Genomic DNA, 60,948 nt, shown 5'->3' on the forward strand with positions numbered 1-60,948 from the left:
CTGATGGCATTGGGCTGTCTGCACCACAAGTTGGAATGAACGTTCAACTAATGGTATTTAATGCAGCTGGTGAACGTGGAGAGGGGGAAGAGATTGTTCTCGTCAATCCACGTGTTAGTAGATATTCTAGAAGGATGATACCTTATGACGAAGGTTGCTTATCTTTTCCAGAGATATATGGTGATGTTGAGGTATTTGGACCTATTAACCATTCTTTGTTTGACCTCAAGTCAGTCTACTGCCTTACTATATGTGTGTGCGCATGTGTGTGTGGGATCAAATATGAACCCCGTGATGGAGTGAGATCAAATATGATTGAGGTCATTCGTTCGAATCTCTCAAGAAGCTGTCATACAGTTGATACTTTTCTTATAAAAAAATGTGTTTTTGTGTGTGGGTGGGTGGGTGGGGTGTAAGGGGGGGTGTATTTCTTAAATAAAAAATTTGGAAAATATTGAGAACTGCTAGTAGTTTTTATTTCTGTCTTGTAAAATATTGGTATAAGATTAGGCTTAATGGAGTGACATAGTTAGTGAGGATTTATATAGTCGAACCCAACTTGCTTGGGTTTGATGCGTAGTAGTTGTTGTTGATACCATATTACCAGCTCATGACATGACGAGGTTAGTCTTAAATATATCTGAAAGGATGATAAGGTTGCTACATTTCCAACCTTGTGCGAGTCTTTTTGATAACCAACCTTGTGCGAGTCTTGCCTAGCATTTGTCTTATTGAATTTGGTATACTACACCATTGTGAAGAATTTGAATTGCCGTATCCTGCTCTGGGAAAAATTACTCCAATGAGCTGGTTCTAACTTCCATGGAAACCTGCATGTTCTATTGCTTTGGGGAAAAGCAAATGTGATTCATGTCAGTAGTTGAAGTTAAATGTATCTAACTTCCTTGATCCTTCAAAGTCCTTCAGTCACTCAATTTCAAACTTCTCAACAAATGGTCGATTTTGTTGGTTGTGCTTTAGGCTTGTGTTTATCCCACAAAGGAGACTGCATCTCAAGAACTTAATATCAAAAGACATCCTAATTCTCTAGTTGGCAAGTATGTCCCTATTCAACTAGGAATTCCCAATTTATACAGCATTATTTTTCTTCCGGCTCATTAAGAGGTTACATAACAGGGCTGCTTACTCTTCCATCTTTTGGATGATGGAATATGTGTGGCTTCTCCAAAAAGTGTCACTGTGTGTGCAATAGAAATTCAAGCCTAGAACACTTTGCATCCTTAGACTGCTTACCTGGTAGATCTTTGTTGGCTAACTTGCTTTAGGGTCTAGGAACCTGAATTTGCTATTCAGATTCTGAAGTTTTTTATGTTCTGAATTTTGACTCACTATACTATTTATACACATTGTATGTTTGCAGAGACCAGACTCAGTGAAGGTAGACGCTCAGGACATTAATGGTGCAAGGTTTGAGTTAACCTTGACTGCGCTTCCCGCACGAGTCTTCCAGCATGAATTTGATCACCTACAGGTGCTTTTTAATTCCATAAATATAAGAGTTGTGTTTAACTGTACTTACCCATAAATTTACGGTTGTTTGGAACTCTCAGGCTCTCCCGCTTACACATTTTCCCTTTTCATTTACTTTGATTCCAGATAAAATGTTTTATGAGTCTTTCCAGTTGCAGTGACTGTACTTTGAGCAGTCTAATTAAAAAAGAATAAGAACTGTAAGACTTGAGTTTAGTAGTCTTCCCAGTTGTGATTCTTTTTATAAGACTGCTCAACAGTGCTGCTGGTGAGTTCAGAAATATGGAGTAGCATTTACAGTCTTTGATGAATGTTCATTAGAAAACACATGGATTCACAATTTGCTTTTTGTACTATACTTCGTTCCAGTTGGACATCTCTCTTTAACATACATCAGCAATGTGCAGGGAGTTCTTTTCTTTGAGAAAATGACTGACGAAGTCCTGGACACCATCCGTGAAGATTTAGTGGTTAGTAGATGATTGTTAAAGTTGGAAGATATACATCTGCAGATGTTACACCTAGGAACCAAGATTTTTCTTGTTTATCTTTATAACTGGATTTCACAGGCTCTGGAAAAGAAATTTGAGGAGAAGACTGGGTTGCCGACCCCTGAAAGCATAAATACACGGAAAATAAAGAAGGCTGCTGTTGGATTTGGCAAATCATGAGTTTACTGAAATCTACGAAAAATTCTCAGGTTTTTGGTGCCTTACCTTAATTTCATTTGTTTATTATCTTACTAAATGTGCTCAATACTTGCTATTTGATGTATGCAGGTTATTTGTGTGATGAAGCACAAACTGGAATGCCAGCTTTTGCAGAACTGTGGTATGGTACACTTGTGCTTTGATATCTTGAAACTATCCAAAAGTGTGTCCTGAGACTTATCGTTCTATTAATACCATTGTGTTTAGGAATGATAGGATTACCACAGTAAAGAATTGAAAAAGGGCTGTAATTACTTATTTTGAGAAGGATGAAAATCAAGAAATGGCCTTGTTGGCATATCTTTTTATTTATTTTTCCTTAATGAGTGTTTGTTGTCTGAACACTTCGGCTTTTGTAGTTCAGTGCGGAGAAGACCCCCTCAACCTTTAGCATTACCTTTTAAAATCTCCATCTTATCCTACAATGTTTTAACCAATGGAATATCCTGCTTAACAGGAAAAAATTAGGATGGATCCACTGCATTCGTGTTAACTAATTGAATATCCTAATAATAAAAAAAAGGTAAGAAGAGGATGAATCCACTGTTTTCATCTTTACTCTAAAAGTCTGAAATCTGAATAATATATCTCATTTATATTTACTTGTCATTCACCAAATGTGGTGACATAAAATATTAGGGCCGAGAGGGATGATATGATACTTTCAGCTGTTGATTTTGGTATTTCTGTGCTTTCAAGGATGAATTGGGGATCTAAAAAGGGTTGCGGTTTGGTTAGTAAGAGGAAACCAAAGGAATTAACTTTACCAAGTTTCGGGAGCTATAGTGCAGAAAACTATAGAAGAGCAGGATCAAATGTTGCTGAAGTTGGCTAGTTGCATATGCAAAATTGTGTTTTGAGACATTTACTTTGTTAATAACTTGTAAAAAAAGGCCGCATGTTATTTGTAGAATTTGTTTAGAGAAGATAAGAAGTCAAGAGTATAGTGCAAGTTCTGTCTTCCGAACTGCAGACAGATACTGGGGATAAATAAGACTAGACCTAAAGAATTTGGTCAGTTGTATGATGTATAGTGACCTTTATACCCTATTCCCTCTCTAATATCTAACAACTCATTTTGCACCATTTAAGCTAATTGCTTCCCCCTATTTGCTCATTCGCTATTACTACCACAAGGTCATGACTTTGTATTTTGCTTGTCTGGATACTGGCAGTCATAGTTTGCCTGAAGATTTGACATTAGCAATACACTGTTATACTTTTATACTTGGCATCACTTTCAGAATTTTCAACAAGAATCAGCATAAAAAATTTATCGGAGTCATAATGCATATTCATAGTTCTCCAATTATTTTCCAACAGAATGGTTTGGGAGTTTTTTTTTTCTGGTAAAGGTTTCAGCTCTACCGTTATCGAAGTTATACCTCCGAATGGCAAGCAATCACCTACAAGCAAAATGAACGGTTTTTATGTATATGTTTCTTTTAGGAATTGGTATGATATCCTTTCACAGCCTCTGCTGATGTCTAATGATGGCAGTTTCCGCATCAAATTAGAATTGATCAATCATGATGGGGTTTGAACTCCCGAAACTTGAATAATCAAGAACATGCTGAGCATGAGCCAAAGTTTATAGAGAGAATGTGAGAATGTGTTACTGTCTTAGAGATTTAAAAAAGAGGGAGATAATTTTGGTGTTTTGAATTGTGGAGTTATGGAAGTAAAGTTTGAGACACAAGCTTTAGAGTCATCCTTCCCTAATCCACCGTTGCTACTTCCATGCCCAGGTCCACAGTTCGTGTTGTGTATTAATGCAGCTGAACATATACTCTTTTATAGAGAGATAGTCATCTCCTGCAAACTGATTTCAGCTGGTAGTTACATTTCTCAGACTGGTTCTCTGTTCCATGCCTGCTTGGCTGTGGAAATGAACTAAAATGTATATGAATTTGTCATAACTTAATTGTTTAGTTACTGATGTATTATATACATCATGATAACCGGTGCTAGTCTAGACCTGCAGTTTCTGAAATGATGGAAGCAATCCGATGGATCATGCATTGAGTTCTAAGTTTGCAGGTTTGAGGTACTATTTACTTTGTTGGGTGCAGTGGCGGATATAGGGGGCGGAAGGGGTTCACCCGAACCCCCTTCACCGAAAAATTACACTGTATATATAAGGCAAAATCTGTTTTTTACCTCTATATATTAAGTTTTGAACCCCCTTAACACTACCCAAAAGTGTAGTTTAGCGTTTAAGGGGATTCAAAACCTTCATAAGGTCATAGATTCAATTTTCACTAGCTAAAAAAAAAAAATTTGAACCTCCTTCTTGGAGATCCTGCCTCCGCCACTGGTTTGGGTGATGCTGCAACTGAGATAACTCCCAACCTAAGTGCTTGGGCATCATTGCATGGGTTTCACTCAATAAAATTGAGCCTCCATTTTAGTGTCAGATTTTGACAAAGTTTTAACAGATTACACTTGTAGTTACCCGCTGATATTCTTATGCAGGAGGAAAGAATTTGAGGGGAAAGCTGGAAAAATTAATGAGAGAGTACCTAGTCCAATGAAATACTGTCCATCTTCTTGCTTGAGTTCCCAGACCACGTAATGTTATCCCTTTTAAGCTTTGGGAAATCGTAGCATTAGAAACACGACCCCATAGAAACCAGAAGTATTGGTTGTCCTCTTTACAATCTATTTCCATAGCTTGCTTGTCACAATGTTAAACATCTCAGGGATATTGCAATTTTGGATTTCATACGAGTCAATCAATTCCCTTGACAGAAAAGGATGAGAGGGCTAGATTAAACTATGGCTCCTCTTGATCGTGATTAGCGGCGGCAAACGGGCGGGTCGGGTCAGATATGAGACGAGTCGAAAACGGGTAATGAAAAAACGGATTCATTATCCGATCCGACCCGTATTTAATACAAAAGGGTTAATTGACGGATAATATGGGTAACCATATTATTCATGGCTTCTTGAATATGATAGTCTCCCAAACTTGAGGAACCGCAATTTGAGGTTTTACAATTGTAAAAGATAAACTCATTGAATGGATAATATGGTTCTTATCCATATTTGACTCGTTTTTAAAAAGTTTATTATCCGACCCATTTTTTAGTGACACAATATAGGCGGTTAAATGTTTTCTTTTAACCATTTAGCCACAACTAATCGTGATAGACTCTTGATAAACCATATTTAAACTCTATCGCATAGTAGTTGGGTCGGCTATTAGGAACTTTCACTATCCATTTCGTTCCATTTTGACTATTAAGTTTTGGGATTTTTACATACCTATACCATATACCAAACCTTATTACCTTCATTGTTTAAGGATTGTGTTAATTACATTTAAGCATATCAAATTACCATTTATATACCATAATTCAAATTAAGGGTATAATTATTCCTTCATTTATTGTAGGCGTGATTTTAGGACCGTATTTTCACTTTATTTCATTTACCCGCCTCTCTCTCCTCCCACACCCCCTACGATTTACCTTCAGTTAATCCCCCCCCTCCCCCACGATTTACCTTCAGTTTTTCCTCCATTCTCGTATAATCTCTTCTCACCCACAATTACTATCACTTTCTTCTCCACTTAATTACTTTCAGTTGTATCCCCCACGATTTGAATTCACTTCCATATTTGACCTCTTTTTTTTTGGGCAGTGGTTGAAGGTTACTGGTTAACACAGTCGATTGAAACTCGAAGAAGAAAACATATTTCCAGAATTTGTAGATATTTTGTAGTCAAATTAGACAAATTGTAGATAAATTGTAGGCTATTTTTTGCAGAAGATTTTGTAGAAGCTTTAGTCGTTTTGGATTTGTGAAAACAGAAAATAATGCATCTACAATCAGAATACAAATAATCTACAATTTATCTACAAGATATCTACAAAATAGATACATTGAATTTTAATATCCAAATTCTCAGTTCAATTGTAGCATAATTGGCATTTTCGACATAATTGTAGAAGATTTGTAGAAGTTTTAGTCTTCTCAATCTACAATTCATCTACAATTTATCTACAATATATCTACAATTCTACAATTTATCTACAATTTCTGGAAATACGTCTTCTTCTTCTTCTTCGAGTTTCAATCTAAATTCAGTCAAAACCAAGTCTAATCTTCACCAAAACCCCTCAAAATTGAGATATAAACTCCTAAACATATTCTGAATTACTTACAACAATACCCAATCCAAACAAATAATGATTTTTGAAAACCCAAATTTGAATTCAAAGCTTTCAAGCTTTTTAATGGCTATCAATGGTGGAAAATATATGGAAGAACAGATGAAGATGAAGAACAGAAATCTCCTTTCCGTTTGATTACTAGAGCTTCAGTAGCTTGCGTTTTTTGAGAATTGTAGTTGAGTGAGAGAAGAGAGATCTCTTTCCGTTGAGGAAGGAGAGAATTACGCAGCAATGAGATCTCCTTCCGTTTCAAAATTCGAATTTAATGTTGACAGAATCACACGCAGATCTGGTGCCTTCATTTTAGCGCGTTTTTTACGGCAAAATCTACCTATTTTTGGATTGGTATATAATTTGTAGTAAAAGTGTGGACTACACGGGTAAATAATAAATTATGAACATTTTTGATAATAAGGTTTGATATATGATATAGGTAGGTAAAAATCCCTTAAGTTTTTGAATACTATAGTTCTTTACATGTTCTACTTTCTCTTCTTTTAATGACGAAGGCTAGATGGGAAGGTTCAATAGATTTTGTATTCTTTCAGTTCCTCTTTTCTTTCAACCAGAGGAACAGTTCGTAGCAATTTAAAATTTGTAAATTTCGACTAAAAATAACAATTGAATGATTGGTTTCTTGGTAAAAATTATGTTTGAACTATGGAATAGTCAAGGACATAGATTATTCAAAAAAATCACTATTGGACGGTACTTCGTTACGGTATTTATGAATTATGGTTCTGTATTTCGGTATTCGATATATCAATTGTGGTAAAAATAGCATGGGCTAGCCAATTTTCGGACCGGTCATTCAAAAATAGCCAGTATTTGCAAAGTCATTGAAAATCAGCCACTATTTTGCTGCAACACGGAAAGTTCCAGCATAATATACTGGATATCGGTGCACATGTGTATGAACTTCTAGCATATTATGTTGGAACTCCAACATGCGGAAAGTTCCAGTATAATATACTGGAGATTGGAGCATCAGTGCTTCAATCTCCAGTATATTATGCTGGACCAGAACATAATACTGGAACTCCAGTATAATATACTGGAGTTCCAATATAATATACTAGAGTTCCAATATATTATACTGGAATTCCAGTATATTATAGTGGAGTATTTTTCCGGATTTTGAACAGTATTTTCGTTCAGATTTATCTTTACATGAAAAGTGACAAATTTTTGATTACTTTTGAAGCTCGGGCTATTTTTGAATAACCACTTGTAAATCTTACTAATTTTGAATTTCTCCCTAAATCCTACGGGGCATTTGCATCTATACCCGCTTTTTAGGTCACGTTTTAACTTGTGTCCGCTTTGCAAAAAAAATTGCAAACGTACCCACTTTTTCGCGTAACTTCAGCATACTGGACTGAAGTAGCAAAGGCAATCACGCAAAACTTCATCATTCTAGTAGACGGGCCTGAAGTAGCAAAAATTGTTGAACCAAGTGTGCTGAAGTTTTTGTTTGTAATTGTTGAACTTAAGCATAGTAGCTGAAGTTTTGTTCTCTATTTGCTTAAGTTTTTGTTTGTAATTGCTGAACTTAAGCATAGCAGCTGAAGTTTTGTTCTCTATTTGTTGAAGTTTGTTTTGTCTTGGATTCATTAGTTTTGCCATTAAGCTTTTTCAAAAACTTCAGCAGAAGATGCTGAAGTTATTTAGTTCATTTATAAAAACTCCAGCACTAAATAAGCTGAAGTTTTTTTTTTTGTCATGGATAAACTTTTTTAAAAACTTCAGCAGAAAATGTTGAAGTTATTTAGTTCATTTGTAAAAATTTCAGCACTAAATAAGCTGAAGTTTTTTTGTCCCGGATTCATTAGTTTTGTCATAAAGCTTTTTCAAAAACTTCAACAGAAGATGTTGAAGTTATTACGTTCATTTGTAAAAACTTCAACACTATATAAGCTGAAGTTTTTGAAAAAGCTTTCTAACATACTAGATAAATAATCAGATTGTCAATAGTATCTAAATCATAAATTTTGGAAACAATGAACGTGAAAAGAATAGAATTATCATGAAAAGAACCACTAAGTGTGACTTTAAACTTCCCCTACGTGGAAATATTCACAAATTATTGTCTACTAACTTACGTAATTATTTATAATTTATTTTTAAATGATCAGATAAACTTACTTATAGCAATCATCCCATGAACTGCAATTTCATAGCAGCACCAACAACAGCAGCAGAAAGAAGAAGGAGAAGGAGGAGGAGGAGAAGAAAGGAGGCTGAAGTTGTTTAAAAAGCGGTACAAGTTAAAACTTTTTAAAAAAATATGTATGTAAATGAGGGCGACCAAATAGGACGTTCTGTGCAATATTTACAAATTGTGCGTACCTTGGGTTGGGGCATTAGGCTTAGTCTTACTGGGCTAAATTTTGGTCTGGAAAGTAAAAATTAATAACTTGGGTTGCGCAATGTATGAAGGACTGGAGTACTTAACTAATTCGGTATTTTGGTATATCGAAATATCGAAACATCAATACCGAGGACCGTATAATATATATCAAAGTAGTATTGAAATATCGAATAAATCGATACCGAAATACCGAATTAATTTGATCCGACTTGGAATTTGATTTTTCGGATTTAATACCTATCCCTAATTGGACAGACTGCTTATTGATTCAGAACAAATATAACTGGACTACCAGTTTGTGCTCTTGATGCCTGTACTAATTACTAAACCTGTTTTAACTTCAGTCAGATAAACTGTTCTAGCAATACATTTTCCTTTTGAAATAAATACATGAAGTCATACGAAATGAATAATTAGTACACTGAATATTTTTCTTTAAAAAAAAAGCACAAAACTAGTGAGAATGCTATAGTTTATCTTTTAAAAAAGAGAAAATGCATAAAGACCCCATTAAATTTGTTCGGAAAAATTATTTACACACCTTATCTTTACGGGTGTCTTAACACCCTACTATTCTTATCTAAACTAAATTTTATACCTCCTTCAAAATACCAAATCAGTCTTGTGATGGACTGTGTTAACACGCGTCATGAATCAAATACTGCACTATTTTCTTTTTTTATTTTTACTTTTTCTTTCTTTTTTCCACTCTTTTTTTCATTTCATCAGCTTCCTTCATCATTATTTTCGCACGCAGTCATCATGGAAGGCAGTCACAGCCATAACCTTCCTTAAACCCATAAATTCTATCTCTGGAAAATCAGAACTACCTCCCCTACCACTCCACTTTAGCACCTTTAATTTGATCATTTTTCCTTCATATCAATCCCACAAAAGAATACCCCCACACCCAGATCTAAGAGAAAAAAAGAAAAAATTTCTTGTATAAAAAAGGATATTTCAAGCTCTCCAATCAATTATTAAAATTATTCCAACTTAAATCCATGACTCAATTTCTAAATCCACATCCCAAATATTATATAGTAAAAAAAATGGGAGGAAAAGAAAAATGTGCGGAGAATAGGGAATCAAAAAAGACAAAATGGATCACCACTCACTAGTAATTACCATTAATCAAATTACCACCGGGCTCTTCCGTGTACGGCGATTCCAGAAAATTTTTCCGCTATCTCCTTCTATCTCTGTATTTATATAAAATTAACCGTAATATATAACATTCTTCTTTATCTTCTTCAAATACTATTTAAAAAAATTACAATCTGTTATAAAATAAAGACCATAAAGTAAAGACAAGTATAAAGAGAAACAGATATATTATTTGAATTCAAATTGATATACATAATGAACTGAAATCTCTTCTATGTATAGAAGAAAGGAAGCTGCTATGTAAGCTGCTACTGCAAGCTGCTGTGTAAGCTACTACTATACCAGATATGGATAATCTTCTACTAAGAGTAATGTTTATCCATAACGGAGTATTGAAAGGATAAGCTCATTGTACCAGGTATAGATAATCTTCTACTGGGGGTAATATTTATCCATAACGAAGTACTGAAAGAATAAGCTCATTGTACCTGGTATGGATAATCTTCTACCGGGGATAATATTTATCCATAACGGAGTATCGAAAGGATAAGCTTAGTATACCGGGTATGGATAATCTTCTACCGGGAGTAATGTTTATCCATAATGGAGTATCGAAAGAATAAGCTTATTATACCCGGTATGGATAATCTTCTATCGGGGATAATGTTTATCCATAACCGGGTACCAAAGTGATAAGCTTCTTTAGTATGCTTATTTCCAATAGAGTTCTAAATAGATAAACATATTTACGGCGGAGTCCCGTATGGATAAGCTTCTTCAGGGAGCTTATTTACAACGGAGTACTAAATGAACATCCATAATATAATATATTTATAACACTCCCTCTTGGATGTTCATTAAAAGATAATGTGCCTCATTAAAACCTTACTAGAAAAAACCACGTGGGAAAAATAATCCTAGTGAAGGAAAAAGAGTACACATATTTAGTAATACGCATTGCTAGGTGCCTCATTAAAAAACTTGTAAGGAAAACTCCTTGGGAAAAAATCTTAGTAAGGAAAAAAGAGTGCATCGCGTATTTTACTCCCCTGATGAAAACCTTGTTTCAAATATTTGAGTCTCCGCATTCTAATCTTGTTTCTGCATAACCAATACGATCTGTACCACATTTGTTAGCATTAGCAAGATACATAAATGCATAATAATTGCACTGAGATAGAGTATTTCAGGACCAATGAGTTCCTCATCCTCTTCTGGAGGTCGGAACAGATCCTTATTCACTTCAAGTGATCGAACACCCATTGGTGTGCTTAACGGGTGCTCTTTGTCCATGTAAAAGCGTTAATGACCCTTTCTGTATCGACAATTTGATGGATAAAGATCTTGTCTGTTAAATATTCAATTTGCAAACCAAAGACAATTTTTTATTTTTCCAAGATCTTTCATCTCAAATTCTTTCTTAAAATATTCAATTGCCTTTTTGGAGCTCTTCTAGAGTTCCAACAAGATTTATGTCATCAACATAAACAGCAAGTATTACAAATTATGGTGACATTTTCTTTATAAAAATACATAGACAAATAACATCATTTATGTAATCTTCTTTCAGCAAATATTTACTGAGGCGATTATACCACACGTGCCCAGGTTGCTTTAAATCGTACAAAGATCTTTATAATCTGATTGAATACATTTCCTGAGATTTTGCTTCAGGGATTTTCATATAAATTTAATCAAATAAGTCATATGGGTTATGACTTGTATCTAAATGGTATGACATCTTCAAGTGTCTGGACTGCTGGTCCAATCCTCACAATTTGTTACAATATTGTGCACTATATCGTATCAAATATATCGTCGATGATCATTTTGTATCAGTTCCTAAGCGGCATAACTTGTTGAGATCTCATTACTTTTTTTATTTTCAGGTACCTGAACTTCTTCTGGAGTTTCATGAAATGTTATGCCGTGGGCTCTTTTAGAGCTCATTTCCTCCTCATTATGATCATTAGCTCCTATCATTTTTCAAGGATTATTACCTTTGGAACCGATTGGTCTACCACGCTTCATGCGTATAGTCAGGGACTTTAATTTTAATAGGAGCATTTGTAGCTGAAATATGATATTTAATTTTGGATCAGCAAATGCTTCTGGCATTTGATTTGAATTATCTTCTGAGTGAGGATCATACTAGTGATAATTCGATACATATGACATATTTTCAGCTGTTTATTCTATCCGCCAAATGTTAGAAAAACTAACATATATCCCTTTCCGCCAATCTTATCTTGTCGCCTCATAGTGCCCTTCGAGGGGGTTTCACTAATAAGGCTCTCTCATTTCTCTCAACTCATGTCGCCATCTGGTGCCTATGAAGGTTTTCACCATAAGTCTCTCTCATTTTGTTTCTCTCAGTTTTCGTCGCCTTACAGTGCCTGTGAAGGTTTTCACCATAAGACTCTCTCATTTTATTTTCTCTTTCTCAGCTGGGGATTGGAGTGTTGCCGATAAGATTCTCTCTACTGGGGATTCGTTTGGCTATCAATTCTGTCGGCTCATAATCCTCTTTCAGTTGGGGATCAGTGTGTTATTCTCGGCTTTCATTTGCCTGCTCGGCATCTCTCGGATACTGATCGGGAGTCTTTTTGGACATCAAATATGGGTTTTTGTGTGGGCTAAAAGGAAAATGATATAAAAAGATTCAAAATAACTTTAATGGGTAAAACATTACAACTCTCGGAATCAAACCTTTTTCCACAATTTAAAACGTAACTTCTGCCCCAGTTTTCTTGTTTGGGGGATTTTTTTATTTTTGTTATACTATGACCGAGCCGTGAGGCGCCTACGTATCTTCTTTGAGGAATCAGGTCGAACGTAGTTCATTCGATTCCTTTGTATTTCTTTTTCTTGTGGCTTTTCTTTTTGTTTTGTTATTATTTTTTCTTCCTTTTCTTTCTTTTTTTCTTCTTCTTTTTCATTAGTGATTCCAAGAGAGGGGTATGAAAGAATAAATAAGGCTCAAAGGGGGAAGCAAAGGTTAAAGTGTTTGGATAGAAGAAAGAATTGCCTCCGTCATTTCATTCTCCGATAAATGCCAAGTACAAACAGACAAACATCAATTGCAATCAAAGGAATTACACATAATATCTCTTGACTACGTCAGCATTGATAGCCATGTCGATGCATCTTCCCTCGACATCTGTCAGACATAAGGCGCCGTTGGATAACACTCTTGTCACAATAAACGGCCCTTGCCAATTCGGGGCGAACTTGCCCTTTGCTTCGGCCTGATATGGCAAGATTCGTTTCAGCATCTGCTTTCCTACTTCAAATTTCCTGGGACGCACCTTCTTATTATATGCTCTTGCCATACTCTTTTGATACAACTGGCCATGACATACTGCTGCCAATCTATTTTCATCAATCAAGCTCAACTGCTCCAATCGGGCTTTGACCCATTCATCATCATCAATCCCAGCCTCAGCGATAATCCGAAGGGACGAAATTTCTACTTCTGCCAGTATCACTGCTTCAGTTCCATATACCAACAAATAAGGAGTTGCACCTACTGAAGTGCGGACAGTAGTGCGATATCCCAATAATGCAAATGGCAACTTTTCGTGCCATTGCCTGGACCCTTCTACCATCTTCCTCAATATCTTCTTTATGTTCTTGTTGGCTGCCTCAACCACGCCATTCGCCTTGGGACGATACGGGGTGGAATTACGGTGTGTAATCTTGAACTGTTGACATACTTCTTTCATCAAACTGCTGTTAAGATTAGCGCCATTGTCCGTGATGATCACTTTGGGGATCCCAAATCTACAGATGATATGGGAATGAACGAAATCCACCATTGCCTTCTTGGTTACCGACTTGAAAGTTTTAGCCTCAACCCACTTGGTGAAATAATCGATGGTGACCAGAATGAACCTATGACCATTGGAAGCTGCTGACTCAATCGGTCCAATGACATCCATGCCCCATGCAACAAATGGCCATGATGTTGACATTGTATGTAATTTTGTTGGCGGAGAATGAATCAAATCTCCGTGTATCTGACACTGATGGCATTTTCGCACGAAATTGATACAATCACGCTCCATAGTGAGCCAATAATACCCTGCTCAAAGAATCTTCTTCGCCAATACATATCCGCTCATATGTGGCCCACAAACTCCCGCATGTACCTTTGTCATCACTGTCGTGGCTTGACCAGCATCTATACATCTCAGCAATCCCAAATCTGGTGTTCTTTTGTATAACACTCCTCCACTGAGGAAAAATTCCATTTGCCAATCGCCGAATGGCTCTCTTTTGATCTCCGGTGGAGTGCTCTGGGTATATCCCCATCCTGAGGTATTCCTTGACATCATAAAATCATGGCTCGCCATCCATTTCTTCATCTATCATGTTGCAATACACATGCTGATCACGAACCTGGATATGCAACGGGTCAACATGAATTTTGTCTGGGTGGTGCAACATCGATGCTAAAGTGTCCAAAGCATCGGCAACCTCATTGTGAACTCATGGGATGTGTCTGAACTCCACTGATCGAAATCGCTTGCTCAGATCGTGCAAACATTGTCGATATGGTATAAGCTTCAAATCCCGTATTTCCCATTCACCCTGGATTTGATGCACCAGGAGGTCTGAGTCTCCCAAGACCAAGACGTCCTGGACATCCATGTCTGCAGCTAACCGTAAGCCCAAAATGCATGCCTCATATTCAGCCATGTTATTGGTACAATAGAAACGTAGTTGTGCCGTAACAGGATAATGATGTCCTATTTCAGAAATAAGTACTGCTCCTATTCCAACTCCTTTCGCATTTGCGGCTCCATCAAAGAAGAGCTTCCAACCTGGTTCCTCAGATAATTCCAACTCATCTATATGCATCACTTCTTCATCAGGAAAATACGTCCTCAATGGCTCGTATTCTTCATCAATAGGATTCTCAGCCAAGTGATCGGCCAATGCTTGGGCTTTCATGGCCGTCCTCGTCACATAGACGATGTCGAACTCCGTGAGTAATATTTTCCATTTCGCTAACCTCCCTGTGGGCATAGGCTTCTGGAAAATATACTTCAGTGGATCCAAGCGTGAAATGAGATAAGTAGTATATGATGACAGATAATGTTTAAACTTCTGTGCCACCCAAGTTAGGGCGCAACACGTCTTCTCAAGTTGAGTGTACTTAACCTCATAGACCGTAAACTTCTTACTGAGATAATAGATGGCTTGCTCCTTCCTTCCTGTGATATCATGTTGCCCCAGTACGCAACCAAATGAATTCTCCAGTACCGTTAGATAGAGAATCAATGGTCTTCCTGGTTCAGGTGGGACCAACACAGGTGGGTTTGATAGATACCCATTGACTTGGTCGAAGGCTTCTTGACATTCTGCCGTCCATTCTACCGCAGCATCTTTTTTCAGTAGCCGAAAAATGGGTTCACAAGTCGCTGTGAGTTGAGCGATGAACCTGCTGATATAATTCAACCTTCCCAACAGACTCATTACTTCTGTTTTGTTCTTCGGCGGTGGCAATTCCTGGATGGATTTGATTTTTGACGGGTCCAACTCAATGCCTCGCCAACTGATGATGAATCCTAACAACTTTCCAAATGGAACACCAAATGCATATTTGGCCGGGTTGAGCTTAATGTCATACCTTCGAAGTCTTTGGAAAAACTTCCTTAGGTCTGCTACGTGGTCTTCCTGATGCTTAGATTTTATGATCATATCATCTACGTACACCTCAATCTCTTTGTGTATCATGTCATGAAACACCGTAGTCATTGCTCTCATGTACGTTGCCCAACGTTCTTCAAGCCAAAATGCATTACCCGATAGCAATAAGTCCCCCACGGCGTAATGAATGTCGTCTTTTCCGCATCTTCTTCATCTATCAGAATCTGATGATACCCAGCATAGCAATCTACAAAAGACCCGATCTCACGTCCAACACAATTATCGATCAAGATATGGATGTTGGGTAATGGAAAGTTGTCCTTGGGGCTTGCCCTGTTCAAATTGCGGTAATCGACACACACTCTGATCTTCCCATCTTTCTTCGGCACTGGCACCACATTAGCCAACCAATCAGGATATCGAGTGACCCGAATAACCTTTGCCTGCAGCTGCTTGGTTACTTCTTCTTTTATCTTCACACTCATATCTGTCTTGAACTTCCTCAATTTCTGCTTGACGGGAGAGCACGTCGGGTCAGTGGGCAATTTGTGAACCACTAGATCGGTGCTTAAGCCTGGCATGTCACCGTACGACCATGCAAAAACATCTTTGAATTCAATGAGTGTTTGATTAGTTCCTTCCTGATGTTCGGCTCAATGTGGATGCTTATTTTGGTTTCCCTGACATCGTCTGCATCCCCTAAATTGACAGCTTCAGTGTTGTTCAAATTGGGCTTGGGTTTTTCTTCGAACTGGCTTAATTCTCTGTTTATCTCTTCAAAAGCTTTGTACTCATCGTATTCCGATTCATCATCATAATCGACCTCTTGTACAATTAGTTCGGAATCAGATTGATTTTTTAGACTAGGTTGAAGATCTGTTGTGCATGCCATGTCATTAGAACCAGTATAAAGAGAACTGTTCAGAAAGAGAAAAGAAGAAAACAGAATTAAAACAAAATAAAGAGATAAAACTTTCACTTTATTAAAATGCGGGATAACAGAGTTTCACGATTTTGTCGAATATAAAAATAAAACAAAACTGGATTACAACTCTGGAATAATCCAGAAAACAAGAAAGAAAATCCAGAGCCTACTACCAAAACTCCCTCCGGGTAGGAAGATGAGTAGCTGTCCAATTGTTGATATTGGCCCTAGGCCCCACAAATTGTATATCTGCCCTACTGGAACCTTCTCCAGCTTCTATCACGTTGACGTCGGTGAACATCCTTTCAAATCCCTGATTCAAATCTCCATCTGACCCAATCAGAGGTCCGAGAATTTTGGGGACTGACAACCCTCTGATACCTGCTCTGACAAAGGATCTGGAAAGACGTGGAACTGGCTTGGGAAGAACCCAAACTTTCTTCTTCAACTTTCGGGCCCGCCTTACATCTGTTGTCGTAGGCTTGAATCCTAGCCCAAAAGTGTCCAGGTTTTTGGGCAAAGAAACTGGCTGGACCATACCTTGCAGATCAACCCCCAAACCTTTTCCTGGTACAAACCCGATGTTTAGAATTTTCGAGGCTACCATGAAGGTCGCAACTGCGATCCTGGGAAGTGGAAGGTTCTCGCATTCAGAAATTTTATCCACTGAAACCGCGTCGAAAACCTGGTACACCCATGGACCTTTGTCGTCATCAGTTTCTATGAATTGCACAACGGCATCACTCATAATGCCTGTACCGTCATCCCAGTGCACCACTATCTCCTGCCCGTCCCATTCAAATTTCACCATCTGGTGTAATGTAGAAGGCACTGCTTTGGCGGCATGGATCCAGGGTCGCCCTAATAGAAGATTGTATGATACTGCCACGTCTACCACTTGGAATTCCATGGTGAATTCTACTGGACCAATGGTCAATCCCAGTATGATACCACCCACTGTGTTGGTACCACCTCCATCGAAACCTCGGACGCAGACGTTGTTCTTGTGAATCCGGTCATGATCAATTTTCAGCTTGTTCAGAGTAGTCAAAGTACAGATGTTGGCACTTGATCCATTATCAATCAATACTCGGGTGACCACCGAGTCTTCGCATTTCACGGTCAAATATAGGGCTTTGTTGTGTTATGTACCCTCTGCTGGCAATTCATCATCAGAAAATGTCACTCGGTTTATCTCGAAGATTTTGTGCACTAGCCTCTCCAAGTGATTTACAAAGATTTTATCCGGAACATGGGCCTCGTTCAGGATTTTCATCAGTGCCTGGCATTGATCGCTGGAATAGATCAGCAGTGATAGTAACGAAATTTGCGCTGGGGTCTTTCTTAACTGCTCTACAATGGAGTAGTCTTGTGCCTTTATTTTCTTCAAAAACTCCTCAGCCTCTTCCTCCGTCACTGGCTTCTTTACCACCGCTGGGTTGGACCTTCTTAACTCTACGGGAGCAAAACACCTTCCCGAACGAGTTAAGCCTTGGGACTCACATACTTCTTCCACAACCTCCTTCCCTTTGTACATTACCATCGCTTTACTGTAGCTCCATGGCACGGCTTTCTCGTTGGTTATCGGCATCTGCATTACTGGCCTGATGACAACTGGCCCTATGCATGCTGGCTTGCTTGGTACCCCTCGCACCGTTACTTTGACCGGATCTAGATTCTTTGCAACAACAGGCGAACTCTTCCCCATCACCACTACTGGCTTGACGTCTACCTTTTCCAACTGTACCACCTCTTCTCCACCTGTCGACTTTTCTTTTGGACTAGCACGGATCATCATCACTGTCTGTGAGGGTTTCTTTAGCTCCCCTCCTTCGTGCACAAGCTCGATCATGTGGGTTTCGTGGTGTGCTGACAACGGGTTCTGATTGATGTTGGGTGCCTCCGGTGTCTAAACCTCGATCTTGTTGGTGTCAATAAGATCTTGCACTGCACGTTTCAACTTCCAGCACTTCTCGGTATCATGTCCGGGAGCCCCCGAACAATACTCACAGCTTACCGAGTGGTCCATATTTTGGGGAAGGGGATTCGGCAATCTGGGCTCAACAGGACTCAACAAACCTAACGGCCTTAATTTGTGGAACAAAGCAGTATAGGTTTCTCCCAACTCAGTGAATGTTCTTTGTCTCTGCACCCTTTCATTTCTGAAAGCTTGATTCCCCCGGAAACCTGGCCCTGCGGGATTCCTGTAGGCCCTTGGTGGTGGATATATGTTTTGTGGAGGTGGATATGTATTCTGTGGAGGTAGATAGGTATTTTGGGGAGCCGGCGCGCGCTACTGTGGGCGAGCCGGAGGCTAGGTATATGTTTGGGCTTGATGGACGGAGAAATGTGGTTCTTGTGGTGAGTAGTAGGGTTGTGGGGGTAATTTGGAGTGTGTGGGTAATTTGGGTGATGGGGTCTGGTTTGTAGCGGGGGAAAGGACCTCTCGATTTGGACCAATTACCTGCCTCTATTGTTGCGACCTCTTCTCTTTTCTTCTTCCCGAGCGCACCTCCCGTGCCACTCTGAATGGCCTGAGGTGTTGTTTTGATTGCCGAATAGCTCAGGATTTTGTTGGACTTAAGTCTCTCTTCAATCATACCGCCCATTTTCACCACCTCATTGAAAGATTTTCCAACTGACGTCTCCAAGTGACCAAAGTAAGTTGGCTCTAGAGTCTGCAGAAAGTAGTCGACCATTTCCCCCTCTCTCATCGGAGGATCAACTCTTGCTTCCTGTTCTCTCCATCGAAACCCAAATTCTCTAAAGCTCTCTCCCGGCTTCTTCTCAAGTTTCAGCAATGTGAGACGGTCAGGGACGATCTCAAGGTTGTACTGGAAGTGACCTACGAATGCTTGTGCTAGATCGTCCTAGGTGTACCACCTGCTCAGATCCTGTCTTGTGTACCATTCCAATGCAGACCCACTTAGACTTTGACCAAAGTAATCTATTATCAGCTCATTTTTACCATCTTCTCCTCTCATCTTGCTGCAAAACCCTTGTAGATGTGCCATTGAATCACTGTGCCCCTCGTATAGATCAAATTTTGGCATCTTGAACCCTGCCGGTAATTGAACATCAGGGAAAGGACATAGATCTTTGTAAGCTACACTGACCTGATTGCCTAACCCATGTATATTCCTGAAAGACTACTCCAGGCTTTTAAATTTTCGAAGCACTTCGTCCTGCTCCGGGCCCTTAGCCGGCTTTTCAGTCTCCACCGGGATTTCAAAGTGAGGATTATAAGTATATGGCTCGGGTGCTTTGAGGGTAGGTTCAGGGGGTAATATTGGTTATCGTGAGCCTGAAACAACGGCCCACTGGATGATCTTTGTAATGTGGCTGGTGGGGGTGCCACGAAAACAGGAACATTTGGTGGGGGAAGGTTCTGATTGGGTGGTGGAGCTTGGGGATCATAGGGATTTCTTCCCTGATAGTAGTGGTGACTTGGGAAGCTTGTCGAAGGGCCAGGTGAAGGGTATTCCGGCGTGTGTCCTGGTGGGAGAGTAGGAGTAACGGGTGGTTGGGGCCCCTTTTGTACCCTAGCCAGGGCTAGCTGCATTTCGTTCATCTCCAGTCTCATTTTTTCCATTGCCTCTTTCAGCATATGACTTTCCGTCTTTTCCTCTTCAACACTGTTTTTTGAGTTAGTCATGCTTTTCGGTATGGGCCCTTTGGATCTTGTTTGGTAATGGTAATCTGCCAGAACGTTCTAACAAACTAACTGGTTTGAAATCTCTGGAAAACAACAAACTTGTTAGCGTTAGAGTTTAACACATATTGCAATTGCACGTTGGGGAATGCAATGTTCCTAGGCAGTTTAACCATTTCTAACATGTCTTTGCTCCGTATGCATCATCCGACTTATTTTACTTGTGCCCTTTAGGTGTTTCTGAAACTTTCCTTTATTTGTTTTCTCTTTCTTTCTTTCTTTTATTCACTTTTTCTTTTAGCGGTGGTCGAATCTTATGTGGATTGCCTACGTATCATGTCCCCGCATGAATCAGACCGTGCGTAGTTCTACCACAAATAAAGACACCAGTTTTTGGAAATTTTATTTCATTACTAAAATTTCTATTACAAACTACCCATTTGGAAAAGGAAAACAAAATACAGACTCCGAAGTACTAACATAATTTGATGCCAAAAGGAAACACACGGACAGACAACAGACTTTTAAAAATAGAAAAATACAGATTTGAACTAGGAGTACATTAACGCTTTGAATTTTGGTGCCCACGGGGCATCGTTCGGCCTTTCCGCGGGCTTTGGTGCAAGGCCCCTTTGCAAGCTTTTCAATTCTTCCATGATTTGGTGGACGTAACCCATGACTGAAGCAAAAAGGGTATCATGGGGTATTTCCTCACATGCTAGGCACCTCATGGTGACGTAATGCCCAATCTCCTCAATTCTATCCCTGATTATATCTCTTTCCATGAACAGTTGCTCTATTCGTTGATTCTTTGCTCCCAGTACTTGAGCGTTGTCAGCGAGTTGATCTTGGAACCTCTTCATTTGTTCTTCCATTCGGGCCATTAAATCATAGCAGCGCTTCCTGTCCGTTCTGGCATCTCGGGCTTGTTTAAAGACCCAATCTTTGAGAGTGGAATTTGTTTCTCTTAATATTTCAATGCTTGCTTCATAATCCCTTCTCACTTGCCGTAAGTGCTTTGCTCGCGTTGTTGTACCTTTTGCCCATCTGGCCCGAATTCTTGCTATGCAGGCCTCTAATCTTGCCAAACCCTCTCGGCTTTCAATGACTTGGTTTCTCAACCCAGTTATCAGACCTTCGTCGGACCGGCTCCTTTGTTGGTTGTCGGCATCCATTCTGACTCGTTGGATTTGGGCTTTCAAGGCCTTATTTTCTTGAGTCAATCTGTTCTTTTTTCCTGTGTCAGCATCGACTTGCACGCTATTTTCATATTTCAGATCCTCAATTTGCTGTTTCAGCTTGCCAATTTCAACCCGATAGCCTTCTTCTCTTGCCAGCCAGCCCCATTGTTCTTGCGAGTCATTCGTGAATTGCTGGACATGGGCTCTTTTAGCAGGCCTTTGACGAATCCGGAACCTTTTCCCAAACCATGCATCATACTTCGGGTCCACCTTGCCTTTGGCTAAATCTCGCACCATAGTTTTGGGCTCAAGGAATCTGCATTCATGCCACAATTTGCGAATTGTATCTTCCGGGACGGTGGCATTCGGTCTTAGCTCGATGGTATGCTTGCTCAAATCTTCATCATGAGGGATAATCTGGAACCTTCCCAATTGATGCAATACCCGATGGGGAGCGTATGGTTGGATACTACGGACACCCATAAGAAAAATATAACATTCTTTGGCCGACATGTATATTGCTTCAGTAGCGGGCAACCACCCAAACGCCCATTCAATTTGGTCCACCATTAGTGATCTCAGTTGTATAAACCAATCTCCAGTACCCTCGGGGAACGCAACACTCGTTACCCGCTTCTCAAACTTTTCAATGCAGTTTAAACCAGTCAGCCCGAAGTTCATATACCCCACTCGATGGCAGAGATGTTCCTGTATCCACAACTGAAGTAATAGATTGCAACCTTGGAAAAAACTTCCTCCCTCCTTACACACGGTCAATGCTCGATATTTCTGATAAGATCAGGGGAACTATAGTGCTGTCAGCCCTTTTTATTGCGACATCAACCATCCCCACGAGACCTATCTCTATTTTCTTGTCGTCTCGTGGGCAAACCATGATTCCTAAGAATGCCGTTATGAATGCCAAGGTTCGTCTTGCTTCCCATTTACCTCTGTTTTCGACGTGAGTCAGTCCCAAATTTGGCTCGTCAAAACCCCGCGGATTACCATAACGTTGATATAAGAACTGAAGAGCGCAACATCCTTTTGATAAATCATTATTTTGCACAGTCCGGCTGATATTTAACAAGTCCAGAAGTAACTAATTTTAACCCTTTAGAAATCGAGGCGTGCCATTAGTTGAATTTTCCATGGCCCTCGCAAATTTGAAAGTGCGTAGTTGCTTTAGGCGCGTTATTTTAATAATTTATCTTCCTAAACTCGGGTGCGCATTTATGTGACCCAAATCTAAATCTCAACAATGTTGGATAAAATACGTCACGGACCGCGGGTGCATTTATGTGACGGGGTTCAAGACGTGTTTTAGATGACGTTGAATTTTTCTTAAAAAATTAAATAAAGAAAAGCGGTATAAGTTAAAATTTGCACATAGGTTTAAACATGTACTAAAATCAGATAATAGGCCAATTATAACAGTTGAGCGACCGTGCTAGAATCACGGAACTCGGGAATGCCTAACACCTTCTCCCGGGTTAACAGAATTCCTTACCCGGATTTCTGTGTTCGCAGACTGTAATACAGAGTCAATCTTTTCCTCGATTCGGGATTTGAACCGGTGACTTGGGACACCATTAATTATCCCAAGTGGCGACTCTGAATTTTTATTAAAATAATCTCTCTCCGTTCTTCGACTTCATCCAGATCTTGTAGCCTACTTTTATCGTTTCTTGGTCCGCTCTCATTGGAGTACCTCAAACTCGGTTCTCCGACCTCGACGGGTATAACCGCGTCAGTTCTGTAGATCAGTGAATATGGCATTTCTCATGTGCTGGTTTTTGGCGTAGTGCGGTATGCCCATAATACTTCTAGTAGTAGTTCGGACCATAGCCCTTTAGCATCCTCCAACTTCTTTTTCAATATATTCAATATTACTTTATTGGAGGATTTGGCTTGACCATTGTCGGCAGGGTGATATCGCGTGGAAAGTATTCGTTTGATGTGCCATTTTTCGAAAAACTCAGTCATTCTCTTTCCAACGAATTGAGGTCCGTTGTCGCAGCTAATTTCTTTGGGGATGCCAAAACGACATATGATGTTTTTCCATATGAATGTGATGACCTCCTGCTCATGTATTTGAGTGTATGCACCTGCTTCCACCCATTTAGAAAATTACTTAGTTAAAACCAAAAGGAAGCGTACCTTACCTCGTCCTGCTGGGAGGGGGTCGACTATGTCCATTCCCCACTTTATGAATGGCCATGGCGAAGTGACGGAATGAAGGAGTTCCCCTGCTTGGTTTATCATAGGGGCATACTTTTGACATTGTTCACACCTTCGGACATAGTCCGTGGCTTCTTTTTTCATGGTGGGCCAATAGTACCCAGCGTGGATAAGGCATCGGACGAGGGCGCGGTTTCCCGTGTGGGTGCCGCAGTGCCCTTCGTGTACTTCTTCCAGTACTCGTCTTGTTTGGTGTGGCCCGAGACATTTAGCTAGGGGGTCGCCAAACGTTCTTTTGTAGAGATCACCGTTTACTAGGCTATATCGGGTTGCCTGTATCCGGAGTTTTTTGGCTTCTTTTTTATCTTGCGGGAGCGTTCCATCCTGCAAATAGGCCACGAAGCGGTTACGCCAGTCCCAAGTTAAATTTATAGAATGTACTTTGACACGGTCTATTGCGGAATGAAGGATGGTGACCACGTTTTCCTTGTTGATATTCTTGGTGGCCGCAGCTAATTTGGCAATGCCATTTGCTTCGATATTTTGTGCCCTGGGTATTTGGTCGATGCAACATTCGTCGAATTCTGGCAGTAATTTGTGGATTTCCGACTGGTACCTTAGTAGTCTCTGTTCTTTGATTTGGAAAGTCCTGGTGACTTGGTTCAGCACGAGTTGAGAGTCACAATGGAGGACGAGTCATCGAGCGGCATATTTGAGGGCTAACTTCAAACCTGCAATCACAGCTTCGTACTCGGCCTCGTTGTTAGTCATCTCGGGGCATGTATGTGTGAGCACGTGATTTTTGCCCTATATGAGAATTACTCCAAAAAAAGTCAAAATAAAATAATTTTCCTTTGCGTGCAATTTTAGAATTTTAGTTGCATTTTAAAATAATCTTCTTCCTCTCTTTCTCTCCTTCTTCTCCAAATCTCCTCCCATGGCAGCCCCTCCCCCTTCACCTTCGACACATATACACACACGCACACAGCAACACACACACACAACAACACATACACAACACATACACACACACAATCCTCGTCGTCAACACCATCGCTGCTCGTCGCTGCTCGCTGCGTTCTTCAACCTCCATTGCTGCTGCCCGTGCTTCTTCTTCTTCAAGATCGCGATGGTTTCTTCTTCTTCAAGATCATGGTTGTTGTTGCTTCTTCTTCAAGATCCATGGTTGTTTCTTAAAGTTCACATTGCTCGTTGTTTCTTCTTCTCCGACACTGTTGCTGCTGCGTTCTTCGTCCGACGTCGTCCATGGCTGCTGCCCGTCGCTGCTGCTGCTCCGCCTGTTGGTCGCTGCTTCTTCTTCTCCTTCGCGGACTGCTGCCAGTCGCACCCCGCCATGGCTGCGTCTTAGCTTCTCCATGCTTTCCTGCTGCTTCTTCTTCTCCAGCTTCGCGTGGCCATGGCTGCTTTATTGCTGCTGCTTCACTGTCCTCCCGTAGCTACTACTACTTCAGCAGCGCGCTGCTGCTGCTTCAGTTCTCGTCGTCGCCAAACACCCCTCCATCGAGCTTCGTCTATTGTTTAAGTTTCCGGGCAGATTCGAGTGATTTTGGTGCAATAATTATTTCCGGATAGATTTGTTTTCATTCAAGTTCTTCGTCATTTCGATCCGGTTAGTGGGTTTGAGTTTCATTTTGTCCGTATTTTGTTTTGATATTCTCGGATCTAAAATCGATAAATGTTTGATTCTTGTTTTGTTCGTGTTTATCGCTTAATTAATATTTTTTTCCAGTTTGTTCATGTGTTTTTATTAGTTTAATTTTTAATTGAAATTTAATTAATTAGTTTTTCAGTTTATTTCATGTGTTTTTATTTATTTTTGTAAAAGAAATTGTTAGTTTAATTTTAATGTTGTTAGATTAAAATTGAAATTGTTAGTTTAATTTTAATATTGTTAGATTCAAGTTGAAATTCAATTAATTATTTCTTCTTCGGTTTGTTTTTATTCGTTTAAAAGAATTTAGTTGTAATATAGAAATATGTTAGTTTAATCGCTTGAATCATCCATCTTTGTTGATTAGTTTAGATTAAATTTGTGTTCATCTTTTGGTTGAAGTTTGTTCTTAATCCGGTGATTTAATGTGAGTTTATATTTTAAATGCTTGATTTAATTTGAATATTCATCTTGGTTGTAATGTTGTTAGATTAAAGATCAAATGATTATTGAATTTAGAAATTCAAATCTACTTGTTTGTTATGTTCAATTTGTTAATATTATTGAATCTGAAAATAAATGTGTTGTTAAAAATATCGTTCAATCAAAATAATTCCGATTGTTGATTTGTTGTTCATCGTTTAAGTCTGAATTTGTTGATTGAACTGGATTAAGGATTGGTTATAGTTGGTAATGTAATTTTAGGTTCTTAGATAATTTTTGAAGTTTGTAACAGATTTTGAATCAGGGCGTAACAATAGTTGTAGGGGGTAAAACGGAAATTAACCAATTACGAATTATTTAATTATGGTGGGGGACAAGACATAATGATAAAAGCAAAAAGAAAAAGGTTGATAATGATGTTTTCTTTTCAAAAAGAGGGAACATGGGGGGCCCATGTTGACTACTTTTACTAAAGTAAAGGTTAGAAATAGTGTAGGTAATAATAAAAAGTTAAAGGGTGCACATAGTAAAAGAATATTGGGTTAATAAAGTAAAAGAGGTAAAAGGGGTAGTGATAATAGTTTAAAAAGTAAAAAGAAATTGGGTAAAAAGAAAAAGAAAGAGTCTTGCTTTTGGATATAAAAAGAGGACTCATTTGACACTAAAAGGAGGGATTTTTGGAAGAATTTTGGGAGAGAAATTTCAAAACTAAAGGAGAGAACAAAAACTGAAAAAAAATCTTCTACTTTCCTTCATTGTTTGAAATCAACATTAATGGTTGTTGTTTCATCGAAGCTTGAAGCTTCTTTTTTGAGATTACTACTCCACCGGTTTGCAAACTCTGTTCCTGGGTTGTTACTGTTGCTGGGCTGTTGTTGCTGGGCTGTATTGTTACTACTGCTGCTGATTCTCATCTTCATCTTCTTTTATTTCCAATACCAGGTACACGACTGTAATACTAGCTATTACAAGATAATAATGTGGAAGCATGAATACATATGAAGAATGGAATTTTGAAGTTTTGATTTCGCTTTTTCTTTCTTCCTTTTATTGATTGTATTTAGGCTATTTCATGTATTACTGAATAATAATTGGAATAAGAGAAAATAACATAAGTTAGTCTTTAATGAATCGGCTCGGCAAAACGGGTTAATTCGCTAGTTATGAAGGTTTTAAGATTATCAACAGTAGGTTAATCGTAAACAAGTAGCTAAATTTAGCTAAGGCATGAATTTGAACTAAATTTCGTGAATTAGGCATTAAGGCATGATTTGAGTTCAAACAAGATTAGAAGAACGTTTAAGTTTAATAAACTTTCTAATAAGCTTTAGTAATTATGGTTAAATCTAGTTTCAAATGGTTATGAATAATTAATCTCAATAGTTTTTTTTATAACAATGCGAGTTTTAATCTAGCTATATTTGATTCTTTTGAATATTAGTTGTCGAATTTTATTTTTATTTATAATTTTGATTTTTTTTTTGTAAAATTCTTTTTCATCAATATTTGTATTAATCTAGCAATTAGTATGCCATGCTTTCTTAAATAAAAAAAAGGCTCGTAATTAATTAGGATTTTCTTTCTTTATTTTATAGACTAATTTTAATAGAAAAAATGTAGTCGCTTTAGGATTTGTCCATTTAAAATAAATGAGATGAGCCTCGCCTAGTAAAATGTATAGATTGTGGGCCCTCACAAATGTATGCATTAATTACTTAGAACATCGGAGTTGACCGTCTAGAGAAATTTTACGGCCTTTCCCAAAACAACAATACACTAGTCGTTCTAGGCGCGTCTTTAACAAATCATTTTCTTAAATATGGGTGTGCATTTATGTAGTCCAAATCCAAATCCCAACGGAGTCGAAATGTGTCGATAACCATGGGTGCATTGATTGCGACGTGGTCTGAAATATGTTTTTACAATGTTGCAATTCTCCGTAAAATGATAAAAATAAATAAATAATAATAAAATCGGCTAAAGGTTAAAATTTGCACATAAGTTCATAATTATATAAAAATCAGATATTTAAGCCAAATATGACAGTTGAGCGACCGTGCTAGAACCACGGAACTTGGGAATGCCTAACACCTTCTCCAAGGTTAACAGAATTCCTTATTCGGATTTCTGGTTCGCGGACTGTTGACAGAGTCATTTTGTTCCTCGATTCGGGATTAAACCGGTGACTTGGGACACCATAAATCTCCCAAGTGGCGACTCTGAATTAAACAAACAAATTCCGTTTCGATTGTCCTTTAATTGGAAAAACTCCCTCTGCGCCTTGCGGGTGCCGGAAAAAGGAGGTGTGACAGTATGGACTGGAGAATTACTTCGCCTGTAGGGACCTCGAGGACGAGTCCCAATCCCGATACTGAGGCATTAGAGGCACTATCGGTATAGAGGACCCAGAGGTCGGTATGTGTAGAAGTGCGGAGTTCTTCCTGTTCTACTTCGGGCAATATTTTCGTGTTGAAATCAGCGACGAAGTTGGTGAGCACCTACGACTTAATGGCAGTTCGTGGTTGGTACGTTATGTCATGCTCGCTTAGTTCTATGTCCCACTTGGCTAGTCTACCCGATAGTTCGGGTTTGTGTAGGATACCCCTTAGGGAGAAGGTTGTCACCACCTTTATGAGGTGATATTGAAAGTACGGTCTAAGTTTCCGTGAAGCTACGACCAATGCCAAAGCTAGTTTTTCAAGGTGAGGGTACCTTGTTTCGGCATCGATTAATGTTTTGCTGATATAGTAAATCGGAGATTGCGTACCTTTATTTTCACGGACCAAGACTGCACTTACCGCAACTTCAAAAACTGCTAGATACACAAGTAGACATTCACCCGGGTTTGCTTTGATGAGTAGTGGTGGCGAGGATAGATACCTTTTCAGCTTTCTCAGGGCATCGACGCATTCATCGTTCCATTGCAGCCTGAGGTCTTTCTTTAACACATTGAAGAATTTGTGGCACCTATCCGAGGATCGTGAAATGAACCTTGATAGGGCGACTATTCATCCTGTTAATTTCTGCACCTGCTTTTTGCTGGTCAGCATCTCTGGTATTGCATCGATGACCCTGATTTGACCCGGGTTGACCTCGATTCCCCTTTGTGACACTAGGAAACCGAGGAACTTTCCAGAAGTTACGCCTAAGGCGCACTTCTCGGGATTCAGTTTCATCCCGTACTGACTTAATATCTCGAAGGCTTCCTTCAAATGACCAGTGTGATCTTCTTTCTTTGCCGACTTTACTAGCATGTCATCGATGTAAACCTCCATTATTTTACCGAGTTGTTCTTTGAACATTTTGGGGACTAACCTTTGATACGTGGCCCTTGCATTCTTGAGCCCAAACGATATCACGTTATAGCAGTACGTTCCTTGATGAGTGATGAAAGTGGTCTTTTCTTGATCTTCTTCGCTCATTAGAATTTGGTTATAACCGGAGTAGGCATCCAAGAAGCTTAGCAATTCGTACCCCGCTGTTGCATCGATGAGTTGTTCGATATGGGGTAACGGAAAAGAGTCCTTTGGACATGCTTTGTTTAGATCGGTGAAGTCCACACACATTCACCATTTCCCGTTCTTCTTTTTGACCATGACCACATTGGCGACCCATTGGGGGTATTTCGATTCTCTGATGGAACCGTTGGCGAGTAATTTATCAACCTCCTCGTTGATCGCCTCATTGATTGCGGCATTGAACTTTCTCCTCATTTGTTGTACCGGCGGATAAAGTAGATCGACATCAGCTTGTGTGTGGCGATATCCCTCGGGATCCCTAGCATATCTGAGTGGGAAAAAGCAAATAAATCGGCGTTGTTAGTTAAAAACTCACGATACTCACCTGGTTTCGAGAGGTTGTGTCCAACATAAGCCTTTTTGGTGCTATCGATCTTATCCAGTTGGATGGGGTCGAGATCTTCTATGGTTTCCTTGCAAGCTTCTACGCGTCTGGGTCTTTGATGGCCTATACTTGTACGTTGGGTTTGGTTCCCGACATGGCTAATTGTGATGTTTCCGCACTTGCCCCTTTTAGTTGTTTGGTGTGTGTGCAATCTTGGGCGATTCGGTAGCATTCTTGGGTGGTATGCGGCTCGCCTCGGATGTTGAATATACCCCGTGGGGTGGAAATTTGATTACTTGATAGAAGCTGGAAGGGACGGCTCGCATGGCGTGTATCCATGGTCGCCCTATGATGGCGTTGTAGGTCGTTTCCTGGTTCATGGCGTGGAACGTCATCTCCAGAGTAACCCCTCCCGCCAGGACGGGTACCACTATTTCTCCAGATGTTTGCTCTACTACATTATTAAAACCCGTTAGTGTTATGCAACGCGATATTATTTTATCCTCGAGCCTCATTTGCATGAGAACTCGTGGGTGAACAATACACATGCCGCTTCCGTCATCCACCATTATTCTTTTTTCATCGGTATCTGCGATGCGCAAAGTTATAACCAAAGCATTATAGTGAGGGAAAGACAAACCATCGATATCTGACTTATCGAAAATGATACTGTCTTCAAGGTCATCATACCGTTCGTAGGCGATTGTCCGTTTGAGTTTATGCGTGGTGGTGAACTTCACATGGTTGATTATCGTGTCGTCGCCGCCGCCAATGATCATTTGTATGGTACGAGTCGGTGTTGGTGGCTTCGGAGGTCCTTGGGGTGGGTCGCGCCCTAGAGCAAAGTTGAACCATCCTTTATCGCTTAGCAGTTCTTTCAGGTATCCCTGGTTTAGAATCCTCACTACTTCTTGTCGCAGACCTATGCAATATTTAGTCTTGTGTCCTCTTTCTTGGTGGAATTCACACAGGATATTCGACCTCCTGGTGCTTGGATCGATTTTATCTTTTGTGGCTACTGCACCTTCGTGCCGAGTTTTTCCAATGCGTACACTATCTCTGAAGGGGAAACACAAAAATTATGAGCAGATAGTAGTAGAGGCATACCTCTTTCATTTCGATGGGGTACAGTGTGTCAGGGCACAACATTTGCATGTCGCGGAGGGGGCAGATTGGATGTTCGGATATAGGGCTGATGCCTTTCTTGATTGAAATGTGATAGTTGATCCTTTCACGTGTCGTTATGTCGATCTCTCCTTGTCTCGGTCTGGATTGATGTTAATCGCTGAAGCGGACCGTTCAGGTCATCCTCGTCTGCCCTCACCTCGGCGCAATAAGCATTGTGGATCTCTTCCCATGTGGTAGGGGGTACTTCATGAGTCTATTGAGTAGTTTTTTGGTTGCTTTTGATCCTTTCCTATTTAACCTATTTTGAAAGGCTACTACTACCTTCCCTCCTGACACGTTCGGCAGACTCATCCTTACTCTGTTGAATTGGGCTAGGAAATCGAAGCTCGTCACCTGTCATTTGCCTGACGGCAAAGATATCATTAACCCAAGCCTCGGCCTTCTTTGATCTCGCGTGAGCGGTGGCGAATTTATTCGCCATCTCTTCGAACGTCGATATCGATCGTGTTGGTAGTTGGGACCATGTCAATGCTTCCCCCTCAAAGTCTCATCGAACTTTTTTAGTAGCACAAACGGTACCTGTTCTTTTGATAGGTCATTGCCTTTTATTGCGGTAACATAATGGACTAAGTGATCCTTTAGGTTCATGGTTCCGTCGTATATTTTCAAGTATGACGGCATTTTGAAGGTCTTTGGAATAGAATGGGGAGCTGCTCCTTCACTATATGGTTGTTCGACGAATCGTCCCACATTGCGTTTTGGTAATAACTTCGGAACGCCTGGTATTTTGTCAACCCTCTCCTGATGTTCCTTCATCTGGTCGCGGAGTATTTTGTTCTCATTTTCCATCTCTTCCATTTTCTTTAAGATGGCTATAAGTGCATCGTCACCTGCATTAGTAGCAGTGCGGGTGTTACCTGTTTGTGTAGCGCTTGGCTCATCAGCGGCAGCTGCAATTTCTGTAAGTGGCACATCTTCTATGCCTCTTTAAGTGGGTTTCTCGAGCATATTGCTCAAGGCACTCGTTAACCATTCTTCTAGTAGCCTTTTGACTGCTGGTGGTGTTTCTCCTGTCGTGGATGTTGAGGCTCCCCTTTCCCGCAAGATCGTTAGATCCCTGCGTGGAAGAGTTGAGATCTCCCCCTCCGGTGTAGCACTTGGTGTTGCATTCTCATTGTCTTCTCCACTAGCTTCGTTGAGGGAATTCAGGAGATTATTCAAGACATCTGCTACTGCATTTAGCCTCGCTTCCCCCTTTCCCGTCATCGTTGGTTTTTATGAAGTTTTTGGAAGAGTGATTATCACTTTCAAGAATCTAGATGAAAACTATGATTTCATCTGTAGAAATTCCCATAGACGACGCCAAATTGTTTGACTTAAAAGATATTAAAACCTTTTTGGACAAATCAATTGAAGATGGAGGGGTAAATCTTAGCTGAATATAATAATCTCTAGATAGGATAAGAAATAAAGAGAAAGTGGTCATTAAGTTTCTTTTCATTCAAGAATAGTAATCTCCCAGGGTGCAGATGCCCTGTTACAAGGTTGCTATCTCCCTTGTATACTAAAAGAGAAACTCTTCTAAATTGTAAGAAACGAAAATACAAGGAATTTTCGACGGAATATTCCTAATGTCCCCTAATGGGCTTACATTATTACATGGGTCGTACAATCTCTTCTTTTACCCTAAGGTCGTCTTCTTCGGGACGTCGACTCGAAGGTACCCGGTCGTTTGTTGTACTCATCGTTGGTCGTGATCGGTTAAATTTGGACCCATACAACATTAGTACAAAATGATTCAAAATCTTGGCCTAAGCCACTAGGTGGGTTGGCGCTACTTGGCCTACAAAATGATGTTTCAGTGGTTGTTATACAAAAAGATTCTGTTGCAGCATGGGGCTTGATGCATTTGTTTGTAGTTGTGCCCTGTTGATCATGTATTAGGGCCCTTTCCAAAAAAGGTGGTGGTTTCTCGAGAGTGATGGTCGAGTTGGACTGCTCCATGGTGCTGCCATTATTTGCGAGCTCATCAACGACACAATTTTGCTCCCTATACACATGTCGTACTAATGGGTTATCCAGTCGTAGCATCAAGTACATGCATTCATGCACGAGGGATGAGTAAAGTGGATGATTATTTTGTAGTGCAGAAATTACCTCTGTTGCGTCTAGGTTGATTTCCAGTGGTGTTAAGCGAGAACGTAGTGCAATTTTCAATCCCTCCAGTAGAGCCCACAATTCCATCATAAGAGGGGTGCCTGATGTTCTGTTGCCAGTGAACCCTATGATCCAATTGCCTGTGGAGTTTCGAATGACTCTACCAAACCCATTAAGTGTTGTGTTTCCCGTGCAAGCACCATTAGTATTAAGTTTGAACGTACCCGTGTCTGGTGGATGCCATTTAATATGGATTATTTGTGACAGTTTTGGGTGCTTTTTTGGTGAAAAGGGTAATAATATTCAGTTTCTTGGCTTAGTATGTGGCTTAGGTAAGGAGGTTGTTGAATGGATTCGAAGATTAACTTATTATGATTGTTCCAGCTATGCCAAAGGTAGTAGGGTAGGAGAAGTTGTGTTGGAAGAGTATAGGGCAAGAGAGAATTTAGGTTTAAGAGTTTGGACCGGTTATCTAGTGGATCAAGATGTAATGGCCGCAAATTATTCAGAGAATGGGTGATTTTGAGTGCTTGCCATAGGTCATGGGTAACTTGACAACGTAGGAAAAGATGGTCGATTGTTTCTTCATGTTGTTGGCACGATGGGCATAGTGGCGATGACGTGATGGTTAATCTGTTTAAGTAAGTGTTAGTAGGTAATCGATTCTGGCCTATTAACCAAATGAAGTGTTTTAGTTTTGGTGGAACGGGTAATTTCCAGATCCACGTAAAAGGTTGTATGGCTGCACGTGCATGGTGGATGAGTACATTGATTGAATAGAGAAGTCACCATTATGAGTGAGGCCCCAGATTAATCGATCATGTGAAAGAGGATTGTGCAGTGTTGTGAGGTACTGTTGATGGATGCGTGATAGTATTTCATTAGGCAATTTTATAGATAGGGTATTTGTTTATATTGTGTGATTTGATAAGTATGTGGAAATGGTTGAGTGGTGCTCATTTTGGGTTAGAGGCCCTTCTATCACACTTCTTAGGGTTAAATTGGGGGCTAACCATGGGTAAGTCCAAAATTTGATATTTGTGCATGTTGCAATGTTCCATAGTAAGCCATATTGGCAGTATTTTCAACCATGTAATATTGCCTTCCAAGTGTATGATGTGGTAGAGTTTGTTTTTTGCCCATATATTTTGAGATTAAGAATGAGCCCCATAGTGTAGATGGTGAGTTAAAGAGTCGCCATGCTAGACTAGCTAGATGGGCATTATTCTTTGTAGTGATAGTTTGGATTCCCAGGCCCCCACAGGATTTTGGTGTTTGAATAGTAGCTCATTTGATAAGGTGTAGTTTACGTCGTTGGGTCATGGTGCCCTAGAGGAAGTTATGCTGGTATCGCTCCAAAAGAGTTTTTACTTTAGTTGGTAGTTGAATAAATTGCATTATGTGATTTGGAAGCGTATTGAGTGTGGATTTTATTAGAGTTGATCGACCCACCATGGAGAGCATGTTGGTTTTCCAGCCGACTAATCTATTCTTGAAGTTGTCTAGGAGGTATTGAAAGTCATTGACTGATGCTTTTTTTTACAAAGATTGGAAATCCCAGATATTTCCCAAAAATTAATCCCTCTTTCATATTAAAAGATGTAAGAACAAAGTTTTTATCGGAGGGAGAAGTATGAGCGGAAAAGAAATTTTTTGATTTGTGGTAATTTATAGTTTGGCCTGAGTAGTGAGTGAATTGGTTTAGTGTTGAAATAACGGAGTGGACACTGGTCTGTGTGATTTCGGAGGTGATTGTGATATCAGCAGTGAAAAAGAGATGTGATATCTTGGGGCCATTACGGGATATGGTGATGGGAATCCAGTGTCTATAGTCAATTGCCGTGAAAATGCTACGGGTTATAATGAAAATATAAGGGGACAAAGGATTCCCTTGTCGAATACCTCATGTGGGGTAAAGGGGTATGATTGCCATTAATTAAAATGGAGATGGAGATAGTAGTGATGCATGACATGATAAGATCAATTAGGCCTTTGGGAAAATTAAAGAAGATTAGAGTGTGTTTGATGAATGCTCATTCTAACTTGTCAAAGGCCTTTTTAAGGTCCAATTTTAAAAGGAAATTTGCATGTTTCTTTGTTTTGTTTTAAAAACTATTAATGATTTCTTGTACAATTATGGCGTTATCAGAGGCACGTCGTTTAGTAAGGAAAGCTGATTGTTTTGGACTGACAATTTTTTGAAGCAGTGGCTTAATTTTATGAACGATATTTTTTGTGATAATTTTGTAGAGGATGTTACATAGACCAATTGGACGATATTGAGTGATCATGGTGGGGTGCTTAACTTTGGGGATTAAGCATAGATAGGTTTTGTTTACTTCAGAAGGGATTGATTTGGTTCGAAAAACTTCTTGTCAGAAGGAAATAATTGAAGGTTGGATATTTCTCAAATATTGTTGGTAGAAGTATGGATGTAGTCCATCTGATCCCGGGGCTTTCATGACGTTAAAGGAAAATACTTCATTGAATATTTAATTAGTGTGTAAAGTGTTCATAAGTGAGATATTATCATTAGTTATGAGTGTGTTATGGAGAGAATGTTGGAAGTAACAGTGGGAGGTAGTGTGGGATGTAGTAAAAAGGTTAGTGTAATAAGATTCAATTTGTGTACCGATGAGTTTTGGGTCGTAGGTCCAATTACCTACGCCATCTTTTAATGCATTTATATGGTTACGTCATCTTCTATGTAGAGTAGATAAGTGAAAGAATTTTGTGTTGGCATCACCAGCTTCAAGCCAGCTTCAAGAATTTTCTAATTTTAGAAAATCATTATATTGTTTGAGGAGGTCAGACTCTAGATTTTGTAGAAATATGCTGGTAGGATAGTGGGATGATGCTTGAATGCCTTGGATACGGGCTAGTAAGACCCTTTTTCGTTGAAAAATGTTCCCAAATGTGGTAACATTCTAGTATTGGACGTCTTTATTAAATTTGTCTTTAGTTTGTAAAATAGGATTATTTTGAGTTCAGTGTTATGTATAAAATGAATAAAATCAGGGTGAGTAGTCCACATAGTTTCAAAACGAAAAATATTTTTCCTAGGAGGAGCAATTTTTGCTAATGTTAGAAGTAGCGGGGGAATGAGTGCGTGGTAAGTGGCGTACTGTAGCTTCAGGAAACATACTAATCCACTCATAATTACCAACAACCCGGTCTAATCTTTCTAGGATTCGATTATGGAATTTTCAATTCCTCCAGAGTGTCCTGTCGCTGGTGCTTGCGCCATATTGATGAAGTTGAAGTCTTCTTTGAGCTGCTCATGATCTTGTAGATGTTTTTCCAATAGGGCCACCAACACTGGTTTATGATAATTCAACAGTGATTGAAAGTTCCTACGAAAGTCAGTGGATTGTGCTCCCATACAATTCCAAATTATCATCTGCATGGATTTATTATGAGGAGTTTGGGGCTGTGGAATAGATGTTCCCTCCAGTAGTGTCGCTGCATTCTGTTGCATGGCTGGAATGAGCACTAGGGCATATTTCCCTACTTCCTGATTCTGCGTTTCCCTAATGTTGAGCGATCAACTTGTCATTTCTTTTGGGCAGTTGATTCCGACCTTTCTTGCGAACTGTTCATTGAGGCAGGGGCGGAGGTACAATAGTGAAAAGTGCGGGTTCAGGTGAACCCAATGACTTTTTCTGAAACCCTGTATTTGTATTTAAAAATTTACCACATCTATATAAATATATTATGCTAAACCCAGTAACATAAAAGGTTTGGGTTCAATAGTAAGGGTTGTGGGTTCGCCGGAAAAAGATAAGGGTTCGATTCCCCTTTAAAGCAGTATGTTATTTCGTTTTTTTAAATATTTTTTTCACAAAAGAACATTTTCTTTACTTTCCTTTCAACAGATTTGTTGTATTTAAAAGGAAAAAGACTGCACTATTACATAAAGCAAAGAGGTAGTAGAAAGCACTTTAATTGGAAACCGGAACCAAAATGTGGTTTTTTTTTACTCAAACTACATAAATAGGTGGTAAAAAAAAAGTTACATTTTTATATATAGCGCCACAATACCTGGCGCTATACATTAACAATAACAGAACCGTTAATGTATAGCGCCAAGTATTGTGGCGCTATACATAGATATTTCAAAAGCCCTCCGTCTTCTTCTCCAATTCATCCCTCCCCCATTTTTTTATAACTCTTCCCCACTTCTTGGTCCCCCCTCCCCCCCCCCCCCCCGATTCTGCCCGTTTTTGTAAAAAATAAAATAAAATTGGGTCCCTCGACACATAAAACTCGAAGAAAAAGGGTTCCACATTCGAGTAGAGTGTCGTGCTATTGTTGATTCACAATTCCGGAGTCAAAATTTCAATCTTTTTGCTTTGCCAAAATTCTAAATCGAGGTATTTCGATTTATTTTAAGTTGAAACATTTATAATAATGTATATTATTTGATTTGTATGTGTTCTATTTCGGTTTGTGTTTTTTTTCGAAACTAGCATGTTAAATTTATCCGATTTTAATATTAGTGTTTTCTAATAAAATATAAATTAGTAAAATAAATTTGTCTGTTAATATCCTGATTTATATATATGTTTTTTTATTCTGTTTTGTATTTTATTTGCAATTAAATTTATTTGTTGTTTATGCTTAGTTTAGATTATTTTTTAGCGTAGTAAAACGTAGACCCTTATAGCGTAGTAAAATTTAGAGCCTTGTAGCATAGTAATGTGTAGTATTTTAGCTTAGAATTCTTTTTGTTTAAGTATCTTATACTGGTATTTGAAAATGCAAACTTTGTACAATTAAATTAATATTGTATCAACACACATAATTAGTAATTTGTACAATTAAGTTATTAAAAAATATGAATTTAAATTATAATAAAAATACATTATATATATATATATATATATATATATATATATATATATATATATATATATATTATTTGTACAATTAAGTTATTAAAAAATAATAATTTAAATTATAATAAAAACACATAATATATATATATATATATATATATATATATATATATATATATATATTATATATATATATAATTTGTACAATTAAGTTATTAAAAATAATAATTTAAATTATAATAAACACACACACACACACACACACACACACACACACACACATATATATATATATATATATATATATATATATATATATATATATAATTTGTACAATTAAGTTATTAAAAATATGAATTTAAATTATAAAACAAACATATAATTATTAATGATAGTTTGGTGCCACTGGGCCTCAAAATATCGAGTCCATACATCCCAGCCCTCGGACGTTGGATCTATTAGCCCTACAGCCCCAACATAGATCCGAGTATATATGGGACGGATAGTTGCTTAAGCAGACTTTCCGGGCTAGGAGAGTGGATCTGTTGTGGGAGTTTTTGAGTCCTTCCCGCGTTCTACATCCCCGCGTGGTCCATTACCTGGAGGAAATGGGATTATATAGGATTATTAGGATTGGCCGGATACAGCTCGACTATGCTTTGATCATGGCCTTGATTGAGCGCTGGCGACCGGAGACACACACTTTCCATTTGCCAATCGGCGAGGCCACCATCACACTACAGGACGCTGAGATTTTATATGGCCTGTCTGCTGATGGCTTGCCAGTTTTACTGCCTGCGACCATAAGATATTATTCGTGGCAGGCATATTGGGATATGCTGCACATGCTCACGGGTTTCATGCCGGAGGACGAGGAGGTAGCGTCTGGGTCCAGTCGTATACAGTTGGTCCCCATTAGAGACCACCTGGTGCAGATCCACCATACTATCACCGACGAGTCAGCGGAGGTGGATGTACAGCGATATACGAGGCTGCTGTTGCTCCTTCTATTTTGGGGGGGTCTTGTTCCCTAACACTTCGGGGAACCTAGTGAGCCTCCGTTTTTTGCATCATATTGCCCGGTTTGAGGATACAGCCATCTACAGCTGGGGTGGTGCTGTCATCTCATACCTGTACAGGCAGATGTGCCGGGCTTGCATCGGCACACAGAGAGACGTTTGTGGCTTTCTGTCGCTTCTACAGGTGACAATATATTCAAATAATATGTCCATTAGTTATAATTCTACTTAGTTATAGTTAATCTTATAATTTACGTCAACTTTGTATGTTAGGTTTGGGCCTGAGAGCGATTTCTGCAGTTTCAGCCACCTCTGCCACAACTACCGGCTAATGTAGAAATTCCGCAACTTTGTGCGATTTATGGCGCTATATTTTGCGTGTTAAATATCATGATGTTGACAAGACAACTTTATGTCAGCTGGTCAGCTTTTTCAGTTCGACAAGACAACAAATACATAACAAATATATGGATAGTTTTATTAAATTAATATTTAAATAGGTAAAATAGAAATGTACAAATCATACTTAACAAACATAATTTTATTTCATAAATCTTGCAACATAGACATAACAACTAATTATTACAACATAAACTCATGGGTAGTTAGGTACACTTGAAGAACACCCACCACGAGCTTGATTAGTTTTGCCACCCAAACCAGTTGAAGGACATTTACGACGGTCGTGTCCTGTTTGCGAACATATACCACATTTGTGCGCATAAACGATGTCACTAACATCCATTTGATTCTGTATACGCGTTATCTTCTGCGCCTGTCTTTTACGCAAATAGGACTTGTTACGCACCATTTTAAATGGTTTCGGAGGCCAATAATGCTCAGCACCCACTGGCTGCAACTGACCACTATATGTGTTTAGGTACTTGGAAACACTATATTGTTGATCAACATAGTTGGTCTCCGCATAACCAACACGTTGAAAACACTTGATGGCATGTGAGCAAGGCATGTGGTAAATGGACCATTTCCCACAAGAGCATAACCTTGCAAATTCATTTATAGTATGTACATTATTACCTCGATTATTATGGATAGCAGTGCGAACTTCAAAAACACCTCTTTCGTTATCATACTGCAAAAATGAATGCCAATGTGCTCGCCGTCTGTATTTCTCAAATCTCTTCATAAGCACTGGCATAAATTCAACACCCATCTCCATCAATTCCGTTGCAGCTGCAGACCGTTCAACAAACCTCTCCGCCATCTGCTTGAACGACATCCGCACCATGGTTGTGACGGGCAATCCTCTTGCTGATTTTAATAACCCGTTGAAGGACTCTGACACGTTTGTAGTAAGAATTCCCCATCGTCTGCCACCATTCGCATGCAACGTCCACTTTTCAGGGTCATGTCGCATTAACTAACGATAGACTGCCTCGTCTTCTTGCCTGATAGAATCCATATGCCTCCAGAATTTATGCTGTTGGTGGTATGTTGCTTCCATCCACATCAAATCATGTAGATCCTTGTTGGGATGTGCCTTCTGGAAATTGGCCTTAAAGTGCCTCACACAGTAACGGTGGTATGCATAAGGTTCTTGCCATGCAGGCAAGTTCTCCACATAACTTAATATATCACCGTGTCGATCAGATATTAGATAAATACCTGAACGTTGTTTGACAACGTGCTCTTTTATGTGGTTCAAAAACATCGTCCACGTCTCTGTGCTTTCATTGGCACAAACAACAAAAGCTAGAGGAAATATCTGTCCATTAGCATCCACTGCCACGACTATCAATAGCTTGATATCGTACTTTCCATAGACATGAGTTCCGTCTATGGATATTACGGGTCAGCAATGCAAAAAACCATCAATTGCTGGCTTAAACGCCCAGAACACGTAATTGAATATGTATTCTGGTGTTCCCGGACTCTGCTCAAGCTTCCATTCAACAACTGTTCCGGGGTTAAAGTGCTTCAGTGCGGCCATGTACTTTGGCAGAGATGCAAATGACTTATCCCAATTACCGTAGACAATTTCAAATGCTCGTTTGCGCCCGAGAAATGCCTTTCTTTTCGTAATGGTATGGCCATATTCCTGGTGGACTGATGTAATGCACCCTTTGATTGTATACCTTATGGATGCTTCGAGGTGCAGAATAAGTACAAGAGATATCAAGTCAATATCCAAGTTGAAGTGATTACCGTTGAATGTGTCCATTTCGCATGTGTGGGTGGGAATATATTTACCCACTTTCCACATACCTGTCTTCTTCTTGGTCGCACGCAACATCCAATTACATGGCCAAAACCACCTGCGACAAACAACCTTGTATACCATCGGACTTGACTCCCATACCTGCATCTCACGACACTCTTTTACGTTGTGCATTTTACAAGCCCTGCTTAAGCGTGCTTTATCAGGAAAAAGCATCCTCTTTGCAAACACCGTTGGTCTAGACTCATCCTACATTGTTGTCTAAATTTCATCAAAATCCCTTGTGAGAGCTTCCACATCCGGCACGGTTGGCAAGTTATCAATGTAAGGAATCTCCCTTGAATGAAACGGCACTTCGGACTCGTACACTCTTCGTCTAGGTGGGTCTCTCTTCAAACCAGGTCCTTCCTTCTCATCCTGTTCATCACCATCCTCACGAAAAAAGGGTGTCTCGTCTTCGGATTCATCGGCATTGTTATCGTAATCACTGTTCTGTTCCTCACTCTGTGTATCTGCCAGATCCCGATGTAATATGTCATTTTCCGTCAATTGAGTGAGTACAGGTGGTTCAACTTGCTCGTTTTCACTGCACAACCAACAAAAATATTAGCTACTGAATTAATAAATGATATCCATATGGTTTTATATCACTTCAATTACAAGTCGTAATGTGATGAAATTCCATGATGGACGTTTTCAATTAGGTGATGACTACCGGATGGGCCACTTGTAAAATTCATATCCTGTCGGTACCCCCTATTAAATATATGAGCGTTAATACAAATTCAAGTACGCCAAAAATATACATAATTAACACAAATGAAAATTAAAGCTTATCACTCGTCTAGTGAATTATGGAAATCGGGGTATAAATTATTTTCTCGTTGCTCATTCGCCGCCGGTGATAAGTTTAAATCAATGAAAACTCTTTCATTCGGAACCTGTCCGGCAAAAACTGCTCCAGAATAACCACCCGATGACTGAGGGTTATCTCTGCTACGCACAACCTCGTTTTTTGGAACGTCTTCGACCTTCACGTACATCTCCAACATTGTGATTACAAGAAATTCCCGACATTCGTCCGGAGTCCTCAAAAAATCACCCAAAGTTTCATCATCGTCGATGTTAAACTCCGAGTAAAAGCCAACCCCTTGCGGAGTGACGGAATACAGATATCTTCCGGTTACTTTAACTATAACTGAACGTTTCCTCACACTCAGTTTTTTATATAATAACGATATCAATTTATCGTATTCTATTGACACTGAGCAGGTAAACTGTAGCCCACAAAATTATTCTTCATCACAACCTAACCCTCCCCAATATAATGAAACTCTTATTCTACGTTCTTCAGACATAATGAAATACTGTTGGAGAAATTAAGAACAATAAACGTTTCAACAAGAGTTACCAAATTTTTTTGGATGAATTTCTATACAATTCTAACCTCTTTATATAGGAAATGGCTAGCCGTTTTTTTTTATATGTATAGCGCCAAAAACGTTGGCACTATACGCTTTTGAATTATTGAAGTCCGAAATTATTAGTGGGACCAGGAAAATCTATTATAGCGCTACAATACCTGGCGCTATACAGTAACGGAACCGTTAATGTATAGCTCTAGGTATTGCGGCGCTATACCTGTAAATGTCAGCTTTTGCAGTATAGCACCACAATATCTGACACTATACATTAACGGTTCCGTTATTGTTAATGTATAGCGCCCGGTATTGTGACGCTATATATAAAAATGTAACATTTTTTTTAACACCTATTTGTATAATTTAAGTAAAAGAAAACCACATTTTAGTTCCGGACTCACTTTATTGTGCCTTGTGCTGCGTGAGTGATTGGTCTTTACTTTCCTTTATTCAACAGATTTGTTGTATTTAAAAGGAAAAAGACTGCACTATTACATAAAGTAAAGAGGTAGTAGAAAGCACTTTATTGTGCCTTGTGCGCTGTGTGATTGGTCTCTGTCGGATAATAGTAGCTATAATCAATACTACTCTTCGTTCCACTTTTCACTTTCCTCTTTCTCTCTGTCAGTAGGAATTCAAGCCGAAATGGCCTGAATTCTCCGGCGAACCTTGACGCCGACGTATCTTCTTCTCTGCCGACTTTCGCTGCCGATCGTGTAAGTACAACTCCGATTCCGATATTCTCTTTCATTTGCCTTATTGCTTCATCACTGTCTTAATCTTTAATTTTTACCTTATTGAATGATTGATAATTTATGCAAAATTTGATTTTAATCTTTAATTTTTACCGAGAATCCAATTTACATCAATTAGTTGCTCTTATGCTGTTATGCATAGATGAAAATAGGATTATTTACTTGAAAATAGGGATGTGGGTTTGATGGAAGGAATTTTATTTTAGGACTAAAGTTATTAATAATTTTATAAGCCAACATTTCGGAATCTAACTGGATTTTATTTTAGGACTAAAGTGAATTTGTGTTTTGTGATTTTTAGGTTTTTCTAGCAAAAGTCGATGATATGATCACGAGTTTTTACAAAGCTCAAGCTTCTGCGGCTTCTTCTAGCTCTCCTTTGACAAGTTCTCCATGTCCAATTATTAATAACAATATTAATCCCTCCCAAGCATCGGATAAAGGATGGGATTATGAGCCCGATCCTGCTAAAAGAAAACCAATTTCAGAATATCCTCCTAATTTTTCTTCAATGAAGTTTATTAAAAATGATTTTCGAAACAGGATTGGTGATGACTTTTTGAATGATTGTTTAGTTTATTTTATAGAGGATGAAGTATTTGAAAGTGTATCTAATGATGCAATCATTGATCGTTTTCAAAACATGACAACTCGTCGAGTGCAATTGAAATGATAATGTTTATATTCGTATATTGTGTTTGTCTTTCGTTACTTTTTAAATATATATTAAATATCGATACTCATTCTTTAGTCAGTTTGATATTGTATATTAGTTTTAGGTCATAGTCTTATTTTAAATTTTAGAACCCACACACTCCGAATCCTAGTTCCGCCCCTGCATTGAGGGTGTAGGTTTTGTTCTCGTTGAGCCAACACAGTATGGGCAGTGTTTCCCTCATTTCCGCCATTGTTGCTGCTACTTCGAGCCTTGCTATTTCCTCGAGTCCTTCTTGACTGGGAGAGAGTACTGGAGCTGATGGGGGACCGTTGGGTGGGGTTGGTGGTATCGTTGGGTGGAGCTGACCATGTAGTGGCGTTGGAGTCATGAGTGCTTGTCGTGGTTGGATCCATAGAACAAAATGATTCCATGGTTGTTGTGGTGGGGAGAAAGGGAGATCCATGGAGTTCAGAGAGGTGGAGAATGGGTGGTAGGGGGGAATCTGGGGTGGGATTGGGGCTGGAGATGTTTGGTATTGATGCATGAGTGAAGGTGCATGCATGACCCATAGATACAGGTTGTATAGATTCGTGTCTAGTTGCATGCCCTCCGTTACTATCTGGCCTATATTCATGGGGTTCTGAACATGATAATCACGTCTTGATGGTCTAGTTCCATCGTGAATGTGAGCGCATAATCCTGGAGTCCCATCTCTAGCCAGGACTGGGGATATGTTTACACTGGTGGAAACTGGGAGATATAGATTGGTGGTGGAAGATTTGGATGATGGTTGGGATTCTGCATTGGTATTGTGTTTAGTCTTATCGGTTGTTGTAGTAGATGAGAGTTGGAGAAGGACAGTGTTCTCCAATGTTGTGTGTTTAGTGGAAGGTAGTTCATCTGGGAGTTGGTTGGGTTATTAAGGGGTACGTTGCTTAGTGTCCACTAGGGCTGTCAAATTTGGCCCAAGCCCAAATGACTCGCCCAATCCGCCCAAGGTTGTGTTGATTATTAACCCGCGTATTTATTGAATTTAGCCCAGCTTGATCCAATCGATCTCAACCCAATTAAAGTTAGGCTAATTTTTAGCACAAATTGATCCACGAGTAAGTTTATCAAAATATCTTAGAAATAATTTTATTTTTTGTTTAATATTTTAAATATGACCATACAAAAGCAAAAAAGCCTTGTTTAGTAATTATACAATTTATAAGAAAATAACACATATTAATTAAAGTTTAATAAGAGTTGGGCGGGTTGGGTTATGACCCGAATTTTAACCCATCTTGACCCAACCCATTTTAGCCCAAGTAACTTCTGGGCGGGTCAATTATTGACTCAACCCATTTTGACCCGCCCAAAATTGATCCAACCCGCCCATTTGACACCCCTAGTGTCCACAATTCTCGTTATCATGTGTCATATTCCATTTCGATCTGTAACTTAAATGTTGACATACATATTCTCACACCATTTGATATTAGTTTTGATTAGTCAAATTATCGTAGTACCTTTGTTTATTTAGTACTAGTTTTAGGGTACGAGCTTTGCGCGTGTACCTATATCAATGAGTATATAATTTTAAAAAATTACGTAAATATTATTAAATAATTTATTTATTTTTGCATTCGGGATTCGTGCCTTTACAATGATATAGAAAATAGAGATACTTTTTTAAACTCCTTCTTATTCGAATAACATCTTTTTCTCTTCATCGATATTTTCGCATAATATTTAAAAATTATATTTAATTATTAGAAAAATAGTTAATTAAGTACATGCATCTTAATTTAATAGTAAGAATATATAGTGTCCTCCCCTTAGAATTATAAGTTCAAACATATTTCATATAAAAATTGTCGTAAACAAATATAAGCAAAAGACAATGTAATACTGTTATTTCTCCCCAAACAATATTTATGTTAAGACAATGTAATATTGTTATTTCTCCCAAACAATATAAGTAAATGATAATAGATCTTTGTGGTCTGGGCCTTATCTGGACCCCGCACATATAGTGCACCGAGCTTTCTGTAATATTTATATTAAAGTCCTAAATATTAGGACTTCCTACATAATTTAACACAAGAAATATTTTATAACCAAATTAGTTGATTTCAAAGTACTATATATTACGATAATAACTAAATTACGATATTGTTTAATTTGAAGTTTAATTTTAAATGGTAAAAAAAGGCGAACGATATTTCATTAAGGGCCTTCGTGCATTTAATATAGATAGATAGAACGATATGTAAGTTATTATGTGTTCTAGAAATTAATCAATTTAGTAGTGTACTTGATTAATCTTCTCTTCTTCTTTTTTAACGTTTTAATTTAAAATCTTACAAATGATATGGAGATTAGACGTGGTAAAAAGCTAGTATTGTTTTTCCTTTTGAAACAAAAGTCTTTATTGTATTAAAATCACGTCTTCCTATTGCAAATAAAATTGTAATACAATCTAATAAGGAAAGATTAACAAATTAATTCTAGTTGATTTTAAAGTTCTAACTTTAGGAAAATTAGCATAAATGGTAATTGAATGTTTATTCCTAAATATTAGGAAGGCAACTTAAATTACAATTTTATCTAGTGTAAAGTCGATTTTTTAAGGGTAAAAAAGTCGAACGACATTTCGCTAAGGGTCTTCGTACTTTTAATATAGTATAGATATTTTTATATTTCAAATTAAATCTGTCTCCTCTATAATTATCAATCTAAAATGGAACAACATAACAAGTTACAACAACTCCCCTATCCTGTATCCTAAAGTCTTGAATAGGAAATTGATTTAATGAATCCGAATTGTCGCTCTGCCAGATCTCGACTTAAATCACGATAAGCTCATAAACTTCTTATCAAATCTGTTACGGTTAAAACTTAAAAGCTACCATATTTTGAGATCTAATCAAATTGGTTTCTAGTCCTAGTTAGAGATCATTGTGTTCACATTGACGGCTCAATGACGAGGCGAAACTGATATTTTTCTATCTAATCCCTCCAATCTTATATTAACAGTCGTGATTGATAAAAATAGATGTCTCAAATTATTTGTCACTTTAGAATTTCAAAGCAAAATTAATTATTTTTTCCTTTTTTATTCTTAATAATAATTATCCTTGAATACTATAAACACCTAACTTTGTTCAAATACCCCAAAAAATTTAAATATTAAGACATGAATAAGAGTAAAGTAGTCAAAATTTCATCCTATTTAATTTTTCTTAAAGGACGTGTAAGAGATAAATATGACAAATAATAAGAGTAATGTGAAGGTCGAGCATTAAGGTTGTAGGTTAGGGGGAAGTTGTGAATATTTCTACAGCGCACTAAAGTGAGATTAACCCGTTAGGAGTTAGTTTTAGGATTCTAGTGGTCATCTACTGATGAAGGGCTTTAGCTGCTGGTTATTATTATACCTTCCATCTAATTCGTATTTCTATTGCTATTATTCTAAAAGTTCAACAATTGCTAATTGCACAAGTTAATTACATTTTTTCTCCACGTCTAATTAAACAATAAGTATCAAATAAACTGCTATCAACGGACAGGATATTTTTCCTCACTGAGGATGTTTGTTGGTAGAGAATTGTTGACAGACGGACGCTGTTTTCTATTTGGGTATAGTCATAGTTTACACTTTACAGAATACTAACCTAACCATGGTTAATTAACTCTGACATCAGGACGCACTATTGTTGGAGCATTTCTGTGCTCTCTTATAAATATCCCTCTCTCAGCCGATTTTCCGTCCCCTCAATATCGCCTACGATTTTCCTAGGTCTCTCTGTTTCTCACTGCTCCACATTTACATACATAACTTTATATATTTATTTTTATATAAATTATTATTTATCACAGCGAGAGAACGGAAGGGAGAGATCATCGGAGGTGAGAGAATCGTTTGTGGCTCTACTTGTTGGTGTTCAACTCATTTCATTGTCATCGAAACGACGTCGTTAGGTACCATTTCTCATTTCTACTCGCAATGCTTCAGATCTGAGTTTATCCTTGCAATGTTTGACATTTGACTTAAGATATTTGTTAGTAGATGATGATACTAGGGTTTTAATCGGCTCATTTTTTTTTGATTATTTGGTCTAAAGTTTTCTGCTTGTGAAGCTGTTGTTTTCCGTTATTTGATTCCTTAATGCTCGTAAGTTTAGCAAGTTTATGTGCGATTTTAGGTTTTCATGACTGTTTGTTTTGTTATTGGTTTTGAATTTGCTTTGTTTTCCAACATTTTAAAAGCTTTTGAACTAGTGTCACTCGCGTGAACATGCATGCATGTGTGCAGGTTTTTGATTGGAAGAAGGAGCTTGTTCCCAATTTATCTCGTTGTGTTATATTTGTTATCTGCATTTATTTCCATAGCCGTTTGAGGTTCCTGTTCTCTGCAAAGCCATTCAGTTTTCTATATTTGTACTTGAAGTGCTCTTTGACAGTTTACAAGGGTGGGATAGCCTATTGGTAAGGACCCTTCGCCTCCAACCATATATTTGAGGTCCAAGTCACCAAGGGTGCAGTGTGGGAAAGAGTCACAGTTGGGTGTCTGGGTGGCTAGGGATTTTAGGTTGGGGAGGGGATTACCACACAAAAAAAATAATCCTACATTCTGCAAGGCGCACATTTGGATGTGTTTCTTTGTTTCTGTTGAGACCGTATATACTACTCTTGAAGTAACATACTACTCTTGAAGTATGAAGTAACGTGTTCTCTTCTGTTGTGTAGTTTGCCTTGTATCTCTCTTTTGGGCAGCCTGTATTTTGCTGTTTTGACTGTATTACATTATTAGTGCTTTCTTCTAGCACTGTGTCAATTCTTCAAGGTCATGAATATAATGCATGAAAAAAGTGACTCATGGGGTCCTTTTCCAGTATATGATTGTTTTGTTTTACTCTAATTCTCATTTCATGCTTTTAAGATGTCGTGTGATTTTCTGGTGCCAGAGGTAATTCGAGATTGAAGCTTGATATGGCTGCTACTGCAACTGCATCTTCTGCTGGTCCGCGTTACGCACCAGAGGACCCCACCCTCCCAAAACCTTGGAAAGGCCTGGTTGATGGTAAGACTGGATACCTCTATTTTTGGAATCCAGAGACCAATGTTACCCAATATGAGAGGCCTGTTGCTCCTTCCCATGGGGGTACTGCTCCACAACATAAATCATCGGTATCTGTAAGTTCATCAGTTCAAAGGCCTTCTCAAGGTCAACCTCCTGACCGTGATGATGACAATGAATACAACAGAGGTAGCAATGGTGGCTGGAGCAAGCTTTCTTCTGGTGAGGATATTAAGGTATCTGGTTCTAAACTTCTAATTAATGTGTGAATTCAGTTTTCTTCTCTCTCTCTCTCTCTCCCCAACTTTGGTGACTTATAGTGACACACAACAGTGAAAATCAGACAAACATTTGTGTTGAATAGTATCTTGGATATTCCATAGTCATTTTTGAGAATCACTATTTCAGATTGATGACCCATGTTCTCTCTGGTAGTTTTCAAGGCAAATTAGAACTTGCAAGAATATGCTTGTTTTCGGCCTCGGTAGATTTCTGCTTCTGGTCTCTGCAGATTTTATCTTTGCCCTCACTCAAACAGTTTCCTAAACTGTCTTCCATGTTTTGCTTACAAAAGTTTTTTCTCATCATTTTATAGACTGCAAGAGGAAGTGAGCTTTCCCGCGATGAAACATCTGTACCTAAAAGCAATAGTGCTCCAGCTGCTGCTAGTAACATATCTCCAGACGCCTATCGGCGTCAGCATGAAATTTCTGTTACAGTAAGCATCTGTACCTTTTCGATTATGTAAAATCCATTCCTCTATTAGTCATTTATTTTCAACTTTGGAAACTGGAGGCCCTGTTGGCCGTTGGCTTAACATTTGGCAATACTTGGGAATTAAATGATGTAGTTCCAGAAACTTCATAAAAAATTGAGGCAGTTTCACTGAAAGATAGTACTCCCTCCGTTTCAATTTATGTGAACTCATTAGACTGGGCACGGAGTTTAAGAAAAGAGAGAAGACTTTTGAATTTGTGGTGTAAAATGAGGCACATATATGTTGGCCGCTGGCTTAACATTTGGCAATACTTGGGAATTAAATGATGTAGTTCCATAAACTTCATAAAAAAAAAAAATTGAGGCAGTTTCACTGATAGATAGTAAGAAATTTGATTTTCGACACTTGAGGATCTTAAGGAACTTGTAGATGGTACTAATGAAGTTATCAATTTAAATAATTGCATATGTTTATTTTTATCATGTTTAATGGACGAGGACACTCGTATTTTTGTTGGCCAGTTGCCACAATAATGTCTATGGCCTATGGGTAGTGCATGGAATTATGTTGATGCTAATAACAACATTTTGCAGAGATTTTTTGAGAAACCACTACTACTTGCAATGTGATAACAAGTAAAAAGAGCAGTTATATCTTTGGTGACAACAGTGAGGAACTTTTTTTGTAGTCTGGATAATTCTTAACTTAATTTATTTAAACAAGAAATGCAACTCAGTCTGGCCTTTTGTTATCTTCATCTATTCAAAGATCTGCTATTTTTGGTCTCTTTGGTCTGTGATAATCATTGCCAATACAGATAGATTTGACTCGTAAATTTATACTTCTTTATATGTGCACACAGATCATAGCACTGAGTGTGGCTTCTCGTACGTGAAACTGATGATAACTTCATTTCATTACTCATGTTGCTCATTGAAAACCTGAATATTCATCTTTTATCATCTTTCTAGAATCCATCATTCCATGCAAACTAAGCCCAAAAGGGAATGTCAGTCATACTTATGTCTTATTTTGTGTTTCATTTTTCTAGGGAGGTGATGTGCCCCCACCTTTCACATCATTTGAAGCGACTGGGTTTCCTTCGGAGCTTTTGAGGGAGGTATAAATGTAGTCCATTTGTTTGTTTTAATCTCTTTCGGGGACATCTCTAGTGCAGAGATTACTCTAAGGATCAAGTGTTCTTCTGTTAACTTCAATGGCTGCTGGAGATCCATTGCAGTACTCATCCAATTTTTCCTTCTGTACTTTGACGCAGGTGCGATATTTGCTCCAGGGAGGAGCTAAATGTCGTACGCTGTGCGGCCCTCTATTTGGTCCATGTATTTGGAGTGCCCTTATTTGGTGGACCAAATTGTGAAGGGCTTTCTGAACCATCCTTGTTCGTGGCTTGGACTGCTTATGGGTGGTGTTTCAGTCTGCCACATGGTCTGAACTGAAGAAGAGGCGTCCTCCTGCTCTTGTTTGCATATGCAAGCGTTGGCTGCCTGCGTAAGCGTAAGGGGGATATGCTTCTTCTTGTGTTCGCCACTTCAAAAATATCCTAGAAGTAATCTAGGAGTGACTTCCGAGATTGTACAACTGCTGACAGGTTTTCCAACTTTTACATTTCCAGATACATCAAGCTGGGTTTCCTGCTCCTTCCCCGATACAGGCACAGTCCTGGCCCATTGCACTTCAGGGCCGTGACATAGTAGCTGTTGCAAAGACTGGATCTGGGAAAACTTTGGGTTTCTTGCTTCCTGGCTTTATTCATCTAAAACGACGTCGCAATAATCCTCAATCAGGCCCTACTATTTTGGTTCTGTCGCCTACAAGAGAGTTAGCTACACAGATACAAGACGAAGCTGTGAAGTTTGGTAGATCGTCAAAGATATCTTGCACGGTATGAATTGTTATTCGACTGTGTTTTACGTAAAAGTTTGATACTAGAAGTAGATTGTTCTTTTGATTTCAAAGTACTGATGCTTGGGCTCACTAATGTATTAATATCTGATCTTTTTAAATGGTTGTTTGGTCAAAAGTGAACCTAGTGGTTAATCATTGTGTTTCTCGGGTTGCTCTATAATATACGCAGTTGGTTAGTACTCTGCAATCTCCTTAAATGGTTATATGACTTCTTTTTTGGGGTCAAACATGAATTTTGTTTATGTAAATAGCCATGCATCACAATAGCGTTGTGCATTACGAAAAGGTTAAGCCCCATATACCAAATGATTATATAAATTTTACAGCAGTATATTCTTCTGCACCTGCCCGTAGAAGAATTAACTAATATTGACATGCTAATGTGTGGGACAGATGAACCAAGTGAATCTGTGTTAGACATTTCTTGAAATTGACAATACTGTATGGTTTTTGGTTTGTGTCGATACTGACTCACCCCAAAATGCCCTCAGCTTTGACATATTTTTGGAAATTGACAATGCTTTATGGTTTTTGGTTAGTGTCTATATGGAGGCGCCCCAAAAGGCCCTCAGCTACGAGATCTGGATAGGGGAGTAGATATTGTTGTCGCTACCCCTGGTCGTTTGAATGATATTTTGGAGATGAGAAGAATTAGGCTGGATCAAATTTCTTACTTGGTGTTAGATGAAGCGGATCGTATGCTGGACATGGGATTTGAACCTCAGATAAGGAAGATTGTAAAAGAGGTGCCAACACGACGGCAGACACTGATGTTCACGGCGACATGGCCAAAGGAGGTCCGTAAAATTGCAGCTGATCTATTGGTTAATCCAGTTCAGGTTAACATTGGGAATGTTGACGAACTTGTTGCAAACAAGTCTATAACACAGGTGCACTTCTGTTTTCTTTTCTTGGACATTGCTCATTAGATGTGTCTAAGATTCTTCCTCTCCCCTAAACTGGGTTAAGAGGACTGAGGTGTCATGGCAGAATGCCTCTCCTATTTTCCCTGAGCCCTGTGGAGGGAGAACCTGTACTGGACATAGTGAGGTTACATTATATTGATTTAATTTTCACGTGCAGTACGTTGAAGTCTTGTCATATATGGAGAAACAAAGGCGGCTAGACCAGATCTTGAGATCCCAAGAACCAGGATCAAAAATCATAATCTTCTGTGCAACAAAGAAAATGTGTGACCAACTTGCTCGCAATCTTACACGCCCATTTGGAGCTGCTGCAATTCATGGTGATAAATCTCAGGGTGAGAGGGATCATGTATTGAGCCAGTTCCGCACGGGTAAATCCCCCGTTCTTGTCGCTACAGATGTTGCTGCCCGGGGCTTGGATGTCAAAGATATCAGGTTGCCGGATTTAAGAATTTTGTAGTATGCTTGAATATTTATGGGTCACAGGCAATTCTCTTTTGATGGCTAACTGAATGGAAGAATATTATATACTTTCACCTTCTTAAGGAGTGTGCCTTCGGATTGATATCGTCTTAATATACTCTTTCCATGTTATTTCCCCTTAGTTGATGAGTTGATGAGAAGCGAACAGTTGTGAGGGGTGTGTGCTTTGTTTTGGGGGTTGTTAGGCGACTTTGAGAGAGCATAGGCCAAAGCTGCAAATTTATACCTTTCTTGTAACCTAAATCACAGGTGAATGTGCGATGTCATGATTTAGTTGGCAAAAGTAGACTCATGAGTAAAGTTTACGTGGTATCTTGTCCTAGAAATTACATTGTGAGGTTTTTGTTTGCTTCCAGGATACTCTAGCTGTTCTGTTAGGTAGATAAGATATACTCCGGCATGGTGTAACATCGTCCTGGGATTTTATGGTTTTATACTTGAAATATAATGCATCCATATAAATCTTCTGTAACAAGTAGTTTTTTTCTTCTTTTAATGGGTGGGGGTGGAGGATATGTCTTTTGTGTATGTTAATACTCGATGAAACATTTGTGGCAGGGTGGTGATCAACTTTGACTTTCCTACCGGAGTAGAGGATTATGTACACAGAATAGGAAGAACTGGTCGGGCTGGTGCGACTGGTGAGGCCTACACATTTTTTTGTGACCAGGATGCTAAGCATGCTTCAGATCTTATTAAAATTTTAGAAGGAGCAAATCAGCAAGTGCCTACTGAACTACGTGATATGGCTTCTCGAGGTGGTGGTATGGGAGGGGCTAGGCGTCAATGGAGTTCTGGCCCAGGTGGACGTGAAGGAGGACGTGGGGGACGTTATGATTCCGGCTATGGTGGAAGAGATGGAGGAAGGGGTGGTTGGGGAGCACCATCATCGGAAAGAAGTGGACGTGATTATGAGTCGGATTCACGTGACAGGTCCTTAGCTGTGTATTTAATTATATACGGATTTCTTCTTTCCGCTTTTGCCCCATGGTTCTGACTAGTTTGTTGTGATTTAGTGATAGATATGGTCATGGCTCTCGTGATACCGACGCTCCACCGAGCTTCCACGCTCGTAGCTTCCATGAAACAATGATGCAGGCTTCACAGAGACGTGGTCGAAGTCGGAGCAGAAGCCCGAATAAAGGTTCAGGATGGGGTGATACAAAAAGCAGGGAACGCAGTCGCAGCCGTAGTGCTGAAAGATTTGATCAGGCTCCTCGTCAAGCCCCAGTGGGACGCAGTTTTCATGAAAGCATGATGGGGCGCAGTGGATCATCCCCAGTGGCCTCAAAACACCGATCACCCTCTTACTCTGATAATCGATCTCCATCAGCTGGTGATTGCCAAAAGGGCTGGGAAAAAGAAAAATCTCCACCTAGATGGCAAGGTGATGGGAAATTTGGCAATGAACCTCGTGCTTACAATGGGGAGGAGGAAGAAGGTATGATTCCTGAAGACGTCGAAACAAGGGCCTAACTTGGCATATCTTATATTCTGTGTTAATTTTGATGTGTGTAGCTACCGTAGGATTTGCAGGAAGAAAAAGGACCCTTTTTGCTTTGGTTCAACTATCATCAGTACTGCATTTTTTGGTAAACAATGTTCTCAGATAGAAGCTCTTAGCGTATTGAAAGTAGATAGCTGAAAGTGGAAAGTTTTTGACTGATGTAAATGTAAACAGTGTGACATCAAGCTCGGTTTAATGGTACTATAGCAATCATACATTGCTAAGAAAAGCCCACTTTGAAGCGTTGTTTGTGTTGATTCTCTTGAATCCTGATTGTTCATTAGGTCTTTAGCATGAGCTAATTTCAGTAGTTCAGGCATTACTTCGAAAGCCATGAGCAAAACTTGGCTTTCTTTATTTTTGTTTTTAAGTTAAAAAGGAGGTGCAAGATGAGCACTTTATTGCATTCACATTATTTTATTGGACACAAATTGGAGGAATGCCAAGCGAGAGGTATGTTCGCCTCTGAATTGGTAATAGTACTTGTAGCAAATTTATCGAATGTGTTGAATGTAATGAGCGACTGTATATATTAAGCAACATTGCATAGTTCCTAGATTGTGCAAATTCTTTTAATTCAGTGATTATGTCAAGACCATTGAATGCACAATGCAAGTATGCAACCATATCGATTTCAAGGTTATATTTCCTTTCAAAGTGTGAGCCGGGGTTCTTTCGGAAACAGGTTTGTGTACACTCTATCCTCCCTAGACCCCACCCGTGGGAATTCACTGGGTTGTTAAAATAGGCTGAAGTTCTAGGTTGCTGAACAACCCAGAAAACTGTTAAAAGTGACAATAGAAAGTCATGCCATATAAAATATATGGTATGTGGTAAAGTTGATCATTGTCTATCTAACCAGAAATAGTTTTATATATCCTTCCATCCCTTGTGTTAAGACTTAAAAGAGTCAAATTGTATTTTGGGGAAGAGCTTCATTAGAGAGCTTTGACTTGTTAATGATGGAGAAGACGCATAAAATGTGGAGTATTGGTTTTCAGAATTAGACCTCGCTGTTGCTGTGGAATTCAAAGGGACATGAGAAAAGGACTGCATTAACAATAATCAAAGGTATAAAAAGATTGAAATGAATATATCCTAATGAGAGTTTTTCCTATTCTTTACAGAGTTGCAAATTCAAATTTGATACTTTTCTTCACTTGTCATGCAACTTTTGGCTTGGGCTGTAATCTCTTTGCTCTTGAATAAAGAAAGACTCCAGCTAGAGCTAGCGCAGTCCCTGAGAATATGGAGCAGTTCACAAGTCAACTAATAACTTCACTCTACGAACAAAAAAAAAAGGGCAGCCCGGTGCACTAAGCTCCCGTTATGCGGGGGAAGGGACGGACCACAAGAATCTATTCTACGCAGCCTTACCCTGCATTTCTGCAAGAGGCTATTTCCACTACTCGAACCCGTGACCTCCTGGTCACATGGCAGCAACTTTACCAGTTACGCCAAGGCTTAGCTCCTGTTATGCGGGAGAAGGGCCGGACCACAAGAGTCTATTCTATGCAGCCGTACCCTGCATTTCTGCAAGAGGCTGTTTCCACGGTTCGAACCCGTGACCTCCTGGTCACATGGCAACAACTTTACCAGTTACGCCAAGGCTTAGCTCCTGTTATGCGGGAGAAGGGCCGGACCACAAGAGTCTATTCTATGCAGCCGTACCCTGCATTTCTGCAAGAGGCTGTTTCCACGGTGCGAACCCGTGACCTCCTGGTCAACTGACAGCAAGTTTATCAGTTACGCCAAGGCTTCCCTTCTACTTTACGAACAAACAGAACATAAAAAGGAAACTGACGTGGTAGTACTAGAAAAAGAGTGCATTAACTAGAGAAACAAAATTTACCAAGAGAGTTAATTGGTGAGACAGGTGTTTGGAAAAAAATGACCGAGGATACAATGACCACCACTCTCTTCACACAATTGCCAACTGCATGTGTCACTGGTGATATCATTTGTAGTATCATGTATGAAACCTTCCAAAAACAATAAAGTCAAAAATTCATTACTATGATATACTCGGGTGGAGCCAGAAATTCTAGAAAGGGAATTCAAAATAATGAAAAAATAGCACCACGCATGAGATTGGAAACTGCAACCTAGAGTAATATGTGAACTACCTTCACCACTGTACATTAGAAACTTCTCTTATATTGGGGTGTAAACATCGAAATTTTAACGAATCAAGCTAAATCCTAAATCAAGATGCTAAAAGACAACTCTTGAAATTCTAGGAATCTATCAGGGTTGCTTGCAAGCTACTCTACCAAAACCTTAACTTGGAGGCTACTTTACTCTTAACCCTAGGTCACTCCTATAAAAAGGGTTACATAATCTCTTAAAAAAATATCTCAAAAATGGAGATCATCTCGGATGTCCCATAAATTCACGGGATACTTTCATCTTAGAAAGTCTGCATCATACTACATTCGACAAACACACATTCGACAAACATGCTGCTCCAGCCCTCGAATCACGGAGATAATAAGGAGAGAAAAATCAAGGGAAAAACAGAATTGTACTCACAATTGATTAATAAAATTACTTTATTCTTTTGTGATTGCAGTTATTTTTCGTATGTCGAGAATTCGTTGCAAACATGGGGAGTTAACAATTTATATATCCACAAACAAATTTGTTTTAACTCTATTTACACAGTACAATTTAGGTAATTCAGTTGGAATCCCTTCATTGTTCATATATAGCAGTGCCCTGTATATACTGAGTTCAGTTTTCAAGAGGCAGATACTGATATTATGCTCTAAACATGGGCAATGAGTTTTAGATAATGGCTAAAAGGTGTAAATTTTAATGTAAAATTACAGGAAACTAACCTGTTGGTAAGTGTGAAGGCAGAATCCAGCTAAAAGAAGTCTTACACATAGTTCTCTGACATTTAAACCTTGGCTTGCCTAAATTGAAGCAGAAGATGAATATCACATTGTAAAAAAAAAAAAAAAAAAAAAAAAAAAAAGAGTAGAAAATAGAAAACACTTAAAAGATGGAATATTACTTACAGCAAATTGTAGATAGGATGGAGTAAACTTGATCCCTTCCATCAAAATGGCAACAGGAACCAAAAGGATGAATGAAATGATTGTAATGATAGAGAACAAGTTGATGTTGTCCAACGCCTCCTGTTTGACAATCTTTACTGGTTATGTATTTCACAAGATAAAATAATGCACTCTGTTCGTTTTTACTAAGGTAGAGGGAGCATTGGCGTAATGGTAAAGTTATGCCATGTAATTAGGAGGTCACGAGTTCAAGTCGTGGAAACAGCCTCATACAAAAATACAGGTTAAGGCTGCGTAGAATATATTCTTATGGTCCGGCCCTTCTCCAGACTAGTAAAGTTCATACCATGTGACCAGGAGGTTACGGCTTCAAGTCATGGAAACAGTCTCGTGCAGAAATGCAGGGTAAGGCTGCGTACAATAGACACTTATGGTCTGGTTCTTCCCCGGACTGGTAAAGTTCATGCCATGTGACCAGGAGGTCTTGGGTTCAAGTCGTGAAAACGACCTCTTGCAGAAATTCAGGGTAAGACTGTATACAATAGACACTTATGGACTGACCCTTACTCGGATCCCTTGTATAGTGGGAGCTTAGTGCATCGGGCTGTCCTTTTTTTTTTGTTTTTACAAAGGTTAATGATGTCTGAATCTGAATACGTATCTTAATTTTTAAGATATTGTCTCTAAATCTAAACTCTGAATATTTTTTCTCATGAATGCAAGTGTCTTTACCTCTTCTTTAACCATGAACTTTTTGCTAAATACATTACGTGATTGGTTAGTCAAATTGGAAGCCATTGCACTGCCAAAGCCTATCCTGTTTCAAAGAGAGTTCAAAATCAATGTATAACTTGTTATTCGAGATAAAATATACACATTATTTGATTGGTAGGGAGAGGCATACCAATTAAAAGCTTCAGTCATTGATGCTAATGCTACTCCACCAACAATGGGAATCAGGGAAGATACAATCCAAAGAGATGGCCTCTGTATGTTAAAAACAATCAACAATAAATTGATATTTAGTTTGTATTGTTTTCAAGACATATTTTCTTGTTGTATATAATTACTATATATACATATTATTTTTAAAAAAAATACATTGTTTGCACACATAAAGAGAATTTTTACAAAACAGTGTCAAATGATACCTGATGTATTGTATCGTATTGTTACTTTAAATAAAATGTTTGTTTTGATTGTTACTTAAATTATATTGTATCGTATCGTTAAATCCGTCGTTACTTAATGACGAAAAGTGTCACTTTATGGAACGACCGATTTGGTGTGGCTGCGTCATTACTTTTTTTTTTCTCTCATCTTGCCCTTCCTTATTATTATTAAATAATCCTATTTTATCTGTTACCCTAGCTTTTAATATAATAATTCTAACTCGAACCTTACTTTTTCTTTATAATATTGCAAATTTTTTCTTCATATTGTTGTTGCATGACATCAGGAAATGACGACAAACAATACAATCTATCTAGTCATTATACATTAAAACGATACAGTACAATACAATACAATACAATATAATACAATACAATATGATACGATACATTATGAAACGATACGTAACAACCATCCAAACAAATGCGCGCCACTGTTTGGAGAAAATATCTAAATATGAACAGAAAAATCAAATAGGGGAAGAAATATGGTTGCAAAAGTTTTATACCTCGGCAAGAAACAGGGCAGAAAGAAGTACTGTGAAAAATGGTTCCATTGCTTTGATTGTGTGAGTGAACGAAACTGCTACTCTCCCAAGGCTGATGTTCGTTAAAAGATTTCCCAATGTGTGAATTGCAGCTAGTAAAAATATTGCTTTAAACTGAAAATTCAAGCAAAAAATAAATAAAAGAAAGTTAGTTTTACTAAAAAAAAAATCAACATAAAAAAAATGAATCAATTTGACTTAGAGTGTGTTTTGTACGAGGAAAGACATTATTTGCGAAAAATATTTTTCTATATTTGATTGGTAAATGAAAAATAACTTTTTTTCATATTATGAATGTTTAGAATTCATATTATGTAGTAGCAGATATTATTTTTGCTAATTCAAATGGAAGGGTGATATATTTTTAAATGCTAAAGATTAATAATAATATCAAATTGTTTTTCAGAATAAGTAATACTTATGAAGTTAAAAAATTGGATAGGGGCAACTCGGTGCACTAAGTTCCCGCTATATACAGGGTTCGGAAAAAGGCCGAACCAAAAAGGTCTATTGTACACAACTTTACCATACATTCTACAACATGATCGTCCATGAAAATGGCTTTTGTCCATGAGCAAAAGAAGTCATTTTCTTCCTTTTAGATAAAAATATTTTTCTAGATAAACATTAACCAAACATAAGAAAATGACTTTTTTCTTGAAAATTAACTTTTATCCTATCAAATACAACAACAACAAAAATCCAATATAGTCCACAAGTGGGATCTGAGAAAGTTAGAATGTACATACAATTTATCCCTGCATTTAAAAAGGTAAGAGACTATTTTTGATAGACACTCGGCTCAATATATCCTATCAAATACACCCAACATAAAAAAGAAAACAAAGACGAGGAGAAAGAATAACTTGAGATTTACTGATCTTTGGTTTAGGGTGGAGACGAAATCCCCACATAAATAGTATCAGCATTGTTCCACAACCAAATTGGAATGCCGTAACAGTCGCCGGAAATGGAAAAACCTTAAGAACTTGTTTATTGTAAATGTTGTAATATATATTCAAAAGATACCACGTTCCAAACATAGCGCCCAGTTGCAGAGTTTGCGCCAATTCACGAGGCTTTGAACCCTCAGATCCTTCAGCATTTTCTGTCACAGCCCTAACTTTGAGCAGAGCGAATCGATACGTGTTTCTATTGAAGCTTGAAAACGAAGGCGAAGAAATGCTAGAACTAGTTTTTTGAATTGAGCAATAAATTGGCCTGTGAAAAGCAAAATGCTGAAAATGCGCATTTAATTTACAGGTAAAGATTTGATTTGGAGGTTTCTGAGGCTTTAGAAATGGTGTAGAAGGAGACATGTAAAATGTAGAGATTTCCATTTTTTCCAAGCTTAGGAACTTAGTGAAAGGTGAAGTTTCTTAACAACATTAATGGTTGACATTCATTCTTTGGCATGGCAAAGACGAACGACGTCGTTGGGTTATATATGCAGGCCGCTGAAATGAAATGGCGTAATTTGGCGGGACCATATGGAGTATTTATAACCATTTCTATTTTGAACGATTTGTAACGAAATTGATAAAGTTGTTATCATGTGATCAGGAGGTCACAGGTTCGAGCCGTGAAAGCATTTTCTTGCAGAAATATAGGATAAGACTTCGTACGATAGACTCTTGTAGTTTCGCGGATCGCGGGAGCTTAGTGCACCGAGCTACCCTTTTTTTTATTTTTGAACCCTTTCATAATAATATAGAGGGTGTTTGGATGGGCTTTTAAGTTAATTAAGTGAGAAAGATTTTTTTTATTTATATACCAAAAATATCCTTCAGATATGTAGTCCTAGACATGTCAATATGCAATAACATTTTTATGGCTCTAAGAGCATATTATTTAGAATTAAACGAGAAATTTAACTTTAAAAAATTTTCAAATATAAAATATGTCTTTTAAGAAAAAGAACTTAAAAAAGAGTGTTACATAAATTGAACAGACAACTCACAGTTATTTAAGAATTTAAGAATCAAATTCATAAAACTTCTCAAAATTGTAATATGATA

The 60,948-nt window shown here is 38.6% G+C and overlaps 3 protein-coding genes across 6 annotated transcripts in view; 2 read left to right on the forward strand and 1 right to left on the reverse strand.

Moving 5' to 3' along the window:
- LOC107766294 (peptide deformylase 1B, chloroplastic) overlaps positions 1–4,857 on the forward strand; it is a 5,623-nt gene extending 766 nt beyond the window's left edge. The window contains exons 3-8 of one of the 3 annotated variants that reach the window (XR_001643663.2): positions 1–191; positions 1,382–1,492; positions 1,899–1,961; positions 2,061–2,191; positions 2,271–2,322; positions 3,950–4,857. The exon at positions 1–191 is cut by the window's left edge and continues 2 nt beyond it. Coding sequence is in view for 1 of the 3 variants with exons in the window: in XM_016585049.2 (XP_016440535.1) it covers positions 1–191; positions 1,382–1,492; positions 1,899–1,961; positions 2,061–2,162 (467 nt within the window). In the remaining 2 variants the exon portion in view is untranslated. Of the gene's footprint in view, positions 192–1,381; positions 1,493–1,898; positions 1,962–2,060; positions 2,192–2,270; positions 2,514–2,900; positions 3,405–3,949 lie in introns of those variants that run through there. The other 2 variants (XR_001643662.2, XM_016585049.2) reach the window with 2 other exon arrangements.
- Positions 4,858–42,646: 37,789 nt separating this feature from the next.
- On the forward strand, positions 42,647–54,416 carry LOC107763320 (ATP-dependent RNA helicase-like protein DB10). 2 transcript variants are annotated; one of them, XM_075250531.1, is made up of 10 exons: positions 42,647–42,865; positions 47,427–47,528; positions 48,515–48,863; positions 49,223–49,345; positions 50,397–50,465; positions 50,979–51,248; positions 51,811–52,161; positions 52,355–52,632; positions 53,239–53,613; positions 53,697–54,416. In XM_075250531.1, the coding sequence occupies exons 3-10, from the start codon at positions 48,540–48,542 to the stop codon at positions 54,154–54,156; spliced, it is 2,250 nt and encodes a 749-aa protein (XP_075106632.1). In that variant the 5' UTR covers positions 42,647–42,865; positions 47,427–47,528; positions 48,515–48,539; the 3' UTR covers positions 54,157–54,416. The 2 variants fall into 2 exon arrangements, with proteins under 2 accessions (XP_075106632.1, XP_075106633.1); XM_075250532.1 differs by lacking the exon at positions 42,647–42,865 and adding an exon at positions 47,229–47,346.
- An 813-nt stretch (positions 54,417–55,229) lies between these two features.
- On the reverse strand, positions 55,230–60,380 carry LOC107763319 (phosphoenolpyruvate/phosphate translocator 2, chloroplastic). The gene is made up of 8 exons (XM_016581795.2): positions 59,797–60,380; positions 58,892–59,044; positions 58,115–58,197; positions 57,943–58,027; positions 57,211–57,330; positions 57,028–57,105; positions 56,040–56,169; positions 55,230–55,427 (listed from the first exon to the last, which is right to left on the reverse strand). The coding sequence occupies exons 1-8, from the start codon at positions 60,268–60,270 to the stop codon at positions 55,351–55,353; spliced, it is 1,200 nt and encodes a 399-aa protein (XP_016437281.2). The 5' UTR covers positions 60,271–60,380; the 3' UTR covers positions 55,230–55,350.
- Positions 60,381–60,948: the final 568 nt, after the last annotated feature.

Source organism: Nicotiana tabacum, chromosome 3, assembly GCF_000715075.1.
Source record: "Nicotiana tabacum cultivar K326 chromosome 3, ASM71507v2, whole genome shotgun sequence".
Lineage (NCBI taxonomy): Eukaryota > Viridiplantae > Streptophyta > Magnoliopsida > Solanales > Solanaceae > Nicotiana > Nicotiana tabacum.

What these genes read in the sequence shown, in the direction of transcription:
- LOC107763320 (XM_075250531.1), top strand. Translation starts at nt 48,540, where the DNA reads ATGGCTGCTACTGCAACTGCATCTTCTGCTGGTCCGCGTTACGCACCA. An exon ending in CGTCAAAGATATCTTGCACG is followed by an intron (nt 51,249 to 51,810) that starts GTATGAATTGTT and finishes GTTTTTGGTTAG; the next exon opens with TGTCTATATGGAGGCGCCCC. An exon ending in CAAACAAGTCTATAACACAG is followed by an intron (nt 52,162 to 52,354) that starts GTGCACTTCTGT and finishes TTTCACGTGCAG; the next exon opens with TACGTTGAAGTCTTGTCATA.
- LOC107763319 (XM_016581795.2), bottom strand. Translation starts at nt 60,270, where the DNA reads ATGGAAATCTCTACATTTTACATGTCTCCTTCTACACCATTTCTAAAG. An exon ending in CAAAGATCAGTAAATCTCAA is followed by an intron (nt 59,045 to 59,796) that starts GTTATTCTTTCT and finishes TTGAATTTTCAG; the next exon opens with TTTAAAGCAATATTTTTACT. An exon ending in CTCACCAATTAACTCTCTTG is followed by an intron (nt 55,428 to 56,039) that starts GTAAATTTTGTT and finishes CCATATTCTCAG; the next exon opens with GGACTGCGCTAGCTCTAGCT.